The sequence below is a fragment of the Mchenga conophoros genome, linkage group LG1 (genome assembly GCF_057382185.1).
Source record: "Mchenga conophoros isolate Kocher_MC1m ecotype Shallow Benthic linkage group LG1, M_conophoros_male_GT1.1, whole genome shotgun sequence".
NCBI lineage: Eukaryota > Metazoa > Chordata > Actinopteri > Cichliformes > Cichlidae > Mchenga > Mchenga conophoros.
Window position 1 is genome coordinate 24,835,092 of NC_140526.1, and position 72,089 is coordinate 24,907,180.

A 72,089-nucleotide genomic window follows, 5' to 3' on the forward strand; every position below is an offset into this window, starting at 1 on the left:
CATTCTGAACTGTCTGTAATCTCTGTAAAAGGGAAGAGTGGAGACCACAATAAAGTGAATTACAATAGTCTAGCCTCGACGTTACAAAGGCGTGGATGAGCTTTTCGAGATCTTTATGCGGGATATAGCGCCTAGCCTTAGAGATAAGACGAAGCCCTTCAAGGGTTAAAAAAATAACCGTGTGAAAGCGCCAAAAACTCAGTTTTTTTTTTTTATAAAGCACTTTGTGATCTTTGTCTTGAAAGTTGCTATATAAATAAAACTTACTTACTTACTTTAAAAAAACTCAAAAAAGGCAGTCCCTGCAGACTTTTATGTTAAAACAGCAAACTTTAGAGCCAAATACACATGTTTACAGCCTGGTACAAATTGCACTTTTAAGTCTCTGTGCCAAATTCTCTACCTCAGATAACAGTATCAAGGTCTGAGTTGCATTAAGGCTTAAAATTTGCATTATTGGAGCCCTTGCCACTGACAAGTGCTGGACTCAACTGGACTGCTTCACTGTGTTTTTCATTTTGCTGCCTTTGGGCTTGTTATTATTATTTATTTTTTATGTATTGTAACTAAATATGTCAAATATACTAATTTGTGCTAACAGACAGTCTCTGTACTGCAGCTTTGGTGTTACTTTGCAACAGCTGGCAAGTCTGAGCCTGTACCATGCACACTTGCAGCAAATCAAGCCTTCCAATGTTAACTGTTAGTATGCTTTACGCTTTCTTTCAAATACAGCCAGGCTTGGCTTCAACAAATCGAATCTGCCTCGGTGCTAAAATCGAGGCTTCAGAATGCAAGCCTACAGGCCAGTAGGGGGTTTAAAAGATGACTATACTGATCTTTATACACTCTAGGAGATTTCTGTATTTTACTCTGCTTCTTGACTTCTTGTTGCTTATCTTGGGTGGAAAACACTTGCAAAAAGGGTTTATCTCAAGTCATTCGCTCCCAGTTAAACAAAGAACAAGTAGAAAATAGAAGAAAAAAAAACTTGTTGCTTCAGAGATTAAGATCGGTGTTAAACAAATAAACTGTGTCACTTTGCACCCCTGCTAGAATATCACAGATATATATGAATCTAGGAAGTCGAGGCTTACATGCAGACCTTAAAAGCAGCATTCTGTTTTTTCAGAGCTTTCCGCCGAACAGTTAATGTCTCTGTTGGCCATCCTTTTCCTTCTCCTCCCACACAGCCAAACCAATATAAACATTTCTGTACAGTGAGGATACTCCCCAACTATCCTTCCTTGTTAGGTCGCCTAAAAGCGACACAGACAGACTGAGAGAGACAGAAGGGGGAGAGAGTGAGAGAGATGGCACTAACCGACAGCCAAAGTTCAACTTTTCCTGAGATAGTGGAGCTAAACGTGGGCGGCCAGGTGTATGTGACCCGTCTTGAAACTCTCACTGCGGTGCCCAACTCTCTCTTGTGGACCAAGTTCACTCAGAGCTCCCCGGCCGCCCTGCCGAAAGACAGCAAGGGCCGCTTCTTCTTCGACCGGGACGGCTTTCTCTTCCGGTACATTTTGGATTATCTACGGGACTCCGAGCTTTCCCTGCCGGAGTTTTTCAAAGAGAGGCGGAGGCTGCAGAAAGAAGCGGACTTTTTCCAGCTGCCCGAGCTGTCGAGGCGCCTGGCGACGGTGAGCAAAGACAGCTCGTACACGGAGGACAGCGGGGAGCCGGAGGAGGCTGAGCTCTGCAGCCCGGTCACCTCTTCTTCCTCGGACCGAACCCTGCGGTCCCCCGGAGCCACTTCCGGCTACATAACCATCGGCTACAGAGGCAGCTACACCATCGGGAGAGACATCCAGGCGGACGCCAAGTTCCGCAGGGTGGCCAGAATAACCGTGTGCAGCAAAATTTCGCTGGCTAAGGAGGTGTTTGGGGAAACCCTGAACGAAAGCCGCGACCCGGACAGACCACCTGACAAGTACACCTCCAGGTATTACCTCAAGTACAACTTTCTGGAGCAGGCGTTTGACCGGCTGGCCGAGGCTGGTTTCCACATGGTGGCCTGTAACTCCACCGGGACCTGCTCATACGGCAGTAATGACCCCGGAGAGGACAAGCTGTGGACCAGCTACACCGAGTATATCTTCTCCCGGTGAACTGGCAGGAGTGCGTACGGTTGACCCGGGGAGAAATGAATAGGTTACAAGGTTACAGTAGTTTCATTTCCATCCAAAAACTGTCGATTTGTCAACTTCGGTTTCTGTGTTCTCTGTTTCTGTGGCTCTCTGCTCTGTGCAGTTGGGTCAGGGTGCAGCTAGAATGAACTTTCTGCTATTTTCTTTGCTGGCTGCTTAACAAACAAAGACAGCGACCTTTCTGATGGCCCTGGGTCTTGGTTAGGGTATTTTTATGCTCCAGTTTGGCCTTCCTGATTTTCACAAAGCCTGCGTTGTTCTTAAGTAAATGTCATAAATTGCTCCATGGGACTGCAGACATGTTAGGAGCTCCTGTTTTTTCTCATCTTTAGTGATCTGGGCTGATATATTCTCGCTACTAGGCTATACTGCTGAACACCTTAACCATGCACACGCGCTGTAAATACTCTAATGCACCTCTTCTTGTGTTCTTCCTGTAACTCTCATGTCTATTTCGTGCATTGACAGTGAATTCCTTTCATGGGGTTTTTGTTTTTACTGGTTATGCTGAATTCCTTCAGACTGACTGTGCATACATTGCTGTAGATGTTTTCTCTGGTGCATCCAATAAAGTCTGACAGTGTAACAAGATTGAACTCCTCATCCTGTTAACTTAAGTGTATTACGTCTTCCAACCAAGGTTTCTTTCTCATCGGATCCACAGTATCAAAATAAATTGATAATTTTATCCAGCATCCTAATCATCTATAACATTACTTGCGAATACTTTTACAAGTGTGGGCACATCAAAGACCAAACACACCTCCCCTGCTGAGCGGGTGCTGACCTCGGTAGCCTGATACAAGAGGTTTGATGAAAACCGGACCCGAATAAGGTTGCAGCAGTATTGTTATTAACATTAAATGTGACGTGAACAAAGCACACTTTCAAAGGTCACTAAATGGAGAAGAGAGCGATGAGCTGTTGCACACTGCAGAATATCAGACGCAATCTCCCTCCGAGTCGTGTTTCCTGGAAAAGGCTGACATCACCGAACACGCGAGATGTGCTAAAATACAAAGATGGTGTCTTGATTTCAAACCCCATTATGAGTTATCTGATTTATGCAAACAAAACGCAATTTCAGCCCAATCGAATGATGCCACATTCTCATTTTTAAAGAGGTCCGTCAAGCACACCTCTATAAATAATTTACTCTATGTTTAAGATTTCAGCTCCCTGGCTTCTCCTTTAGTGTTTAGTTTTGCTAAATGTGAATGAACCAGAACGAGAGCTTGTTCGCTGATCAGGCAGACCACAGCGTCCTTTCCAACACAGATGAGGTCTGTTATCTCCCCTAGGCAGGATGGGGGAGGTGGGGGGGTTCTGTTTGGCTGACAAGTACAGTAATCAAATGTCTGTTCCCTTGTGGGATCCTGAGGCACAAATCCAAGCTATCCCAGGATCCAGTCTAATACAAAAAAATCATTGTGTGGGCTGTATGAGAGTGTACTTGAATACAAATGTACTAAAAAAGGAAAAAACAGCAAAGCGAATCATCTGTCAGATGCCCACAAACATCGGAAACTGTACCTTATAATGGGTTTGTTCCTTAAATCTCCCTAAGCAAATATACATTAACACAAATAGGCACAAATTCTCTCTCTCTTTCATAAACACACACTCTCGCTTCTCCAACCTCCCACGCACTATTCTGCAACCAAGAAGCTTCATAAGAGCTCTAAGGATTGACAAGAAAGCTCGTATCTGTCGTCAGCTGATGCTGCCATCTGGACAGGAAAAGGGAAGGATAGACCGCGACTCTTCCTCTGGTGCTATCCCCAGAAACAGGACGTAGGACTCACTGTCCTCAAGCAAAATGAAACAAACACACAGCTTAGGATAATCAGACCCACATGTCTGCCCTTAAATTTGTTATTATGCAGAAACAATATGCTTGAAAAATGCTCTGACAGGCAAATTACATCCTCTGCTTTGGACTGAAATCATATGAAAGAGTGAAAGCACGTACGCACACGTTTAAAAGACTTGAATTTAAGCCATCTTTTTATGTTCTGAGACAATGGCGAGTTTCTTTGCCTAACAATTATTTCTGTTACTGAACTCTCGTTCTGTGTGTGTGTGTGTGTGGTCTGTGTCCTTGGTGATAAAACACCTCCAAAACACATTTCCCTCGACGCACACTAATTTGTCTCAGTAAGAAAACTTGGTCACCACACGCTAAAAATGTGCACGCACACTTATGAATACACACGGCGCAGGAGGGAGAAGCCAGCCAAATTAGCCAATTTGAGGAGCTGGAGATACAACAGGCATGCTGGCTTTTTTTCATATCAGCCTCTATGTGCTAAATCTTTCACACTTTATCACAGTGTCTACTTCTAGCTCGCTGTGACCTGCTCGTCTTTAATACTGCTTTCAGCTCCTCTGATATAGACACATCACACTGCTCGCACAGAGAGAACAACACATAAATTATTAATTCAAGCTGTGTTTGTCTTTGTTTAGATCTGGTGTGAGAACTTGTATAAAAAATGATCACCCTCAGGTGCGTGTAAGACTATTTTCCTTTCATTCTCTGTGTTATCTGAAACGTTTATTTTAGAGCTCCTTCGCTGCTAGTTTTCACATTAACGGCTGCTCTGTTGCTTTTATATATATCAATACTGTGACATATACTATAGGCGCTTAAGCTCATGCTAAAGTAATACCTAAATGAGAAATGTAACATTAAACCTAAATGATTTTTCATTTAACAATAACAAAAGAAAACCCCATTAAACAACAGGAAGAAGTAATCATATAATTTTTCTGCATTTATTTTCTGAAGGTTGAAACAAGTAGCATGGCCACTACTAAAAACCAGCACACTGCAAAATGCTCCACAATCCTTAAGACATTTTGACAATAGAAATAAAAAGAAAAGCAACAGATCTGCATAAATATGTGACCACATCTCTGAAACAAACAAACAAAACTGTTTGCAGAATGGACATATTCTGTTCATATACTGATGTATTACAAGATCTATATTACTATACCAGGTGTTTGACATCAATTAGTTTTCTATCGTCTAACTGTATTTTTCTGTCTTAGACTTTTTAATATTACTTTGAACACCCATTCAACTGCTTGTTAACACAATATCTAATCAGCCAATCACATGGTAGCAACTCAGTGCATTTGGGTATGCAGACACAGTCAGGACGACCTGGTGAAGTTCAAACTGAACATCAGGGGTTTTCAGAAAATGGTCTAAAAAGATAACCTATTCCTGCTGACCATGGTCATCTGTTTATCACCATACACTGCAGTGATAAAGGGATGTAGCATGATGGCTGTACCGTGTCACAAAGCTTAAATAGTCTCAAACTGCTTTCTTGAACATAACAGTGAGTTTGCTGTACTCAGATGGCCTCCATAGTCACCAAATCTCAGTCCAATAGAGGATTTTGAGGATGTGCTGGAATGAAATATCACAGCTGCTAAATCTGTAGCAACTGTGTGATGCTATCATGTTAACATGGACCAAAATGAGGAAGGTGCTAAGGAATGGTTCCAACACCTTGTTAAATCTATGCCATGAAGAAATAAGACAGTTCTGGAGGAAACATGGAGTCCAACTTGGTGCTAGTGCCTAATAAAGTGGCCCGTTTTAAACGTGAAGCTAACGCCTGCAACAGGTTAGCTTAGCACAGAGTAGAAATGGAAAGAAAGGAGAACTGTTAGCTTTGCTCACAATAACTTAATTAAAACAAACATATCGACTGTTTTACTTAAGTTTCTGTAGCTGCAGGTTTCACAAATAAATAACTGGTTAATTAGTTAAATATCTTGTTCAGCTGTGGCTGTAGCTTAACAAAAGTCAATTTGATACTGTCATCCTCCCTCAACACATCTACAGGTAAGTGTGTTTGTCAGTACGAAGAACTCCTTTTATGGTCTCCTGCAGGTGAACTGACTGATATTGAATAGAACTTTTCTTATTAATTTACCCTAAAAAAAAAAAAGCAAATATATTAAACAGCAACATAGAGACCCTGCAAGTTCATTTATAAACAGTTCAATTATAAACTTGGGCAATTTATGACATAGTTCCTTCTCAGCTGCAAAACACATAGTCAAGGGCAATTACCCAGAAAAACACTGCTTAATTCCATAGTCCTTAGGATGGGTCAGCGCCCTTTAAAAGTGCTTATTTTGAGCAAGGCACTGTTGACCCAAAAGTCCACAGTGAGTCACAAAACAAATTCAGCATTTGTAATGGTATAAAGGTCAAAACCTCCATCCACCCATGCAGTTCAAGGTCACAGCATAGCTATATAACTACATAAAGCGGTGTAGGCCATTTTTAACTCAGATTAAAAGTAGCCAGTTCAGCATGAGACAATCCTCTTCTTTTTTCTTAAGATACATACCACCTTGGACCTATAAACAATAACAAACTAGTTTATTTCCATACTCAAAAAGTTTGTATGCAAGTTTTTTTTTGTCATAGCCACAGGGGGACAAGTCTAGTATGACACTGTTTTTCAGTGGTGTTCTCCATTGGATTTTTCCTTTAGTCTGACAGTAGTCTTAATCCAAACCTGCTACATGAGTCTGCATGAAATCCAAGACTCCTTAACCATGTTTATTTAAAAGTTGTAATTTATTTAAAAGTTTTAATTCCATTCTTGACTTTAGAAACAGCAGTTGAGCAAACAACTTAAGCTCCACTTTTTCTGCAACTTTATCTTAGCCATTTAATCTCTTCACTAATCTTGGTAGTAGAATAAATACTTGACTGTTTGAATAAGCCTAAGGAGGCTTTCCATCACTGATGGCTAATGTAACAGATCAGCAGAGTCTTGCTTCACTACAGACATTTAGTGTTTGCTAACCCCCTAACAGCATAATTAACACCATTAAGTGTTTGTGTTACTAAGGAATGAATCCATTTAAGGTCCTCACATTCCTTAAATCCCCAACATTTAGAATTTGGCTCTCTCTACGTGCAGTTGTGTTTCATTATACGTATATGTATAAGTGAACTTTTCTGTTAGTACGCTGGTGCTTTCATAGGAAAACAAACACTCCTTTTCACAAATCCCTCCCCGGAGCAGTAGTGTGGCAGAAGCAATAAAACACTGCCACAATCCATCATCTGAAAGCTGTACTACGCTCTCGAATTGCGCAACTCTAATCCACAACAATTTAATACTGATATCTTTCATTTTGTACTGTCGTGCAGTTTTACAATGCGACATTTGGATTGCAGCTTGGGTTTTTTTGTTTTTTTTTTAACCGATTTTCTCTTCAGTTGTGATAGATTAGCTGGGCAGTACATGTTTGTGCTCAAGTACACTATAAATTTCAGATACACCACAAGAAAGGTAACATGCAGGAAATGAAAGGAATAATACATTCCAGTCAGAACTCGGCTCTGACTCTACAAGCCTGACATAAGCCTATTTCAGCTTACGAACTCCCAGCAGTAAGATGTACTTATGGAACCTGGAGACAAGCTTTTGTTCTTCTATGCCATTAGATGCAAATATGAGCACGGTAACACAATAATAATAATGTTTAAAAAAAAAAAAAAAACAATTACACAAAAACTCCAACGAACTTTTTTGCTGGACTTGTTGTACATTTGGCTGTAAAATTACAAAATAATTCTCATCTGTCAGGAACAATCGGAATTCTCCGATAGTCCATCAGCGTAACTTTGTGCTGAACATTGTGGGAGTCAAGATCTCTGTCTAAATAAATAAATAAATCTGGGTAAATTCCCAGATGATTAAACATGCAACTATTTTGCTGGTAATACCTGAAAGGAGTAAAGTCATAACCCCCCTAAACCCGCTGGAAATTACACCCCTGCTGTAGTCCAAAGTTATGCTATCATATGATAATCTGAATGCTTTGTTCTAATGTGATAAACATCCCCATAAAGCCCGTTTTCTCTTCTTTCCTAAACTGCTTGAATTGTTTTACAGCCAGCTATGATGTGCAAGAGGCCATTTAAAACTATTTCATTTGTCAACTTGAACGAGTGGAGCAACAGAAGTGCGCTGCTCCCCTTCCTAGTTTTGTAGTTTTGTTTAGTGTTGATTTCTCACATTTGTCACACCTACATGTTTCACATCATCAAACAAGTTTTAATATTAGACAAAAACAACAGGGTTTAATATGTGACAAAGTAATTTTTGAGACTGTGGTAGGTTTGAATAACTTTTTCCTTTACTCGTGTTATCTTTCCCCAATATTAAAATGTGTTTGATGATCTGAAACATTTTATTGTGACAAATATGCAAAAAGCTAAGAATGGCTTTAATGTCTCTTGGTTATAAGCAATTACAGACGCTTCTCTAGGTGCACTCGGGTGACAAACACAACTCAAAACTGCAGCTAGGTAACATGGAAGCTGGCCTTCATCAAATCGAGAGTCTGGAGGAGGATAAAAGCCAGGTATAGCTACAGACAGAGAGATTAAAATCTGTGATCCTCTAGTGGCCATGTTATGTGTCTTCAAGGACATTACCCCCCTATCTCTGACTACAAAGCTTTTTCTCCTCATCTGCTCTGAGTTCTTTTTTTGGGAGTGTGGCGGGGGGAGTAAATGTCGCCAGTCTCCGCTGAGCTGCTCTCAGCACCCAGCAGCAGACCGGAGATTGGTGCAGCTCCCAGTGACAAAGCTGAGCCTTGCACTGTGCCGGTAAACTAAAAGGTAAAAGGCTGCCAGCATCAATCAGCTGCAGGGTATAGAGAGGAAGAGAGGGAGCATCCTCCTCCCCTGCTGTTGCTGCAGTGTGTTTCCTTTCACAAGAAGTGCAGCTCCCCTCTCCCTCCCTCTCTCTCAGGGGCTATTGGAAAGGGCAAGACGTGAAAGGAGCTGATTCAAAGTCCATCACTGAACTGTCTTATTCTCAGTGTGTCTAAGACTTTTACAAAGGTCACTTTAATTTAAACCTTTATGCCGCCATTTCAGTTGCAAGATAGTGCTTTTTTATTTATTTTTTTACTTGGTGTAATGTGTTTCAACAAAAAAATTTTTTCCTGTCAGTAACTGATTCTGAGGGGATTCCTGGGTGTTTCACTTGGCTCATATCAATCTTTCTATTTACAGGCTGGTTTTGTACTATTGTACATATTTCAGTCTAGTTCAGTACATGCAAGCAAAGCTGGCTGGCTGTCAGAGTGCTATATTACTAAAGTTGACTGGAAGGGAAAATGAGAGGAATGACTGCAACCTTGGGAGGATTGTTAAGAAGAGTTGACTGAAAAACTTGGAAGATCTTCACAAGGACTGCTAGTGCAGCAAGAGCAGGCACGGACAGGAAAGGAGCTGCAACTGTCACATTCCTGGCTCCATATTGTCACATACGGAGCCACTATTGAACCAGAGAAAACACTTCCCTACTCAAAGTGTCAGCTCCCTCCACAGATTTCCTATAGGACTGAAGTCTGGGGACCTTGTGGGTGCTGCAAGATTTCAGTCCATTACTGATAGTGTGTTACCAATGGTGTTCTTGGTGACTGTGGTCTCTCCCCATTGTATAAGCCACAATTGTCAAAATTAAAATAAAAGGCTTGAAATATTTCTGCCTTTTCATGATATTCTGCTTTATTTAAATGCACCGATATATATTTTCAGAAAGTATTAGCTCGTTCATCCTCTTTGTGAAGTGTGTGCCTGCCGGTTCGACCAACACTTCAGTCCAAAGTGAACTTGGTCATTAATAATAAAAAGCCTGCCATGAAAATTACATGTTTATGGTAACCAGGGGATGATTCCCAGACCTTTTTTTTTTTTTTAAATCAACATACAAGAATTTTTCCACTACTTTGACGTACTTTGATTAAATTAATTGAATAACGTTTGTATTGTAAATACAGCACAAGCAATACATGCTCAGCATCAGCAGAGGATTGCCATAAGTATAGTAGCATTTAGCTTTAAGAACAACTGTTCTTAAATCTTAAGTGCAGTTTAAAAAAAGTATGAAACCAAAAATTTTATGACGGTCCTTAATTACATGCGAGGAAATGTAACCTTCATAAATGTTCATCATCTGAATAAATGTACTAGAATCACAGCTGAAAAACAGTCATGATCAGAGATGAAATGAGGATTGTCAAAACAGATTCCAGATCAGCCTGGAGGCCATCTGTTTAGCTTGATTTCTGTGCCTGTCGGTTGGGATAATGTTACAGCACGCTTCACTCATAGGATGCTTCAATATCTGCAAGGCGTCGGCCCGCCCACTTCTTCCTCCTGGGTGCTTCCTGTGTTGCCCAGATAGGCAGCCAAATATGGGGTCATAGTGTAACAGATGATCTGCATGTAGACAAGGAGGTGGTTTTGTGGCATATTTGTAGCTTAAATTTCCTCGTGTCAGCATCTTTCCTGTGAGATTGCACAAACACTGGCTGTTCAGTGCAGCAGGCTGGCAATGTTTAACTGTCAAGCTGTTTGCTGTGTTATTATAAAAACATCAGCAGTTATGAGACAGGTGCTATATCTCAGAAAGACCAGTTTTTGTGTTGTAAAACATCACAAAGCTCAGAGATTAAGCGATGGTCTTTTAACTTTACCATTTGCAGAGATGAAAACAAATGACCCCATTTCTTCTGGTCCTATGCCTTGGGATAGTTTTGTATATTTGTCAGACGGGGAATTTGAGTACAAAACTGTGTGGGAAGAAGATGCCAATCTAACAAAGAGAGTAGTAGTAGTCTGCACGCTATGATTAAATGTGTCCAGCTGAACAAATAAGCACTCTGAAATTTTGTGGGAAGAGTTTTGCATGAAAAACCCTGTCCTCCGAAACCACCGGCAGAAGCAATTTTAAATTAGTACCATAAATAACAGCCTTAGGACATCTCGAGGTACTTTCCCTTTACCCAAAGGAAGCAATAAGCCTTAAGAATTCTTAAGATTTCTTGACAAAGACCAGGGTCACGATTTTCCACTTGGCCACTCTGAAATCCTGTTTTTAAGAAAGAAAAACAGTAGCTATAGCCCTTGTCATACACTATAGTGATGTTCAGCAGATTTTTCCCATCATGCATCCTTAGGTTAATTGTGACCACTTAAAGATTTGTCAGATTTAAAAACATAAAAGCTTTTTAGTTTAAAAATAATTCCACATCATTCAGCTGTCTACTTGTGGTCCAGAATTCTTCCTGGTACATGCTACACTGGTGACTGAATGCGGCCTTTTGTTAAAGCCTCACAGGTTTTGCTTATTTGACGCTCCAAACATCATGGCAAAAAGGGGAAAAAAAGAGAGACATACAGCAGACTCCTGCTGCATTCCCAGTTTTATTGGTGACTGGGAAAGCGTTAACATCTTGACATGTAAAGAATTCAAGTCTCAGCGACAGTTCAGTCATTATGGTGAGAGATGTGTTTTGGCATAACGTCTCTGTAAACATTGTCCTACTTCTGTTTAGTCTTTTAGCTCGTGGTAAATATGTTAAGGCTGCACATTGTGTTTGGTTCTCCGCTGTCCTCATCTTACTGTACTTCTGGTATTTAAATAGGTCACAGCGGAGCCACAACTGTCATGCTCAACAGATGGAGCATGTCAAACTGAAAAAATGTCTTTGGGGAGCTGACCTCGCTCTTCCGAAAGACCAGATCACAGTAAAACATTTTTTAAAAAATCCCTTCTCTTAAGCCCAGAGCTCCGAATGACCAGTGTTCAACACGTCAGAGCGAGTGTGTATTCCTAGAGAGCTCAGTGATCCAGCTACCTCTGACAACGCTGTTGCCGTATTCTCATTTTATTCATCCAGTGCAAAACAAAACATATCAGGCAACGTTGTCTTTGTGTTGTGAATAACAACACAGTTGCATTGGCGCACAACTTCCTCCTACGAATGAAATGCTGCCTTTGTTTTGCCCCAGTATTTGCATAATGGCCATATTCATGCAAGTAGCTTTCCTCATGTTTCAAAGAAACGGTCACCAGTAACCCCGAACCGACCTTTAATGCCCATATTAAGCTGGAGGTAACATTACAGCCTCTTAAAGCTCGATGACAGACAATCTACCACTGGACAGCACTTCCCCATTGAAAGGTTAGAGGACAGTAAACTTTCTCTTCCTTGTTGCTTTAAGCTTGCTTCATCAGCTTCCTGTAAAACAGTTCACTCAAATGACACACGGACATTTTCTCTCTTACGCCAGCATTTTGGAGGCGAGAGAAGTTTTGTCTGTCACTGCTCATTTCAACAGAGGACATTTCCTTTTTACAAGCTTTGAGGGGATTGGTATTTGGTCCATAAATGGACAAAGTGTCCACTAATGTTTTGACATTCATCAAAACTCCTTAAAAAGCAAAAAGTACTCCCTTCACACTTGGAAGGCAAAAAAAAAATATTGCACCTTACACTGCACTGCAGCAACTTTGCCAAAAATGACTGCCATACAAGTCCTTTATGCTTAACCAGTGCTATCATTTTGTCATTGCTACTGCATGCAAGTGTAGCAGAGGCTAAGATTCAATAGCCTGTAAAACCACCTTCAGCAGCAATAACTTGAAGTTATCATTTTGTATGTGACTATCAGTCGCTCGTGTCGCTGTGGAGGAATTTGGCTCACTCTTCTTTACAAAGTTGCTGCAGTTCATTAAGATTTGCTGGCATTTCAGGTCGAGGTCTGGACTTTGTAACATCCTGATTCTTTTCTTTTTTAGCCACTGTGTATATTTACTCTGGTGTTTGGGATCATTACCCTGCTACATGACTCAGTTTGGTTGAAGCTTTAGCTGTCGGACAGAAGGCCTCATCTTTGAGTCCTAGAATACTTTGGTATGTAATTGTTCATGGTTGAACTGCCCCCAAGGTGTCCATGGTGGCTGAAAAACAAGCCCAGATCATCACCCCTCCCCTCGCTGTGCTTTACAGTTGGTATGAGGCATTTGTGCTCACCAGTTGTGCACAACTGCCAAACAGCTCCACTTTGGTCTTGTCTGTCCAAAGGACATAGTTTCAGAAGTCTTGTGGTTTTGTTCAGATGCAACTTTGCAAACCTAAGCTGCGCTGCCATGTTTTTAGAAGAGGCTTCATCCTGGCAACTCTTCCAGACAAGCCATATTTTAGTCTTTTTCTAATTGTATTGTCAGGAAGTTCAATAATCAGTGTGCTGACTGCGCGTGTAGTCTGAGATGTAGCTTTGTTTTTCCTTTGGTTTGGTTTGCAGGGTGCTCACTCCTGGGAATTTTGCTGCATTGTGTTAACAAATCTAAATAGTCCAAACCAGCAAAGCTTATGCTTTTACAGAAGCACTCACACTTCCCAATGATCAATTAAATCAAGTGGGGTTTTTTTTTTGTTTTTTTTTTTTTATTAGCAGCACCTGGCTGCTACTTACCCTCTGAATTACTAAGAAAGCAGTGACGATGTACTTGGCTTTTTTGATGTTTTGGGGTTTTTTTGTTTTGTTTTTAAAAACAGAAATGACTGGACTGCTTTCTATTACCTCATCATCATCGACTAAAGGTGCAACACCATCCAGTATCCGGCTGGGCGAAGGCTTTCAATTTGTTCCTTCTTCCAAATTTCTTTTACCAATGTGAAACACGTTGTGTAAATGTTCTGCTTCTTTCGTTTATTGATGACACTTTACTCCAGTTAGGACATTAGTACGTCCAGTAATAAAGGTGCACTGGTCATTGCATTACGTGAACAGTCAAGTATGTTCACCAACAAGTAAAGACAGTCAACTGTGAAGTCATTTCTGCCTACAGTGACAATTAGATCAAAGTGAGATCAATGCTGCCACCATGTGGTATACAAATGAACAACAAATAACACTTGTATATGTTCAGTCCACTTTATTTACAAAGACATTTCAATTAAGAGGCTGATTTGTATGTGAGACAGTCATACATTATATATACACACACACACACACACACACACACCAGTGATTTACCCCAGTGTGTATTCAGTGACATTACAACAGAACAGAAAGTGCTTCAGTACACATTAAAATTCATTTCCATACCAGAGTTACACGAATAGCCTAAAGAAATAGCTGATAATTTTAACACGGCACACGGATCTGAAGACACTAGCATTAAGATGAAGGCGTAAATCAAACAGTTCCCATCATATCTTTATTTCATATATTAAATCTAACTTGGAAATAAATTAGCAGGAGAAAGGTGGTCAAACGAGGCACCACTTATGTCATTTACAAAAAAAAAAAAAAACCAGAAGTATAGGTTCTACTTTGCCAAAACTCTATATAAAGTTTTACCGATGCTCAGGAAGTAGAAGCTGTGAATTGGCTGCGATTTCCTCTGTACAGCATAGCTTTGCTCAGAGACCCCCATGCCACTGTATTTACTCTTCAATCTGGAGTACAGCAAGCTGCTCACATGGGGGTGACTAAAATGCAAGTAAACATGGTACCTTGAAAAACAAGTTTTTAAAGGTGTAAATATGTGACATCTTAAACACATTTTAAAGTATTATAAGAAAAGTTAGCTTTCAGTGAGTGATGGGTAATAATTCCAGTTTTTCTACAGAACAATAATCAAACAAAAAATGATTTTATAGACTAAGTCATACATAATGCAATGTTAAAAAAAATGAAAAAGCAATCTGGAAGGTTAATAGAGGGACAGAAACTAAAGTGTGATGTTCATGTCTCACAATGACCAATACTTACACCTGAGTTGGAAATAGCAGCGTTCACAGAAGGGCTTCCTGTTTCGGATTTGAACCTGGGCTCCATTCTCTCTTCCTCCGAGATGTTGATGGCAGCCCACGCACTGAGGGGAGGACGGGGAAGTGAGAAAGGATTCAGGGACCATCTAAGACAAATCCAGCCGAGCTGTGACGTGGGTCTTTAGCGTCTAAATTATTTCACCAGACGGTCCGCCACCCGAGCACAGGATAACCAAGCTTTGTTTTGCGTAAAAACCCCACAGCATATAAATATCACAACAAGTGTGATGTGCATCTGTGACTTACAGGGAGGCAGAAGTGAAATTGCTTTTACATCTACATGCTAATGAACCAAGGCCAGCTAAATCTAGGGGTCCCTGCCAGTGAGACTTTCACAGCAAGGATCTAAAAGCAAAGCAGGACAGCAGGTTGGCTTCTTCCACTATGCGCATAATAAGTAACTGAGAAAATAATGACAAACATAACAGTGGGCTTGACCACCACCCCCAGAAGCTTCACAGACAAAGAGACAGACTGGCTAATGAAAATAGATTCATGAAAGTGATAGAAACACTCCTCCTAGCAGATGCAAACTGATAACTATGATTGGAAAACAGACCACAGACATGAGACTCCTGCCAACCTCACAAAGCAAGTTGCAGTCACATTAGTCTCAACCCTAAAATTTTGTTCAGAATTAACCCCCAAAACACATACAGGGTTCAGTTATACTGGGTGTATGTTTTTCTTCTCTTAAATGTTCATTTTAACTGGGACCTGTTATGTTAAGTAGGGCGCAAGAATAAAAACTGAAAATTGGAGTAGAACTGAAAATTTGTATAAGTCATGTACATATTAGGCCTCTGCATAAAACACGTCATTTTAGCGCCTCTCCCTTTAAATCAACTTTCTTCTGATAGGCTGTCCCTCGCAAACAGATTCAAACAGCAGATGGGTATGGCTTCTGTTAAGCCAGAGCTGTGTGCTTGATATCACCATATTAAGATATACCTTTTATCATATCATAATATCTATCATAAATCTATCATATATCTATCATATAGATGATAGATACCCAGATGAGATCATAGATTAGAAAAAAAGGGGTCATAAATCTAAAGTTTAGAGGAGTCTGAGCATTTAGCTCACAGGGATAACTTGCACATGTATGCATATCTAAGTCCGAAACTTTACCTCTTTAGAAAAATATAAAATAAAATATGTGCATCTACCATAGGGCAGAAAATAAGAAAAAAATTAAAATAGATCCACTACTGTGGTGGAAATCCTACACTCCGGCAGTATTGAACTTTAAAGTTCCAAAATTATGAGAACTTTGGTCAACACATAAGAAATCAGGACCAAGTCTCTTGTCTTGCAGGGGCAGCTTTCTTGTCTCTTGCCTACAGATTCTGCAGCATTGTATGCAGATTCACAGAAATTATTGCTAATAAGTCATCATGTGTTTTGTGCATCATTTGCCGTTTCCATTTGTTGTTGTTCCATTGTTGTTGCGTTCAGAGTTTAAGTGACTGAACTATAAGAAAATAAGTTCCGTGTTTCTATTGGCCAACCATGAACTCTGATCACATTTTAACTATAAAAAACTGAAGGACCTCATGTCAAAAATGGAATAGTTTCCTTAGAGATGAGGAGCAGTTGCAGCTATTTGCAGGTATTGGAGCTATTGTGACTGCACCTTAACCCAGGTAAACCCTCTCACCTGAAAACAGCCAAGGTGGAAGTAGAGACTAAGGGCCTCTATGACCATAGCTGGTCTACTACCAAGGATACGCCCACAGACAGAGCAATTCCTCCTGCCATTGACCATCCTGGGGCAGGCAAATGGTAACCAAGTAAGGCCAAAAATGTCTGTAAAGACCTTTTTTTTTTTTTTTTAAGTACATGTACAAGAGATTAAAGCTTGTAGTTTACATAGATGTGTACCTGGCCTGATGACAGGACTGTATGTAAGGATTTCTCAGGGATAATACTGATCCAGTGCTGTATCGCGAAGAGGCATTCCTACTCGGTGTAACGTAACCTGCAGCAGCCGAGTGTGGTCGAGGGTAACTATAGATTGAGGATTGGGGCTGACGCAAATTATCAAGATTATCCAGAGAGTCATATCTGCAGGTAAGAAATCACAGTAGTAGAAGAACAATTGGAAACACACGGACTGAAAAACAGGCCATTGGGCAATGAGTCCAATCTTAAATGCAGCTTGGCTGAGGTCTCACCTTTTCAGAGGAAGCCCAACAATCATGGGATCCTTGTAAAAGCTGCTGCTGCGCTGACGTATCCAGCTGTTGTCAGTCAGAAGCTGAGTCCTTTTCTTCATCTCCTCTAAAATCTGCTGCCTTTCTTTCTCAGCCTTGGCCACAGACAGTCCTTTTCTTTTACTCTGATCCCCTGAACAAAAGCACGTTGAACGGGTTAGAGAAGTACATCTCCAACACAGAAATGGATAATATAAGAGGAAGAGCTAAACTCACCTCTAGAATACTTGTGAGGCCCAGCTAATACTGGGGAAGACAAGGACTTTGTCCTATGGGAACAAGAAAGTCTGCATTATTCAACCCTGAGAGCAATTTTTAATTCAAGTCCACAATATTTTGATGTGATTTTCTTTTATTTCTTTTAAGAAATTGTGCTTTGAGTCATAAATCAAGCATTTGTTAAAAGTGTTTTTCTCTAAAAGAAAAAACAAACAATTATCTACCTTTATAATAGCTTAATTTACAAAAATCACTGAAGTGGTGTGCAAAACCTGGACCTGCGTGACTAAAACTACAAATACAGTGGAAATTGGACCAGGCTTGATCTGACCTGTGTGCAGGGGACAGCTGAGCAAAGCCACATGAGCCATCAGCCCTTAGGTACAGCATTAGCAGAAATAAGGCCCAGCAAAAGCAACAGGAGGCACAGCAGAAACAGCAGTGATGATGATTAAAAAATGCTTTAGAACGTTTTGCAGATGAGACTCTTTGTAATAAACATGCTCTTTGTACCACATGGATAAGAGCAGCATTAAGAAAGAAGCAAAGCTTTATTTACCAGTCTTGTTGGGCAACCATCTCATTCTGCACTTCGTGTGCATTACTTTGCCGTTTTGGCCCCAACAACTCTTTCAGCTTTTCTCCATCAGTGCTCTGCTCTTCTTCTCTGGTTTTCTTCGGCATTGCATTCTCTTGCTGCTGGGTCCTGGCGAGGCCCACATCACCAGAGGTCACCTCAAAGGTTTTCTGGCTCTGAAACATGAATATTGTACGTGTAGAGTATTTAGAGAAAGAAAAACAATATAACACTGATAAAAGTGAGCAAAATAATTCAGTGCGGTGTCAGTGTCAGAGCTGCTGACTGAAAATGCAACATTATAGTGTAACCAGTGTAATCTCAAAATGTAGTAAAATGTCATACATTAGGATCTTTAAAAAAAAAAAAAAAAAAACTTCCCTTCTTTGGTGCCTTATTAAGGAAAAAACTATTATAAAAACTGCTGTAAAATGAAAGCGACATTACCCCTGAATTCTTGGGGTCTATTACATCTCGTTGGTCTCTTCGCCACTCTGCCTCCAGCCTCTCCTGGTCCCGCTGATATTTCTCCTAAAAACAAATCCAAAAACACCAGAGCACTTTAATAAAATTGAACTGAACTTCAAGCATATGCTCCTTAGTTCTGTTTGAAAGAGGCTTCACCTGTAGGAGGCGCTCCTGTTCTTCCTGCCACTTCTCCTGTCTCCTGCGATCCTCCTCAAGGTCCCAAGACCAGCTGGATGAGGGGGGGCTGAGCGATGGCACCTGGAGCTGGTGATGCACAGACAGACTGTAAGTTCAAACGTGATCACACTGCAGTACATCAACTCTTTAAACACACGCAGGTGACATATTTCTGACTGTGCACATCCTTTAATTAAATAGTACAGAAACTTACATCAGATATCGCAGATTCTGACCCTCCTGTGAGAGAGAATAATAGTTTAGGACCTGTTTAGTGTTTTGTTTTTTCCTAGAGTAGAGTAGCATCATGCAGGTCTAAACAGACGCAATTACTGGGGACACATTAGAAGATTAAGGAAGACTGGAGAAAAATGTAGTGGATATTTGATTTTGTTCCTGCTTCAGTCAGGAAAGCTCTGCTAGAGGCCTTCATCTGGCCAATCCCAGACAAGCTATATATATATAAAAAAAAAAAAAAAAAAAAAAAAGACCCAAACCGGTCACTGAAGACTTACCAGTAGGACTGAATTAAACACTTCTCACCACTCATTCAGGATCATCACTCTCCAATGATCAGGGCCAACATGCCGACAGTTTATCAAAATTCAGCACACTATTCTGCTAATGTATCCCCAGCTAAAGATGCCGCACTGCAAATTCTGAAAAAGAAGCTGCAGAACAAAGCCTCAAGAACTTGTAAATGCAAGAAAGGTATCACAGTGTGCGGTAAAGCAAGCACAAATTTGATGTGTTTGCTTGATGATGCAGCATGACACACAGTGGGTCTTTAGCATCGCAACAGCAGCTACACACAGTGCAAATATTTACCACATAAGTACACCCACGAGCTGAATCCTGCACAGCCTGAAGAGAAAAGCCATCGTAGGACACACAGAATCATCAACAACCACAAAGGACAGCAGAGGATATCAGTCTTCGTGCCAGAAAGTTACTGATCAAACAATGAAAACAACATAAAGAACCGTTGCACACAGTGGGCTCTTCTCATTTCTCTGTTTTGTGCCTCCTCATCTCCTCCGCCTCCTGTCTGAAATCAATTCCAGTGTGTCATTATTTAGGGATGCCTTAATTTCCAAAATGCATCTCAAGGAGAGAGGAGCCAGGAGAGAGGTTGCAGGTTGCTGAAGGGACATATGAGTGAGGAAGTACTCTCGATATATTTAAAAGAACCATCATGATGTACCATGGGTGGCTGTAGCTCAGGTGGCAGAGCAGGTCAGCCACTGACCAGAAGGTCGGTGGTTTGATCCCAGGCTGCCTCCTGGCTGCATGACAAATATCTTTGGGCAAGATACTAACCCCGTGTTTGCCTACTGGTCGTGGTCAGAGGGCCTGGTGGCGCCAGTGTCTGGCAGCCTCGCCTCTGTCAGTGCACCCCAGGGCAGCTGTGGCTACAATGTAGCTTGCCGTCACCAGTGTGTGAATGTGTGTGTGAATGGGTGAATGACTGAATGTAGTGCAAAGCGCTTTGGGGTCCTTAAGGACTGAGTAAAGCGCTATACAAATGCAGGCCATTTACCATTTACCTTTGGTATATGATTAAAGTATAGAAGCTGCCATAAAATATAATGGTAAGCTTAAACAAAACAGACATCACATAGTTATATGAAAGGGGGGGGGGGGTTAAAAAAAAAGTTTAAAAACTTTCATAGGACTACATACAGACCTATAAAAAACTAGGAAAAGGTCAGCAGCAGCAGATGTTGGTGATCAACTGCACTTGTTTGACGGATAACCAGCACGTGTGAGCACCTTTACAGAAGCAGAAGTTTTGGCAGTTTGCAGGTCTGGAGCACTGAAGTGTGCTAACACAATGCCATCATTTCCCCAGAAGTGAACATCCCAGTGAATTCACCCCAAGGTCAGACCGTGCAATGCTCCGAGAAAATGCAAAAAGCCCAAGAGATGCATCTTCAGACTCTACAGGAGCTGCCAGGAGAAATGCTCTCCTCTCTAAGAGCAAAGCTTCCAAAGGTTTGCAAAGCTGCATCTGAACAAAGCGCACGATTTGTGGAACAATGTCTTTTGGACAGACAAGACCAAAGTGGAGATGTCTGGCAACTAGGGCTGCTCGATTATGGCAAAAATGATAATCACGATTATTTTCACTGAAATTGAGATCACGATTATTTGACGATATTTATTTAACCCTTTAAGACCTACTATGGAACCAAGTCCACCAGAGCTTATATTATTATTATTATTTTTTTTTTACATGCTGTAGTGCCATTTGTGGGAGCATTTCAAGTTGCTATACATCAATACAACTGTTATAGCCCATATTTTAATAAATGTATGCATTAAGTCCATAGTAATTACATAAATTGCAAAAAAGTGCAATAAACTACAAAAAAAAAATTGAAAATCGCTTTTGTTTTGTTTACATATATTTCTACTTGGAGAAATTTAAGAGGTTTATCCCTCAAAACTTTAAATACAATAAAGTTGCAAAAAATAGTTTACAACAACAGGAAATTTATTTTGAGTGTCTTCATAGTTTTATTTTGGAGATACAGCAAAATTTATATACTGCAGGAAAAAAAAAAAACAATCCTATGATGCAAATTTGCAAAGAAAACAGCAGGTGCATCATTTCACTGTGGGAAGTGTTACGAACAGCTGATAGGATCGGCAAAGCGTGTTTCTGGAATATTATGTTTTTGTTCCTGCAAGCGCTTTTTATGCAATTTTTGCAAAGCTATATGTGGAAGGAAACCGTGACCGAGGACAAGCTGATGGCATAAGATGTAAGTACAACTCCTCCGGTTTCATATGCAAAACAAATTATTGCGCTAGCTTACACGGTTCAGGTTCTACAGGGATAGCTCAGTAGGTAGAGTGGTTGCCCCATGATCGGAAGGTCGGGGGTTCGATTCCCCTTAACAGCTACCCTGAGGTACCCCTGAGCAAGGTACCGTCCCTACACACTGCTCCCCGGGCGCCCAATGGCTGCCCACTGCTTCACTGAGTGAATGGGTTAAATGCAGAGAGCAATTTCCCCACGGGGCTCAATAAAGTACAATAATGTACACACTTTCTTCTTCTTAAAAATAGTTACGCAAAACGGAGCGTGCTGCTCTGACCGGCTTTAAAGGGTTAACAATGACTTTAAAAAAATAATATAAAATAGTGTGCAACACCACTGAAGTTTTTTTTTTTTTTTTTTTTAAACTCTCTTTTCAACCAACGGCAGTCACTCTCCTCTCCAAATAACTTCTGCTTAGCTTTCCGAGCTTCCCTCGGGTCCTCTTAATCAGCGGTCTCCAACCTTTTTTGCGCCACGGACGGTTTATGCCCGACAATATTTTCACGGACCGGCCTTTAAGGTGTCGCGGATAAATGAGGGAGGGGCTAATAATCGGCTCAGTCATTTTTAATGATCGTTGAAAGCCCAGATCGTAATCGTGATTAAAATTCGATTAATTGAGCAGCCCTACTGGCAACAATGCACAGTGTAACATTTGGTGAAAACTAAACGCATGAAAACACACAAGCACATCAGCACAGAAGGATGGCGTGCTGGTCTTGTTTTTCAACCACGGGAGCTGAGCACCTCGCAGTCAACGAGTTCACTCAACTCTTCTAGAGTCAAATATGAGACCACGGCCAAAGAAGTGTTGCAAAGGCCTGGTCAAAGTCCAGATCTTAACTTGATTGAGAGGCTGTGGTCAGACCTTGAGGGACCTCTGCATAAACAAACGCCTTCATACTTAAGTGAACTGAACCAATGTTCATCCACAATGATTTGAGAGACCAATATCATCCCCAAAACGATGAATTCAAGTTTTTGCTGCTTAAGATGATTCTAAGCTACTGAATCATGGGGCTTTCCACAGGACTTTATGCGGTCCTGGAAAACCTGTTACATAACTATTCATCTGCAATGACTTCAAGATGATGGCTGCAAAGCTGCATCATTGTCATTTTGTTAAATGCCTCAAATTCCTGACCCCTTCCTGCACCTGATAGGAACTAAGAGGAAATCAATGCAAAAACTGAGAAATGAGAGGAGATCATCTTAATATAGGCTTATATTTATTGTGGTCTCTATATTTTGGACATGATCAGTGCCGTATCTCTGTGGCTGTTTGGTTAAAATTGGCCAATCACTGTGAAAAGCAGTACAGTCTGCGCCCCTGCCCTCAGTTCTTCTGCGATTTTTCATGAACAAACTGTACAACGAACAGCAATTTATAGAAATCCTTTAATAGCTGATTTACTTTGGTGTAATTTGTGGTTACGCTGCTCTGATTAAAGCACTGCTATAAAGTATAATAGACTGATGTTATCACAGTGGTTATCTAGTAAAAGGCAATCAGCTAATCACCATGCATCTTTTGATTCCTTATAATTAGCATCTCCTAAATATTCTTTAAAAAAAAACAAAAAAAAAAACAAGCATACTAAAAATGCGTATTTAATTCTAATGACAATTCAAACCAAGCCAAGCACCAGCCACCGAAGCCGCTTCACATGAAGTTCAAACTGCCATTTTACCTTGCTGCCTGAAAAATTCTGCCCTCCTTTTCTGATTTTTTCTAATAATAGTACTACAATCTACATGAAGAGGAAGGGTGGACAAAGTGAGAAATTACACATATTACACCCGAGTTATTTTTAGAGGAAGTGTTTTTTTAAAATATCACTGCGATTACACACTTTATGCTTGGTGTTACCTTTATTTCTGGTTGTCCCATGTGTCTCACAAAGTTCTCCACCCATGACTTTACCCTGAAAAAAAAAAAAAAAAAAAAAAAAGACACCACAAACTATAAGAAGAGCTTTGATCATTTTTTTTTTTTAAATTGCTGTGATAGCTGCTAAAATAGTGCTCACGTTGTCTGTGTGCCCATTGCTTTTGAACCCTTGTGTGACTTGTGTGTCTGGAAAGGCAGCACTGTTGGCATGGTGATCAGGGCACCCTATCAGGACAGGCGAAGAAGCAGCAGTCAGATTGAGGGTCACCCTGCTCTGGCCTGGCTGGCTGTGATGAGTCCCCTCGCCGGTGCTCCAATCTAATTAAAAACAACTAGCTATCAACTCTAAGACCACGCTAATAATTTCAGGAGGTGGTAAAACAGAGCCGCTTTTACTCAATATCCTACCCTTGTTGCCATAGCGCCGAATGTCCATGGTCAAACTGCCGGTTTGCAGGGCAGATGACATTTTATCCCTCCACTGGTCTGAGTTCATGTGTGCCACCGCAGCTCCATCGACGGCCACGATCTCGTCGTCGACACGCAGCTGGCAGAGCTCGGCTGGACTGCCTGAGGGAAGAAATGAAGAAAGATGAAAACGAGTATGGCATAACATGAAAAAACGAAAGTGCCAATTCAGAAATTATTTGCTTAGCATGAAGTGAGAAACACAGTAGGAACTGTTCCTATCTGAAAGTGGGCCACTAAGCAGCGAGTAAGTGACACCTCTCTCATGTCCAATTCATTATTCATGGTTGCGTTTTAAATCACTTTGGTAGTTTGATGCTCAGAAGCCCTCAAATACTGTAAAACTCCTAGGTTAAATTTTCTCTTCCCTACAAGTAACCGTATACATAATTACCATGTTCAGAAAACATAATCAAAATGTAGCCGTTTTGACATCTCTCCCCCTCCACCAGAATAAAAAATAGCTTTGAAATTCTGCACTCTTCCCCTTCTGCTGCATACAATTTCCCTCATAACAAAAATCGACCCACTAACAAATTTGATGCCTTTTTAGTCTGTGACCTGAACTGTCAGTGTCATCTGTTACCGTTTTATTCTCTAAGCGCTAACCTGTGAGAGCAAATTTCCTCTATAAAAAGCAAAAAAGAAAACATCTGTCACTGACTTGTTCCTGTCTCACACAAAGATGCTAAATGTAACGCTCTGTTCTTGTGACAAAACTTCAGCACTCCAGAGTTACATTTAACAAGAGTCTTACCGGGCTGAATGAGCTTAACTCTCACCCCCGTCGAGTCCCAGTGAGTATGGAAACCAAAGTCAGCTAGACTGTTGGGTTTAAGAGTAAGGCTCACTCTCATGTCACTGTGATCCACCTGGAAACGGAAAAAACACACACACACACACACACACACACACACACACACACACACGTAAAGGTGACACCGTGTGATCTAATGTCGAATGCTTCCTAGTGGAAATTAGAGACTTGAGTGGCCCGCTACACAAATATAGTAAGGAAGGGATAAACTGAATGACCAGTTACGGTCAGAAATGCCATATTAATGCTGCTTTAAGTTTGAAACACTGTAGTGAATGGTAATTAAAAAAAAATAAAAAAATAAAAAAAATAAAAAGTAAGGGGGGTGACCTCAGAAGTTGTCATGACAACACCATTTAACCTTATCTAATGATATAAATGACACCAGTCTACAAGTCAAAATGTCTGAACATAAACATTTCCCAATATTCCAAAATGTTAATTTTCTGGTCGTCACTGAGCTTATTTAATGAGAACAATCATTCATTACACCTTACGATCCCTCTCCAAGTGTCTAATTTCATGATATAAAAGACGGATGTAGCCATCATGGCTGTTCTCTACATCCCATCAAGCCCCATTTTAAAGCCTTGGGATGAGCAGTCTCACCGTTGTTTTTTGGATAGATGCAAAGAGGAAAGTGCACAAATGTGCAACCTGTCAAACAAGTCATTAGCCAATAATCATACCACAGATAATTCTCAATTTTTTAAACATTTTTTTCCTCCCAAGACGACCCAAAATAAGTCAAACTAATTTTGGGTCAAAAACTCCGCAGGAAACTGTTTACAGAGGTAAAGACAGAAAGCTGCTTTCCCAGACATCTATAGGACCAAAAGTCTTTCTGCAACCACAGCTTTTGCCACCTGGTGGCTTTCACATGTAATGCAGGTTTAAGATGTTTCTGCATTGGCTTCATTGTCTAGTGTAAAATTGTGACCTTCCAACTTGGACAAAGATTGAGGAAACCCCCAGGAGCAGACTGTCAATGCTCTAGCTCTGGGACAGTGAAAAAACAAAACAAAAACAACAACAAAAAGAAAACCAAAGAAACAAAAGAGCCGCACACATGCAGCTGGTCAGGCCCCTGAACTAATGCACTTTGAGAGTGGAAACTGGATTTTTCCACTGAAAACTGCTGTTAGCTTTCACTGTAGCCCAGGTTCATGAAAGTCAAGTACATTCGATACAGAAGCTGATGTTTGCTCTCTGCACAAGTCTGGGGTCCATAGTGTAACTACACAATAACTGCAGGGGGTCAGAAAGTGACGTTGAGGGAGTGATTTGAAAATGGCAGCAGCTCTAGAACTGGTCCAGATCCAGCCAGTTTAAATCTGATTTTATATTATCATCCTCCTCATCCTTTATTTATCCAGGTGAAAAGTTTAATTGAGATTTAAATCTCATTTCCAAGTGAGACTTGGCCATAGGGCAGCAAACTTTTATAGGAGTTTGTTTCATTCATTTTTTCTACAGAGCAGTGGGTAATCACATAAATGCCATTGATTTGATATGATCTTACAAGTTCAAAAATACTCCAGCATACCTTTGGAAGATCTGTGCTTCCATCAGCTGAGAAGGTCAAGCCTCTATTTTGACGAGACTGCAGATTTGAATAAGGTTGAGGCAGTATCTGGCTTTGAATGGAGGGTCGATAGTAATAGCCACTGCTCTGAAAGGAGGTCTGGCTGGAAAGATTGGAGCTAGTCACTTGCTCTTCCTGTCCTGCACCAGTCTGCTTCCCCTGGTTGGTCTGATACGGACCGCTCAGCTGGGCGGTCGCAGTCTGTCTTTTCAGAGATGGTGAAGATGGAGAATCCTCTCTCTCACTGTTCAGCAGCACACCCTGATTGTCATCTACCTGGAGATGAAGAAAAACAAGATGTGCTCAGAATCTGCAGCGCTGGAATGTTAAAGTAGGGCCTTAAAAATGTGTAAAACCAGCAGATTCGTGAGAAATGTGTAATCTGGGAATGAACTCCGCAGTGCAGCAGCACTTCTTTTATTAATGAGGAAGGCAATCAAAACAAAAGGTAACAAGTTAGCTCAAACAGTGTGCACAGACAGACACATACATACACAATGCTCTCATTACACCAACTTACTTAAGCTTATTAGGCTGTCTTAACAAATCCCTGTACACCACGTCAGACACTAAAATGCAATTTAGCCAGAAAAATAACAGGCTGACTGTAAAATAATGTCAGAACGACATGTTTTTCTGTTAAGCAAAAAATTAAATAACACTTTTTTTTTTAAAGTTTGGATTTAGACCCAAGGTTTCCTGGCATCCATGTTCATCACCATAAGCATTTTCAGCTCTTATAATTGCCCAAACATGGTTTTTAAGCTTGATCAAAAACCTGAATGAATTGCAGGTTTGACAGTGACATTGTTAATATTTAAACTGAGTCAGCTGAGGAGGAAGATGGGTGTTAGGCTGGATTAATGCAGTTAAATGGATACGGTGTGATAAAACCAATCTTTTTAAAGAGCAACAGGGCCACAGACGCAGCAACCAGTGAACTCACATTGTACATCCTGGGCAGTGATGACACTCTGGACTGCTTGGTCCCAAAGGGTCTGGCTGTGATAGCAGAAGAGAGACGGGATGAGCCCTCAGACCGACGGTAACCACGGGGAAGGCTGGCTGAGCCAGACCAGGAAACAGTTCTGGGCAAGAACTTGTAGACGCCTGGAGTCTGCGGGGCTGTGCTTTGCTCTGCTGCTGCTTGCCAAGAGGACTTCTGTCCGTCTTCCTGAGAGTTGTCGTTCTGATGCGATAAATCCTCACCAGCAGTTTTAAGCTCCGGATGAACATAAAAAAATGCTTTTCGTTCACTAGACATGGATAAAGTGGGACTTTTGTTGCTTTTAGAATTTGTGGTCTCGTTCAGCTGTAAAGCTGTAAAATGAGTGGAGATTTGGTTTGTAAGGCCATTTTGTGGCTGGGAAAGTTCACAGGTGGACTGGAAAGGAGCTGTGCTGCTCTGGGATTTCACTTGGGTTTGAGAGATCACAGGAAAGCCTAGAGAAGGCATGCCAACTCTTGCTTCATCTAAAGCCGTGGAGGCAAAGTGGATCTCCTCTCCCAAGACTTTTCCATCAGGGACAACCACTGCTCCACCCTGAGAGGAAAGGGCCAACAATGAGAACAGTTATGCCATCTGGCAATATAATAAAAACACCTAATAGGTTATAACACTTTTCACAACTCAGCTGTACTCAAGAAATTTTTTAAAATCATAAGCATTTTTAATCCCATTATTAAAACAGTGTGTGGTTCTCATTAACATCAGGGAGGTAAAACTCAATAGTGTAAACCTACTTGAGCATGGGTTGAGCTCTGGGAGCTAAGAGGAACCGTGGGGCTGAAAGGTGCCTCGGTGGCATAGCTGCGGGCCAGCAGAGCTCGAGTATGTGGCCGGAGATCAGAGCTTGATTTTGATGGAGAAGTTGTTGAGTAAGGACGAGGCGCTGTGTTCCTGGTCCAAGGTGACTGCTGGTATCTGGGGTATTAATATGCAGGGGAAGAGTAACCGAAGGATTACAGGTAGCAGAAAACATGAAGGAAGGACAGGCATCACAACTCACGAGTATATATACAGTTATAAAAAGGTACAGTGCTGTGAAACTGTATTTGACCTCTTGATTTCTTGCATATGTGAAATGTTTCATATCAAACAAATATTAATATAAGACAAATATAAGCAGAGTATGAATAAAATGAATTAAGGTTAAATGAAAAGTTATCCAAGCCTACTTGGCTCTGTGTGGAAAAAGTAGTTGCCCCCTAAATCTATTAACTGGTTGTTCCGCCCTTGACAGCAAGAGCTGCAATAAAGTATTTGTGATAACTGGCAAAGGGTCCTTCACATTGCTGCCCACTCATCTTTGCAAAATAAGTTTCATTCAGTCACACTGGAGGATTTTTGTCCTGTTTAATATTATTTAAGAATGAACTTTGACTAGGCCACTCCTAAAGCTTCATGGTTTGTTTTGGTTTTTTGAGCCATTCAGAGGTGGACTTGCTGGTATGTCTGGATCACTGTCCTGCTGCATAACCCAAGTGGTTTTGAGTTCTGATGGTCGGACATCCTGCTTCAGGATCTTCTGGTAGAGAGCAGAATTCATGGTTCTATCAATTACAGCAAGTCATCCATGTCCTGAAGCAGCAACAGCCCAGTTCAGTGAAACTGAAATCTGCTTTCTGAAATAAATGCGATTAATCACAATTCATGATTTACTTTTTCCACACAGGGCCAGCTTTGCTATGATAGCTTTCTGCCCTTAATAAATTAAATTATTAAAAAAAACCTTTTGTGTTTATTCAGGTCATCTTTGTCTAATATTATTATTATCTGATCGATGATCTGAAACAAATAAGCCAAAGATAAATGAATAAAGAGTAAAAAAAATTCTTTCATGCCACTGCAAATAGCTGTACATTAGGCATTGTTTAAAAATATTTAAGAATTTATTCTTTTTAAAAACAATTGTAGCACAAACATACTTTAGTTTTGCTTCATTCTTCTCAATAGTTGTCACAGACCCGTTGATCATCTTATCCATTACATGCTCTCTGTCTTGTGATTTAGTTCGAAGTTCAGACTTTGTGCTCCTACGACGGGTTTTCCACTTTTTCAAGTCCTGAAAGAAATGCACAACATCAACCAACTACACCACTGCCTGTGTACTTATCAAAAAGTACCCCCCCAAAAAGCCACTTCAATTTAGACCACATCTGCATTCTTGGTTTACAAATACAGTAACTATTAACCAGCATGAGTATATTCAGATATGCTCTTAACACACTGAGTTTTTTGATCTCTAAACATTCAACTATTTTCCACTTTTTAAGAGATGATTTATCCAAATTTCAGGAGCAAGACGACCATATTATTGCTAAAACCACTTTCTAGATGGATGCAAACTGCATTTCGTTGCCTTGCACTTGTAACGTGTCCAATGAAAATAAAGTTGATTTTTATTCTATTACTGCTCTACAGGCTGTTTTTTTATTTATTTATTCTATTATGTCATGCCCCACCTTCTTACCTCTCAGGTTTCTCCTTAGTACCCGAGGACCTTCCCAACTCAGGAGCTGCTGTCAATATTCTTACTCCATTTGCCATTCTCTTACAACAAGTGTCTAATTTAGCGAATCTTGAATTTGTAATATGAAATGTCAAAAATAAGCTTTAAATTTCAACTTATAAGAATACGAAAGAGGAGTCATTTAAATGTGCAGAAAAAGCAAAATGTGAAGATCTACAATTACCATCTGATGACAAAAATGCTCAAAAGCTTCAAAACACCAAACGGACCGTGAAAAATATTGCTGTGTCAGCATTTATGCATCAACTTACATCCTGCCACTGAGCTTCGGCATCCTTGGCAGCAACGCTACACTTCCTTCTGTTGTCTTGATTCCACAGTCTTGTCAATCCGGTGTCCTGACTTTCATCATGACTAGTGTTTGCATCAGGAGCCTTTCGCACAGGGTACACCATGGGGATATCACTGAGAGATTTGCTCCTGGTTCAGACACACGGGAGGCAAGGCACTTAAACAATGATGGATGACATTATATGATTACACTGCAGCTTCATATTGCATGAAAGTGACACTTCTGAGCACCACGTAGCAGGGTATGCATGATAACAGCCACATTGCTTGCATGCACACGCACGCACACACACACACACACACACACACACACACACACGTATACACAACAGGGTGCAGTTCTGCCAGCTGTAGCAGCACATTCTGCAATGAAATGACAGAATCCTCAGCGAAGTGCGAGCACGAATGTAGCATGCCAGTCAAGCAATGCAAAAGTATTGAAAAAAAAAAAAAAAAAAGTAACAGATGTTGCTGTCTGGATAACACAACAGTCATGACTCATAACAGGTAATAACACTGCTCTGGGCAACAGAGGATGTCATACATGACATTCAAATAACTTACAGCAGCATTTAGAAGGTGGTCTATCAAAACAATGACGTAATCTGATGGGAGGAACCAAGACTGATTACAAACAGTCCTGTCATAAATTCCACTGTCAAGCCTGTGCCCAGAAAATTAATAGAGGTGATGTGCACCACACGCTCCACCTTCATGAAAAGGGAAACTATTCTGGTGGCATTATTTTGGTTCTTTACAACCTGAATGCAAACAAAAGCATACCTGGATGAAGCAGCAATAAAGCAGTCACGTCAAAGCGGCCTCAAACATTTTTGCTACGATTTTATGTTTAAAACTTTGGAACTTACCAAATCCAGCCAGGATTGACCTGAACTGGTCTCTCAGGCTTGACCTGGGTTTGACTGGCTCTAAAGAACCAGAGAAACAGATATGAAGACTGAAGAACATTGTGTGCCTACATGTAGTGGACCTGGTTTGATAAAGCATCCAGCAACATGCTGCATAACATAAATTAAAAAAAAAAAAGTGGTCAGGATAAGAGGTTAGACCACAAAACACAAAGAGGTGCTGTATGAATGAGACCATGTTTTTGTAATACACACGACTTCAAGACCACAGCCACTCAAACCCATCTCACACACACTAACACACACCAGACAAAATGTTTTTGTACTGCATATAAAATACTCCACGCAGTTTCTTGACCTGTGGCATCATACTTTATTTTTCAAAAGCGATGACATTCACACAGTAAACTGAAAAAAAAATAAAAATAAATTGAAGGCACAGCTCATGTTATAAAGAATGTGAACAAACTAACAAATGCATCACTCAGCAATGTGGCAGATACAACATTTGGGTGGTTTTAAAAAACCCAAAACAATGATCTTGATAATTTCATACAATAAATGAGAAAAACTGTACATGTTTTAACATCTTCTCATTAGCTGGATATTTGTAAATGTGTGGAAAGGCTTCAATCCAGTTTGTGGTTAGGATTGTTATGATCGTGTGCTTGTTATGTACGGCTCTTCAAGACAGCTGCAAAAGTTCAGGCTTGTGTTCAGGCTTCTGGGGCTCTCCAGATACGAAGTCAACGTCAAACTCTTCTGCAAAAGCCAAGGCTTTACGGCTACAGTCAAAGAAAAGAACAGCAAATATATGAAATGTGTGCAACACAATTAGCAGCAGACCTTATAGACACAGGTCTTACAATGAAGGATTAAAAACGGGATTAAAAAAAATATACACTGCAAAATCATAGATCAGCTTTAAATTACATTATTATTCTTGCAAACTACTGCTAGCTAATTCCTTGTGCTTAGCAAACTAATATTTAGTTTGCTACAGCTGCCATATAAATCCACCACTGCGTCACACTTTTGGTTATTTTAGCATCACATCTTCATGTTAGAGTTTAATGTAAGTAAAAACTAAGCTCAAGCCAGTAAAGGCAGCCATTATTTTATTTCTGCTTTGCAAAGCAATCCATGAATTATTTCCAGCTTTAAGTAGTACAATACTGCAATTCTACCATTGTTTTGTATTAGTTTTAAGCATATTTCTTTGTTAACACTGCTTTGAATGATAAAAAGAGACAGACCTCAGGCGCTGCATTTTATGATACCAGGGACGTCTTTGGGAGCCAAGGTAGATCCTGCGTACACGAACCTCCTCTTCAGGTGTCCAATATTGGGGTAAGAAGCGGTCATAATGCAGATTGGCAGATGTCTGATGAAGTGTCTGCTGCATTCGTCTAAAATGCAAGTCGTCTAGCACTGGGTCTGCCTCAGTATAATCATCCTCCGAGTCTTCCTCACACAGAGCTTGCAGGAAAAGCTCTTCAGTGGCACACTCAGGAGAACAGATAGTGAAGTGGCATTGAGGAGACGGAGGGGCATCTGCAGTGCTGCAGTAAACAGTGATATATCCAAATCTACGTTTAGCCACAGCCAATAGTGATCATAGATAAATCAGCTGGAATGAGCTTGAATGGAAGCGGCTCCAAATTTTACCAAGCAGACATTTGATTAATGCCTAAAAGCAAATCACTCTTTAGTTCTTGAGGATATTGTTAGATTTACAAAATTACTTTCATTGTTCATGCAGTGAACATGCTTTTTATTGTGGCCAAGTAAATAGTAAAGCAGAGCATTTGCATCCATATTTAGTTTCAGGGGAAAAAAAAAAAAAAAAAAAAAAAAAAAAGACTGGCACAAGCAACAACCCGTGGAGTCAAAAATAATGTTTAACACTACAGTTCCTGGAGTGAGCCTGACTCCAAAGATGGGTCCGTGCCCATCGACCTCTCAAGTCTGACGTCATTAGCGATTTCGCTCTTCTTGGTTCCTAAGCTCAAACACTGCAGCACCACTGAGACTTAAAGATGTCCTAAATTCGCTCAGTTTCAAAGTAAGTATCAGAGTGGATTCATGACATTTAATGGAGTTTGAAGTTAGCTTCCTAGTTTCCATGTAAAGATGATATCCTGCGTTCTCACTGTGAGATTTCTGGAAAACTAAAACATATGGCTCTGCTATCACTATGGACATAAATGGAGACAAACCTAAACTAAACCATTCGCTCGCTATGAAAAATTCCTGATCTTCAGCTTCATGTACCCATTCAAATCTTCATCAGCTTTAGTGATTCTTTTTTGAAGCATTCAAACTTTTGGTGTCTGGCAAACTGTGAGCACATGTGCTGTAGTTAGATTGTGAGATTTTAAACCCTAAGCTTAAATATGCCACAAAAACAGTGCTAATAAAAAGCCAGAGAGGCCTATTAGCTTATTTTAGGGTATTGCTTATGTTAAATAAAATAAGATACAAAGCATTTTTATTTTTTAAAGACAGCCTTAATAAACAGAGTAGGCCTTTATAGAGGATGTCTCCCTTTGTGACAACTGTACTGTGGAGGTCTTATTAAAAACAAGTCAACCAGTTTGGAGAATTTCACTCCTCAAAACTTAGTTTCAAAACTTCTCAAAGAGTGGATGCTATAAAGCAAACTTTTGTCAGTTACTTCGTACCTATTAGCTGAGGCTGTGTGATGCATGTATAAAACATCCATAAACTATACGCTTTATAGACAACCATGGCTTTTAATAGCCAACATGGTGATAACCCAAGTGCTACAACTGAGCCTTTCAAATGCAGAATACAGAGGGCAAGTCTATGAATTAGCACAAGAACATAGTTTCAAGCACAGAGGTTCCATCAGGGCAAGCAAAGCAAACTGTGCTTTCCCTGTGAGTTCTAACAAAAACACCACGCATCAGTTAAAACCAAGTGAAAGCAATCTCCTTTTACCTCAAGCAGCACTCTGTCAAAACCTTTCATCCAGTTGCTTCCATCTTTACATTACTGCCATCTTGTCGCCACAGTTGGCTAAAGTATCTGGAGGGGGAACAACTCCACTTGCCTTCAATTTCCATGAAATCTATAACATGTCTTTAGTCTATGGGTGTGTCTGTGTCCTGTTAACAGTGGACTGAGCAGGGAAACAAGCAGCTTTTTCTTGTTTTTTGCAAATTGAGGACAAGCTGCCTGCGGCTCTGCTTTCGTTGCTTTTGAGATCAGCTACCATTTGCCTGTTGTGTGGAAACAGCTAGCATTAGCAAGTAAACAAGCACTTATGATAAATTCTCTCTTACTGATACCCTTGACCAGCATCCAATAAAAGATCATTTTAATCACTTCTTTAGCAAGCAATGCAATGCTAATGGAGGGGGAACATGGCTCCTGCCATGTCTGATTTAATAAAACAGGCAAACTGAACAGGTGCTGGCTCCACCAGCACTTTCAGATTAACATGTATGACATCATCTCTGCTTGCCCTTCTGTAAAAGTCACTGCACATCAATGATTTAAACCAACACTCTTGTCAAAGACTACAAAATGTAATTTACTCATAGAAAAATCGGATCAGAATTTATAGCAAATGACCCGTGTTGATAGTTTGGGAACTGCTATCATGAGAACGCAGAGGTTCACTTGCCAACTGACCCTTTGTGGTGACGTGTTACCAAGTCTGGTGCTCATCTCACACGAGCACTCAGCCACTGCTACACTTTGTTCATTAAAAAGATAAGTGAGTAAAATCACTAGCAAGTGTGAAACTCGAGAACCCAGCTGATCTTTACTGACAAGGAATTTTAAAAAGTGACAATATCCAAGCTCAAAAATAATCCTTAGAAGAATAATTTAAGTTGTAACAGACACTTAAAAAAAAATAAAATAGGCAATTAGTCTTGACAGTGACGTTTTAAACAAGTCTAGCAGGCAAAGAACAGCTTAAATACCTTGAAAACAATAACCACCTTGTTTGTGTCATACCAAAGTGACTACTTGTGATGGCTGTGCCCATGAATGGATGCAGACATTGTTCATATTGTTAATTGATTTGGATTAGGGTTTAGTGAGAAGGAAAAAGCACTCAGCTGCAAATTAGAAACTCCAAACTGTCGGAAACCAAGCAGCCTTTAACAGTTCTGACAAGTGTGAAATTCAATCCAAACCGAGCCTGAGAGAAAAACAACCAACTGTATTCCACTGACTGAACTCGGGCTCATATTTAAGGAATCCGAACTCCAGCTTCATATAAAGACAGCAGTATGTTATTCTTTTAATCATTTACATTATGCACTCGTCTTCATATCACACATAAAATAAGCAAGAAGTTAGAAATATAAAAGCTATTTTTTGAAAGGTCGCCTACGGGTAAGTTAGGCAGCAGTTTGTGAGGAATTTTTATTTGGTCACAGAAACGTCTGGAGCACCTGGTAAACTGACTCGCGAAGCCACTTCCATTCTCCTCTGGTCCTTGTTTTCGTCTGAGTAGTGGGACATAGCCTTTGTTTTGATGAGCTGTCACCTGCTTGTTTTCCATCTTGAATACCTGCTCAGCTTCTGCGTCGCCTCCAAAACCTAGATATCACAGAGACACAAAAATTACCCCAAAAATATACATTTAAATGGGGGAAAATAAAACATGTATGAAAGACAAAAGCTGAACTAAACCTCATCAAAATACAAGGAAGGTTATACATCAGAAAAAAACCTTTCCTGGATGACTGAGCCGTCACACAGTCAAGCCTTTAGGGAGTATCAGGGCAAGTATTTAACCTCTCCCATCACACACACACAGTTATCACACCAGAGTGCAGAATCCATCACTGACATGCACTGAGCCTGACATAACACTTGCAGACCAAAAAAAAAAACAAAACTTGAATAAAAGAGCAGCAGGTCAGAACTTTGCTGATCCACCAAAATGACATCGATTAAGAGTATTAACATGGAATCCCCCAAAAATGTGTTATTATAAGTTTGTGAAAACACATTTTTGGGGTACATTTCTGTCACTTTAGCAGTTTCAGGCTGATCTTACAAGGATAAAAAAAAAAAAAAAAGTTTCACTTTTGCAAAAGTTTCAAAAGCAGTTAGTGTAAAATTAATGAGCAGAGTTACATTTCAAAAACAAAAGACAGCAATAAAGGGGGGGAAAAAAAATGCCGTCATCAGCTATAATCTCCATAATCTTTCCACAAATTGCAGTGCTGTGTCAAAATATTTAGCAGAAACGAAACAGATTCCTTCACACCCCAGTCATTGTATCACAAATGTACCTTCAACATTCGGGTGCAGGGCCTGGGAGTTAAAGGAGTCGGTGCTGTCTGCAGAGTTGCCTCGCCTGTAATTTTTGTACTGACATTCCTCTTCTGGATTTTGGCACAAACTATCGCTGCTGTCTTTCACAGGTACACCACCCTCATCTAGAGCCTGGAGTAGGAAGGGTTAACAGAAGTATAAAAATAAAGTAATACAATCTTTAAATACTTAAAGAGAAAAATAAAAAATTACCTTGGACAAGGCCAGCCCCAACAGGCCCTCAAAAGCCTTCAAATTAAGCTGAGGGCCATTGTACAATGTGTCCAGGTGAGCCTTGCGACCCAACCAGTAAATTGTTATCAGAACCTGAGAAAGAATAGACAGAATTACAAATATGACCAAACACACCAACCTACTTCCTTACTTAAAGAAAAAAAAAAAAAAAAAAAAAAAAAAAGAAGGAAGAAAGAAGAAAGAAAAGACACCACACTGCTCAAAACAAATTAAGAGAACAACAGGCGTACTACAGATACAACAACACCAACAAGACAACTTTCCCAATAGGGCTGGGCCATATTATACCGTTCACGGTAATACCGGTATAATGTTAGGCAACGATAGGAAAATGAAAAATCGCGATAGAATGTGAGTAAAACGCGCATGCGCAGTGCCTTTGTTTTCATACGTACATGGCCGATTGTTGAGTGAAACAGATGAACCAGAATTGTTTGGAAAAATGGTGCAACTTCAGTGATGTGGAACTGGTTTGGTGTTTGTCCGTCAGATACACGACAAAGCACATTTTTTGCAGAACATGCAAGCAGCCGTCGTTATTGTCGTATTTGTTGGCGTAAGATGCTCTTAAATCTGGGAGTAATCTGGGTCCTAAACTCCGTATGATTCAGGTCAAACGAACACTGCAGCATCACTGAGAGTTAAAAACTGTCTAAATTCTTTCATCTTTAATAAAACGATCAGCATTGCTGCTTTATCAGGTGTAGATATGAAGTTTAACTTCCAGGCATCCATGAAAACAAAATTTATTACATTTAACGGAGTTAGAAGTTAGCAGGAAGCTAGCGGAAGTTAGCTCGCTAGTTTCGCTAGTTACCTAAGCATGATATTGCATGTTCTGACTGAGAGATTTCTGAAAAAAATCAAACGTACAGCTCTGCTATCACTTCCAACATAAATGAAGACAGGAAACTAAACAGCAGTGACGTTTGTAGGGTTACTGAAGTTGGGCTAGCTGGTATATAATGATGTGCTACGTGATCGCTAGCGACACAGCTATGTTGGCATAACATAAACAGTGAAGCTGGAGGACGAACACTAACACTTTTCCACTTATAAAAGTTAACGTTAAGGTTCCTGATAGTTAGAGACAAATGCAATCGCATAGCAGGATGCTGTAAACGGACCAAACTTCAGTCAGGAGAACAACTGAGATAATCCATCCACAATACAAGGTTAGTCATTAATATACTGCAACAACATGGGAATAGAGCAGCTGCCAGAGAATTCAACATTAATGAAACAATGGTACAGAAGTGGAGGAAGCAAGAAGAATGAGTTTAATAAAGTTTGATTTATCTGACTGCTTTGTTTCGCTTAATGTGCCTTATAATCCCGTGCACCTTATGGTCCGAAAAATACGTACTGCACACTGCAGTTTAATGTTGCAAAGCACCTCTTTTTAACTTCAGTGGATATTATACATGGTTATGCTCAGGATATGTCAGCCCATTTCTACTGGAAATGCCTTTTGGTTAAACTTTCAGCAAGGAATTTGCATTTGCACTGTTACATTTTTATAAAGCTTTAATGTACATAAAAACCAGCTTCTTGTTTAAGTGAAAATAAATGGAAGGTTGTCTTTTTGCGCTAGTAATGTTGTGGAGTTGTATTTTGTCTCGCATCAATTATATCGTCAGTTATATCGTTATCGCAAATTTTCAAATATATATCGTGATAAATATTTTTGGCCATATCGCCCTGCTCTATTTCCAAGTGTTGTTAAGACCCCTCTCTTCTGAACCACGTGGAAGAGTCCGGTGATGCTGTAGCAAATGTAAAAGGGGATGCCACTGAAAGAACTGCCAGTTCAGGTCCTACCATCAGGCCCTCATGCCATTCTGATGGAGTCCAATTCTGACAGTTTGGTCAGAAACGTGCTCATGAGCTGCCCGCTAGCTGTCATTTTCTGCAATTTCTTCCTCCTCACATAAAGCAACTTGGATTGATGCCCTTCTATGGCCCCGTCTAGCTCTCCTGGTGAAAAACCACCCGTCTCCTGTGATCTCCTCCACACTGTTAAAAAACAGCAAACCTTCTTGTGATAGCACAGCCTGAATGAGCTGCAGGTCCATCGTGGGCTACCAGTAATGTCAAGGACACTAGCAGAGAGCTAAACTACAGGAAACTCAGTCAGGAGGGATAAACGCAGCGAGCAGTGGTCTACAGCCCCCACCTGTAACACCACTCCCCGTTACCGTAATTGTCGGGCTATAAGCCGCTACTTTTTGCACAAGCTTTGAACCCTGCGGCTTTTAGTCAGGTGCGGCTTTTCTATGGATTTTCCATGATTTTTGTGATATCGTAAGACGATTTGTTTTGTTTGTTCCGCTGTTGTACGGCACTACGTTGCCTGGCGGAAGGATCGGGGTTCAAGAGTGGTATGTTAGTCACATGTCCGTCCGCCAGGCAACGTAGTGCGAAAAACAAACTTCAAAGTAGCGCTACGCATTCAGCGGGAGGCGTAGATGACGAGTGGCGATAAACTTGCGAAAAGCAAGTTATGCCCAACTCCACCGGTGGATTCTGACAGCGTGGAAAAGTGCGAAAACATCCACGATCACCAACGGATTTTGAAGGGCTGGACTGCTGCATGATGGAGAGGAGGACACCGCCACGGCCCTTCTGAGGGTGTTCGACTCTGACACTGACAACGAGGATTTCTTTGGTTTTGAAAGTGATAACGAAGGAGAGAAGCGGAGAGTGGATGACGAAGCCATCCTGAGCCTGTTTGTATCCGACATTGGAGAAGAGGACTTTGGTGGTTTTAGTGCGCAGGAAGAAGAGAAAGATGGTGAATGACTGACTTTTCTTCTTGTTAAAGCCGTGTCACTGCACCTGAGCCTAAAAGGTAGTCCGAATCTATTTTTCTGGTGTGCTGTAGGTTACTGTTATGTACTACATGTGCAAATATGTACCCATAACTTGTTTTTCAAAATATTAATAAAAGGGGTGTGTCTCCAAACAGCCATCTCTTTCCTGACAATTCCCTTTGTGCATATTCTCTTACATATGATAAGTCAACATTGAAACACCTGCGGCTTTTAGTCAAGTGCGGCTAATGTATGTACAAAACAGGGTTTTCCCCTGATTTTAGCTTGTGCGGCTAATATTCAGGTGCGCTTTGTAGTCCGGGAAATACGGTAATTGGTTCTCTTGTTGTTGCCTGAACCTGTTTGATGACAGTTTATGCTTCCTAGCTGAAATTTAACTGACTTTGCTCAAAACTCTGATGATCGAATGTGCCTTTATTTCTTTAAAGCAGTGCAGTGAGAGGAAGAAAAAGATGATGATAATGAAGAGGAGGAAAATGAAGAATTGAAATATGCACCTCTGAACTGCATTCAGTTTTTTTTGCCATGTGTAAGAATCAATTTTTCCTTTGAAGAAATCACTAGTTTCACTTCTGAATTTCAGCCATCAGTGTCAGCATCAAGGTGCACCAACCAAGCTACTTCGATTTTCCAAGTAAAACGATGTTCCACGACTCACTATAATAATCCCTTTTTCAAAAGTAAGCATTTCTGTTTGTCATATTAGACTGTTGGCGCCATTATAGCTGCAATTAGTTTTATTTTCCCCTAATTTGTACAAGCAGAGCGTAAACAAGCATTCGGGGCTTATGTCAAACTTAATTAGGATAAAATGTGTTTCTTTCTCTCCAGTTCTCTCTCATGCCAAGGAAATTACTTCACTGCTTGCAACAGATCACAGGTTAATCCTATATTAGCCATGCATGATTCCATTTTATTTAATAAAGCAAGAAACCCATAATTACTCTTGGCTTTTCAAAAAGTCCTTATAAAAGGGGAACATAGATGAAAATTAACAGAAGGTTGGATTAATAAAAAAAAAAAAAAAAAAAAACTACCCTAATGTACATAAACCCTGATGTTAACATTATTCTGCAAGAGAAATCCTTGAATCGGGCTAATTTATCACAAATCTGAATCTCATCTAAATAAATATTATTTAAATATTTTTCTTAAGTCATACAATTTTTTTGAATGTACTCACAAAAACAAAATGAGAACTTTAAAGAAAAGATCTGATGGATTATATAAAAGACCAAGTGTATTTTGTATTGTATTTTATTAACATTTTTATCTTAAATGGAGTGCAACAGTTCATGCTGGTGTGCTGCATTGTTTTGGTAAACCGTTCCAATTGGCCCAAATTCACCCCAAGTGGTTCATTTGAAAGAATAATTAACTAAAAACATAGAAATAAAAAGAAGGCTACATCAGTGACTGTAGTCTGGAGGAAAAAACAAAACACCCTCCGTCCGGGGTTAAAGTTCACAGCTACTGTGCGATTTAAATGAGGCTTCACACGTCCATGTGCATCACTCAGTTCCACACACAGACTTGAGGCAGTTAAGATGGGAGTTTCCAGACGGCCTCTGCCACTTATGTATTCTTATATTTCCATCACTCTAAACTCTATGAGGGCTTTAACACCAGGCTCCTGGGATTTGCCTCAACCTCAGCAAGCTCAGCAGCCCCTCCTCAAGGCCACCTTATTTGTCATACTTCTGGACAAGTCTTCAGCATCAGTAGTTCAAGCTAATATATTGATGGATACTGCTCCCTTTATGGCTTTATATTCAACTCATTTACCCAGAAAGGAAAAGACACCCCAACAAGAGAATAACGACTTACATTTTTGAGTCGTCTGTTGCCTTCGTCACGCCTAAAATAAAATTTCAAGACAGAAATAAGTACTTAAACAAAAGAGCCAAACATCTGCTGCTACAATTTACATTTCGATTGCGTCACTGAAAAGTCCCGGTGAATGAGATAACTGTGAAGGAAAAAAAGTTACAGTGACATCTTAAGCCTTCTCATTTGCAATCCTCACTAATCAGCAACTTATCAGGTTTTATGGAGAACAGGCCATCAGCTCATATAAAGGAGCAGCTTGTTAGTGAAAGTGCAGACATGTATTAATGCAAAGCAGCACGTTCACTTTTATCTTTTTAAATACACACACTGAAAACTCAGTCAGTGGTAACTATAACCTACGCAGAAAACATTAGGCCCTCGTGTATTTTGCCAGTACACAGTGGTTCTGCTCATACTGTATTTTTTATTTTATTCTGTATATGCCATTTCTTTTGATTTTCTTGCTTTTATAGCACCGATGTGGGACCGTACAACTATTTCACTGTACTATTGTACAAAGTATCACTGTGCAATTGCAATAAAGTTAGAGTTAAAGGTCCAGGTGCAGCGGTATGTGTTCATGCAACTTCACCTTAGTGTCACACGAGTGGAGATGTCCTGCAGGTCACCTGGATGAAACAGCTGGGATTCATTTAGTCCCAGTTTCTCGCAGGCTTTCAGGAAAACATTCACATTATCCTGAAATATCAGAACAGATGAGGAAAAAAAAAAAACACATAAAAAAAACTAGAGAAACAGTTGATGTTTGTTCTGATAAACTAGTAATGACCAACTCCAGCCTCAAACAGTTAAAATCCACCTCATCCAAACGATTCTCCAAGTGAGAACAGCTTGGAGTACAACCTACAATCAATTCTGATTCATCATTAATCATCTATTCATCTGTCAAGAAACACTCAGTAGATATTATCTAATAAGTAACCCATTTGTTTAGAAATCATACTTGCTCTGTTCAACCACTACAGCAGGCAGGATTACAGCAAAGCACAACTCTAGAGCTGCAAACAGATCTATTTAGATTAGCTTAACATATCCTATCTAGTCGTCTGTCAGTGTTAGTACAGCTACTCCTAAAGGTCACCATTATCATTTTTGAAGTAGTTCAGTACGGTTCAAAGTATTGAGAAACCACTCATTTCTTTACATTTTACTTCCAGGACTTTGTCACTTGTAAAGTTCTTGTTTTCCTGTCTTTCAAAGGTTTTCTTTCCACTCATTTTCAGTTCAGGTCTTGTACCTTTCTTGCACCACAAGGCAATTTGAAAATGTTTGTCTACAGCAGGGTCTGAGAAATGCACATTCATTGGACTGTAATTTTACACCTAATTTTTAAATTCTAATCATTCAGTAATAATCTCACAGCGACAAAATGTAGGAGGCACAAAACTGCAGTTTTCCAAGTCTTAAATATAAAGGATCACAAAAGGCAAACACATAAATATCTCAGTTCAGGCCTGGTCCAGTCTGAATCTGTGATCTTTATCATTTTTTGGATCTGTCCTGGCAGGCAAGACCCTATAAACCCTTTGGTTCTGGGTTGACCCACCAACTGATTTAAAGATATTTCAGGGGAGAAACATACATCGAGACCAGTACTCTAAATTTGTTCCTTTTTCAAGTGTTTGACATGTTAAGATGAAATGTTCAGAACAAACCATCTACAAATACATTTAGAGCCGTTTTCAGATTTTAAAGTAATTTCAACCTGAATTTCATACTCGAATCATCTCCAAGATCCAAATGTGAGACATCTGACTGCTTGAGTGTGACCACTTAGAATACGAGAAATGATTTACCATTGATCAGTGTGTAACGTATAGTAAGTGTTTGCATTGTGTTGTGACTGGCTGACAGCCTGATGGCACAGAGTTGGAGCTACAAAGGCGGATTATATAGATTTTATTCTGAGCTGATAAATATGCAAGGTAATCACATTCTCCACCCTTACACATTAACACATGAAAAGCGCTCATGTTAAACACAAAAATAGGACACTAACATCGAACTGGGCCTCAGTGTTTGTAAAAACGTAAACTTCAGCAGATTGGCTTACTGCACTTTGAGCTTTGTGACTTCATAAATGAGGAAATGAACTGGGGTGTCACACAGCAGGTTCATGTGCAGCAGGAGGTTAGGAGTCAGAGAGAAACTCAGTTTGTTGAAGAAAACCTGCTCGCTGCCAAGTTAAGTTCACAGACTTTATATACAGTAATCGACTCAGGTAAAGTTAGCTCTCTTTCTGGAAACAGAAATCATTACTGAAGCAGTTTGAGAGCATCTTGACACAACAGAACAAAAAGGCAGCCAACATCCAAAGAATTTTGGTAGACTTCAAGAAGACTGGACAGCTAGTCCCTGAAGACCAGTCAAATAAAAGTTTGCCTAAAAGCACTCAGGCTATGCTCAAGAATAAAGGTGCTCATACCAAATATTATCTTTCAAGCATGTTAGAATTGTGCAGACTCTGTTTTTGCCTAATATACACCGTGTTTCTGTGTATGATTACACGCGTTTCAACAGATCACTACAACCATTTCTCAAACTAAATATGAAAACATGATTATTATGTTGATGATATTAAAACAGTCAGAGGTGGATAATTTAGCAGCCTCTATTGGTAAATAAACAAACTGCATAATTTATTTAAAATAATGATCAATGTTTTTGTCCCCATTTGTGCATTTTAGCATGTAACAATTCCAACTCCCATGTAACAAAATATAATAAAGACTGAAAATTCACTATAAATAATGCCAAAGCTTCAAAGGCCGGACAGAGGATATTTATTGTGTTATTCAAAGAGTTTCTCGATAAGTGTCGATGTTGATTTTTTATTGTTTAATTGAAGTTATCAGATTAAAAACAAACAAAAGCTCCAGTATTGCTCTTTAGGTTGTGAAAGTAAGAGCTGAACCTCGGCTGCATCTCCCTCTCCCACCCCGCCATCACCACCAGTGCATCCACCGCTGGGCTCCATCTATTGGGCCCTGTTGGGAGCCTGAAATCGATCTTTTCCTGGTCTTGCTTTGGGCTGTTTTGGCAATTATACTTGAGAAACAGCCTGAAGCCAAAATAAAAATCTTCATTTGCATCAGTGCCCAATAAAAACAAGCTGAAACTTTGCAGTTGGTTGAAATGCACGTTCATGTTTAGTCAGACTACAACAACACTGTCTCCTTGTGCCTGCAACAGGAAACCACACAATGTTTCAACACTTCCTGGCCAACAGGTGTCTTTTTTGTTTTCTTGCATACTCTGATTATGCAGACGTCATACAGCTGAAGTGTAAACTCACCAGACCAGCGATCGGAGTAGACAGCCTGTTCACCCTCTTGATTATTCCGGGTTTCAACTGATTAATTAGGCTGCGAGTGAAGACAATTAGCAAACAGATTACAAAATATTCCAGCCACAAAAGATAACTGGTAAACAGTCCTAATTTTGACTTCCATTGGCAGACGGCATTTTAGATAAAGAACCACAACTTTTTCTTTTTTAAGCCATCATCCTAAAATCAACTTCTGGGTTAACCAGCAAACATCAGATTTGTGCGTCTGCACTTGTTAATTTATGAGTGTTTATCTTTGCTTACTTTTAAAGATACTCAGCAACCTCCAGACTGTAGTTTTGGATGCTACTGTTTTTAAAAAATTGTTTCAAGGCTGCTGAAGGCAAGCTGGCAAATTAGCCTGCATACACTCACTAATGATAGGTCTGCATGATAATTATCTTTCAAATTAATTCTTACAGATAAAAGTTTGACCAAAGTAAAACTGCAAAACACTTAAAGTTTGAGCATCATTACTTACTTGCAAAGCAGGACTCCGTTCTCTAATGCGGCACGGAAGTCACTGCATCCAAACGACTTTCCAGTCACTTCCTAAAGAGGGGAGGAGAGAAAAAAAAAAGTCAATTATTTGCGTTTCTTTGCTTAATGTTGCTTTGTTGTTTTGGCAGTGCCCCTTTACTAGAAAGAATGAACAATAAAATGGACCGAAAACACTGGAAAAAAAAAAAAAAAAAAAAAAAGGCACACAGGACCGACTGGTATGTCGTTTTGACCAGAAGCACCACACCAGTCCAAATATACTGGAAAAAGCTTGATTCACGGCAGCTCAGCTTCACATGCGCTGCTAATGGATTACTGCTAGATGACACACTTTCAGAGGTCTTTTCCAGCTCACGTCAATCTCAATCAGAGCTTTTTTGGCACCCCACAATGGACCCACAGCCTATTAGGCAGTGACATTCAGGTTTGGAACAAGTGTTCAAATCCAGTAAGTAACAGAAATAAGCATGACTGTATGAATACGTATGACTGTATATAATTCATGCTACATTTTAAAAAGGTTCCAACATGCTTAAAATAGTACCACATACTTCTACAGTACTGACACCAACACCATATATCCACCACTGTCTGTATAAACTGGTGTAAACCAGCACATTAATGATTAAAGTATGTTAAAGTGCTTGCAGAGTTCAACTATTAAAGATGATATTTGCCCTTTATACAGTCACCCATTATTTTAGCTATCACAAACATTCTAATCACCCAATCACATGGCAGCAACTCTGTGCATTTAGGCATTCAGACAAGGTCAAGAAGACTTAAGTTCAAACCAATCATCAGAATGTGTAAGAAAGCTGACATGGTTGACGCAGCCAGACGGAGCTCTGAGTGTTTCAAGAACTGCGGAAAATCCCACCAGATCTTCTGGTGGACCTCAGGAAGAATTAGCAGTTGCTGTGGTAACGACTAATGGGTGCCTAAATAATGAATAATGAACAAGCACCTCTATGCTTTACAGAGAATGGTCTGAAAAACAAAATCTCCATTGAGCAGCAGATCTCTGGGTAAAAACACCCTGTTGATATCACAGGTCAGCTGGAGATGGCCCGACTGCTTCAAGCCGATAGGATGGAAACAGTCTCTCAAATGACTGCTGGCTACCGCCATCAAGGTAAGCAGAAGGTATGCTTTGTATTAACAGTTTAGGCTGGTGGTAATGGTTTAAAGGTTTGGGGGATATTTTCTTGGCACACTTTGGGCTGCTTGATACCAGTTGAACATCATTCAAACACCACAGCCTACCTGAGTATTCTTGCTGACCATTGTCCATCCCTTTGTGTCCATCATGTGCCCATTATCTGATGGCTGCTTCCAGCAGGATAAAACACGATGTCAAAAACTCAAATCATCTCAAGCTGGTTTATTTAACATGATCATAAGCTCACTTTACTCAAATGACCTTGGCAGTTACCAGATCTCAGACCATTAGAGCACGTTTGGGATGTGCAGGAACAGCAGAGTCCAATCAAGAAACCGTGTGATCGGAGCAAAATCTCTGGGAGATGTTTCCAGCTCCTTATTTAATCCATGCCAAGAAGAATTAAGTATTTTGCAAGCAAGTTATACCAGTATAGCAAGTTGTAGTTAATAAAGTGGCCAGTGAGTGTATACACACCACTTGGTGTCAAAAACAACTATGCGAAAAACATTAGGAAGCCATAGTTTCAGTTGAAGTTAATTAAAAAGGCAAAAATATACACACTACCTCTTGTAGTTGTTGCTGTCAACTATAAGAGTAAATTAAGTGACTTGGGTAAGAGCAGCTGAAATATTCTCCAGCTGCCACATAAAAACAAATAATTACAATACATCTACAGAGAAAAGCAGCCATAAAATGTATGTAAACAAGCATTCACACAACCACTCAAAAGTTGTTTTTGCTCTGAACAACAAATATAGCATAACCTATGGAAATGATTTGACATGGCAGGAGCAAGAACAAGGCAAGCGGGGTTTTGTAATGAGGACATAAAAATGGGACTATTAAGGTTCGGCTCCATAACTAACACGGGGCCCCAAAAGGCTATTCTTCTCACTAATTAGTCCCCCCAGGAATCCACAATTACAATTCATTTTTAGTAGAATCGGGCGCTGGGTACAGAGCGAATGCGTCTCAGTGGAATCAGACAAACAATGCAGCGCAAGGTTAACACAATAACACACAATGCGGCTGTGCCGTGGCATGCTGTCTGTTCTACAGCATCAAACACGTAACGTGGTCATTTTAATGAACAATAGTCCCCGAGAAACCACAAATTAAATGAATTTTATCCGTGTGCAACTCGCAAACCTCGCCAGATTGCTTCATTTGTCTAAATAGAGTGTCTCCCAGCCAAAAAAGGATCAAATGACCCCGGGTGGGAGAAAAACAAGCATCATTACATGTAGTCTTTAAAATAATGTATTATTAAGAGCTGCAATGATCCGCCAATTAATCCACAGCAAGTTGCTATCAGGAAATAAAGCAGGAATTTTTCAAAAATGCCAAATATTCACTGGTCAAACACAAGATTTGTTAAAAAAAACAAACAAAAAAAACCTGAATTACAGTCAATATGTTTCATATTAATGAAGGGATGATGGTGTTACTCTAAATGAGGAGAATACATGCTGGACAGCAGGAGGGGGAATCTTCTGCTTCTCCAAGAAACTATGACGTCATATCAAATAGCCCAATTCATTATAATTTCTCCTGGAGTACAGCAAACACTTACATGATGTTGCTGCCAGTTCTGTGCCAATGATAAAACAGTTTGGATGCTTGAATATACGGAAGCTTATTATCCCCCAACCTGTAGCTGGAGATATTAGTGCCAACACGTTCCCATTGTGATCTGGCTCAAGGAACGGTGCATTTACTTGTTTGCGAGCAGCAGGCCTCGCTATACTCCCGTCTAACACATACATGCCTCATCACGGTTCACCCGTTCTTTCATCCGTCAGTGCAGGAAAATAGACGTGCAAAACTGGCACGGGCTTTCTGCCAAGAGACCCCTGCACAAAATTCTCACAATGATCTGCTCGGACACAAGTGACATTAATGGTCCCATTTAGAGTTGGTCGACATCCAGTGCTCACCGTCTACAAGTTGTAGCCATCGGTTATGATTTAAGGATCACAGTTTCTAGTTTGGACAGGAGCAGCCTGAAATAACCTAGAAAATGCACCACACTCAAACCACATCCTCCACAATGCATGCAAGGCAAAGCCTGCCTGCCTACACCACATGCCAGGGTAGCATGCAAAGTGTTACATTTAGCAAATTTAACCCATGCCTTATATAATATCAGCACACTGATACTAAACAAACCTCAAGTAAAGTGTGCACATTATTATTTTCCAGCTTCTTTTAAATATTAACGATTTATATGCCTTTTCTGTATTTGAATTTACCTCTGAAGCCCAGAGACCTGCAGTCAAATACTTTCTGAGCAAACAGACTTCTCAGATAGGTAAGGGTCATAAAAAAGCCCTGAGTCTTATCAAAGCATACTTTGCCTTTGAAACGAAAGATTAAGTATGCAAAAGATGCCACACTTGATGTTTGAGAGCACAGAGCCTCAGTCAGTTTAAAAGTGTATGAGTTTATAGTGAGTTTCAACGATACAAATTATGCACAGGTGCTTTTGCATGGCTGCTTCTGGTTAACGTTAGATTTCCTGTCTTCACAGCGGGTTAAAATAAAGCGACATCAAACCTTCTTAATTGCTTGTAATTAATTGTCTGCAATAAGTGAAGAGAAGCACGTCTTAGAAGTAAATAAAGGGAGAGGAAAGAGTGAAGAACTGAACCTGCAGCTACCTCAATCCAGCGTTTGGCCTCGTTGAATGCGTCTGCACTGCTCACACTGGTCTGCTGACGCCACTCCATCTTAGTCTTCTGAACAACTCTAACGAGAGGGCAAAAAGAGGCGAGAATTCGTTACATTCATTAATTACGGAGCACGGAAGCCACGAACCTGCTGCAAGCCTATCAAATAAGGTCAATTAGTATCAGCACACACCCACATCCAAGTGATACTTTAAGAAAAGGCACAGTAATAATTTCTGCCTGTTTGGTCACCTTACGCTGTGGCTTGGCTGCTCACCGGTGAAAGTCTTCCGCTAATTGACACCCAGTTTAACACCGGACCGTCCGTACTCCTGCCACCCCGGAGCCCATCACTGACAGGTTCCGCTTATTGGATGAAGTGTAGCGGAAGGTCTCCGCCCACTAAAAAACTTTCAGGCAAAGTTTGAAGCGAAACCAAAGATGAGCCGAGGAGGGGAGCGTAGACTCTTCATCCCCCTGCTGGCCAGCGGCTGCACTGCACCACCAAGAGATGAGGTTTTAACATTTCAAATACTGAAGAGCCTAATTAATAACAAAAAGTAGATAAAGATAGATAAATACATTAAATAAGGTCGTTTTTAGCGTATACAGCAGAGTATAATGTCTTATTTTTTTACATATCAAGCTTTCTAGGTGGAATTCATTTCCCAGTGTGATCATAGTAATGCAGTTCTGATGGAGAATATATATCTCTCTTGGCCTAAGATATCAAAATGAAATGAACTGTGTTTAAAGTATAAAAGCACCCCATTGAATTCTCACTTTGTATTGGTCCTTATTTTAGTTGCATGTCAGTGACACCACTGAGAGTCTATAATTTAACCCCTCAGATGTAACTACATCCATGTCTACATCCATCCATCCATATCCTTACCAACCCGGCAGCTCGAGCTGGAGCTTATTCTGTCTCTCATAGGGCGTGAGGAGAAGTACGCCTCTGGACAGGTTGGACAGTTCATGACAAGGAAAGGCAGACAACCGCTCACACTTACATCAGCGACCTATTTAGAATCACAAATTAGCCGGGCGTGCATGTCTTTGGACTGCAGAAGAAACAGAGCACCCACAGGTTATCCACACAGGCAGAGGGAGAACATGCAAGCTTCATGCAGGAAGACCCCGAGAAGACAGTATATTTAAAAACCAGACTCTTCTTGCAACTACTGCATTACTACGCCATCTACATGGCTACATACCAAATACAAACTGTCATCTGCAGTACATTCAGTGGCACTTATTGAGCTTGCTTTCTCACTTCTAGTTGATCCAGACATCACGTTCGATCACACAGTATGCAGAATGCAAGCCATGTAATCTATTAACTTCAGAGGATGGCTATATTTAAATAGCAAATGTGCAAAATTATATATTTGCATTAGGTACAGATAAAAAATAATCTCCTTCTCTTCTTTAATTCCATTTGTCAAAGTTATTTTCTGTCAGTCTCTGTAGCACCAGCCCTCTGCTGTACGCAAAACATGACAGTATCATCAAGGGCAGGTCTCTTCACCAGCTATGTCTATGAATAGAAAATTGTTTTTCTTTCTTTTTTTTCCTTTTTATTTGCACATCTGAAAGCATAATGAGAACAGGGTGGACTGGCCTCATCTTGTATTACAGTACGTGCTTACTCCAATCTAATTTTCTGCCAAATGCCTAAGGAGGTGGACTGTATAGGAAACTGTGATGGAATCACATAATTGTAAAGTAAAATGAGGTGCAGAGGTGTAGGACACTGTAGAAAACTTAATGAGATGCCTATTAAGAAGAAAGAACATTATGTGAATCAATAATCTTCACACACCTTCCATTTATTACCTAAACTGGGAAATTAAAAGATAATTTCCTGAACCACCTGATATGCACACAGAACAATAGGGATTATCTTTTTTCCCCACCTTTGTTTTTGGGCTTCAAACATAAATCCTCTGTCGCTCTTTTGTGAGAATTAAGTAAGGCTGTTCTCAGTGTTCTGATATTTTACAGAAGAATTTTCACACTTAAATAATTCTGTGCACTGACCATCTTTAGAAATTCACTCAAGGATACAGCCACAGACATCAATTTTCCACTCATTTTTGAAAACAACAGGAAACTTAGAAGCAGCGGTGACTGAAAAGGCTGCCTCTGTTTCTGCACATTCAGAGTGGTATTTATGTACCAAAGGTTTTTTTTTACCTTTTGTGTGGTTCTTGATGGAAGCTTGAATTACTCTAGGTTGTTAAATTCCTGCCCTGATGAGGCTTTATGTCAGATGCTGGCCACTGATTTATGTTCTTCATGAATAAAGTACTCTATCCAAGATGAAAAACAACAATGGTACTACACAACCCCTTTCACAAGTGCTGCACACTTGAAAAAGCAGAATGACTCTTCATCTTTATTACAGGCATGAGGGTTTGTTGCACATACTGATCCACTGATTAGATAAGGAATAGGATTATAAGCCCAAGTACGAAATACTCATCAACTACAAGGATGTAAATAACATCACTGGTCCTCTGATGATCCATTTACATTGTGTATATAAAATGATAAGATGTGTGTTTATTGTGATTGTTCAAGAACACCTGGTTGATAAATAGATTAGAATAAAGCCCAAAAGGCTAATCTCTTTAGTTCTAATATATGCTGGATGAATGTTCAGTGAATGTTTACAGAGCATCCAGAAAGTACTCACAGTGCTTCACGTGGTCCACATTATGGCATGCTACACCCTTGATTTGTTCCAAAATTGAATATATTAATTTTTCACCTCGAATTTCTACACACAATACCCCGTAATTACAAAGTGAAAAATTTCTGCTTGAGATTCTTGCAAATATATTGAAAAAAAAAAAGTAACCTGTACATAAATATTCACAGTCTTTGTTCAGTACTTTACTTTTTACAACAATTACAGCCTCAAGCCTTTTTGGATATGATGGTACAAGCTCGGGATGGGAAGCATCGCGCATGAGCATTTTCAGATCTCTTCAGAGATGTTCAACAAGGTTCAAGTCTGAGCTCTGGCTGGGTGGCTCAAGGAGATTCACAGTAGTCTCAAAGGCACTCCTTTGTTATCTTTGTGGTGTACTTAGCCCAGTCCAGGGTCTCTGGAGCAGGTTATCATCAAGAGTGTCTCTGTACATTGCCGCACATCTTTACCCCGATCCTGACTAGTCTTCCAGTTTCTACTGCCAAAAAACATCCCCACAGCATGATGCTGCTGCAAACATGCTTCACTGTAGGGATGATATTGGCCAGGCGATGAGTGGTCCCTGGTTTCCTCAAGACATGATGCTTGGCATTCAGGCCAAAGAGACCAATCACTGTTTCATCAGACAAGAGAGTTTTGTTTCTCATGGTCTGAAAGTCCTTCATGTGTCTCTTTTGCAAACTCCAGGTGGGCTTTACAGACTTCTGCCTGGCCACTCTACCATACCGGCCTGATTGGTAAAGTGCTGCAGAAATGGTTGTCCTTCTGAAAGGTTCACTTCTGTCTTTAGCAGAGCTGGTGGCTACAAACTTCTTCATTTTATGGAGGTCGCTGTGCTCACTGGGACCTTTAATGCTGCAAACATTTCTGTGTGTCCTTCCCCAGATCTGTGCCTCAACACAATCCTGTCTTGGATGCCTACAGACAATTTATTGGACATCATGGTTTGGTTTGTGCTCTAACATGTACTAGAAACTATTAGACCTGTATAGATAGATGTGTGCATTTCCAAATCATGTCCAACAACTGAATTTACCACAGGTAAGACTCAAATTGAGCCCCCTCTCCTTTGGAACCAGAAAGAAAAACCTTCCATCTTAGATAAAGCTTAAAGTTACTTCTTCATCAGACCCTGAACCCTCGCTGCTGTTGTTCTGCTATAGTCTCAGGCTCCTGGAGGATTTCCCATGATGCACTGAGCATTTCTTTTCCACTCACCCTTTTCACTCCCCAGGTGTTTAGAGACCACTACTTAATGTCATGAAATTGTGTCTTCTCTCTGCAATAGTGTGTGTTTTGTGCCTTTTTTTCTTTTACTTTCCCCTCACCTCCTAACTTGTTGTGTTTGATGGCTGACCCTCTCTGAGCCTGCCTCTGGGAGAGCTATCTTCCTGTTACACGGGAGTTTTTCCCTCCCACTGTTGCCAAGTACCTGCTCATAGGAAATCATCTACTTGTTGGGGTTTTCTCTCAAAGGTAGTAGATCTTTACCTTCCAGTATAAAGCACTTTGAGAAGACCGTTGATGTGTTTTGGCCCTGTATAAATAAACTGAACTGAATGTAAAGATGTAATGCCTAGTAAACTACAATTAGTAGTTTGAGTAATCACTATACTGAAATCACTGTAAAACGATCCAGGAGCTTATGATGTAATAAGGAGTCAAGACATTAAGCTAAATAAATAATGTACACATAATTAGGATAATTGTTTTTTGGGGAGTGAAAAAATGATTTACCGTTCAATTGTTTGGTTTCAGATTTTATAAGTACAATACCTTTAATGCTTCTGCTCTCTGTCTTTGAGTCCTTTTTACAAATGTGTCCTGAATTTATTGATGCATGAACAGCTAAATATAAAAAAGAAAGAAAAAGTACTGCAAAAGTAATGCATTACATTTTACTTATGTTATGGGTCCATATGAATGCATCAACTTATCATAGCCGATGAACTAATCTGTTGCACTGGGCTGCCACTGGGTGTTGCTGTAACTCTGCATCTGCATGGCTCAACTGGAGGGGGTGGTTTAGGGTGGATGAAGGGGACGGGGAAAGGGAGAGTGAAATGGACAATGACGACAGTCTGATTTGCCTCCACATGATGCAGTTATTTCCCATATTTTCCATTTATGTGTTCCCCTGGGTTCAGTCCAGAGTGAGGTTAAGAGTAATGTGATGCTGCTCAGAATACTCAATTTTCAATTATACCCGCCATCATTACGGTTGTCAGAAGCTGCGAAGTCAACAGCTAATATGTCCTCCATTATTTTTTTATTTTACAGGAACTGAAGAGAAAACCAAGGAAATTTTGTACCAATAAAATATTCTCCTTCTTTCTATTTATTACTTTATTTATTATTTATATTACCTCATGCTGTTTTTTTAAAGCATCTCAGCTGAATTTCTAATGGATAACTGTTTTACGCAATATGTTTATACATAGTGGGTTTTTTTTAAACATAATTATCTGATCATTAATGAAATGTAATGAATTTATTAAGGTGTGTCATCTTAATTATATATTTTTTTAAAGTTTAATATTGGTAAAAAATATATCACACCAATGGAAAATGCTTCTCTCTATGTGTAGCTCCCTCTCTTTGTTGCTCAGACACTTTTTATCAGGAACTTCATCTAAATTCATCATACCTCCTCCTCCGTCTCCGACAATCAAACTGTTACTCTCACACACTGCTCATGGTGGAAACTGGTGGCATCAACCTGATATGTCTGTCTTCATAACTAATGTACTATATATTGGCTTTTTTACACAAAGAGTGAGAGCTTTACAGTAGTAATGTTATACTTGGAGTATAGACTGCATTAGTGAATCATTAGGGTCCTGCACTTAAATCTGAGATCATTAGCTGGAGGGTTTGCCAAGAGTGCTCTTCTGTGAACTGCATAAAAAGGCAGAGAGAGGAAGAAGTTTCCCCTTACAAGTGTGGTGATTGTTTACATATTTTATCCAGATATTTATGCATACTGGAATTTTAAAAAATGCATTAATTAATTTAACGTTTTTTTTTCATTTGATATTGCCTCCACAAATTAATTTCTATACATTTCTTTTTCAGCAAATGGAAGAAGACTGGTTCAGTATATTCAGGTGTTATCACACCTAGCCACCTTACCAACCTTTTACCTTCTTTTCCTGCTTAAAAACATAAAACATTCTATTGTATAAGACTGCAAGCATTAAAGTTAAAATGTTATAACCTTTTCTTTTGGTAGTTTAGTACTATGACCATAAAGATTACAAGAAATACTTAAAAAGGTGACAATTTATAGACACAAGAATGGCTGTTAACAACTACTTACCTTCTCATTTTACAAATAACATATTAATGATTTCCAGATGAGTAAAGCAGGTTTAAAACAGTGATCTGGAAGTTTTGGTGACTGAGGACTTCCACTTGCTCTTATTTAGTGGATTAAATCATAAAATATTTAAATATATCCACGATTACAAGCTTTAATGATTCCTTAACATCAAGGTTTAGCCATAATACAGTCTGGCTTCTTCACCTCCTCTGCCCTCTCTTCCCTACTGTCTGGTCTATGTTGTCTCTGCCAAGGTCTGAAACACTATCACAACAGGATGTGGGCTGGGATAACACTGAGAGTGCTTCCTCTGCAGTGCCAGTCACCTGGGAGATTTTCCAATTATCATTGCATTTTAATGTAACTTCTGAGTCTCCGGCTGTGCTGCAGCTCAAAAGAACCAAAGAGTGGCTGTATCATGGGCATTTGAGGGAAAAGGCAGGATTGATCTTATTTTGTCTTACTGCTTGCCTCTAAAGTGGTTTTGAAGTATAGTGTCCTTTAATGTAAGGAAAATAAGTAGCTTGTGCATCAAGATGTTACATTCTGCAGCCGAGTGTCATCAACATAAACATTTTTTTAAAGGGAAATTGCTGTAGGTCCCTCTTCAAGAGTCAAAATTATTAAAGGGTGGGTGAGTATCTAGTTATTCTACAAAAATGTTAATTAAACTGATTTTCAACTCAGTTTAATTAAAATTTCAAATAAAATTAGTGGAAATAAAATTAGTGCAAATAGTGGAAATACCAATATTGCATAGGATCACCAGTCTAAGCTCCTGTGTCATGTCATGTTAGGAAGATAGACAGAAATGGAGCAACACGCAAACCACAAAAACAAGTAATGAACAAGAATTTAAAAAAAAAAGTAACACAAATAGGAAGAGCATAGTAAGTTGGAAGTACTGGCAACACGGGAAGGGAGACAATCCAAACAGGTCAAAGGGAAGGACTAAGGTATCTGTATGTTCTGTGTGCTCTAGAGTGACTGGGGTTGACACACAGGTGGAAACAATGAAAAGCAAGTCAAACTAACGACTGGGGGGGGGGGGGGGGACAAAAGACATATGAGAAAACGAACTTTCAAAATAAAACAGGAAGTAACCTTTAAAAAATTAACAGAGGAATAAGACTAATACTAAACATGATGATGGGAACACATAACACAAAAGACACAAGACGACCAAAAACTACAATTTAACCCCTTCGCCACTGCCAGTCAGAAACAACTATGCAATTTGCCAATAGCTAAAATATAGCCTTTAGCACCAACTAGCTAAATATACTTGGAGAGGAGGAAAAAATGGATATACTAACTTCTCTTGGTTATCAATTTCAGTTGGGTGGTGCACCTTTCCAGTCAGACAGAGGAATGAGCTTTAGAAAAGCATTAGAAGAAGAAGCAAAAGAGGAAGTAAGATGCAATCGAAAAGTTGCAGTACTACCCTGGATCCCTGTGATGTGGCAGTGAAGGGGCAACAGCACAAAGTAAGCTTTTATTGATTATTACAATGTTGACTGTATTGTTGCTGTAAATATGCTGTGGTGATTTATTGATTGTCACTCTATATGTGTATTGAAACTGTTTTGTTTGGGGTGATTGCTGACCAGCCTGGTAGTTGTTACTGTTTATATTCATCATGGTCACACGAAAAAGTTTCAGCTGACTTTAGTGATGGCTGCTATTAATTAGTCTGAGTTTGTTTGCATTGTTGGTAACTGATAATATATGTGCATGTCTGATGTGGAATAAGCATACTTTATTTGATGAATGTGTCCAGCAGTGTGCTGTATTGAAATTCATCAGCCACCTGTAATTATAACATTTCATCAATTTGCTATGCAGTTCAACCATCATTTGATAATGGCCTTGTATGGATTTGTCATGTTATGACTCATGTTTTTCCTCTGAATCTTTATCTGCATTTTTCAAGTACAATACCCTCATGCCTGTAATAAAGATACGATACACCCACATTTAATTACCACTCTATCTTACATAACTCCATCCATCCATCCATTCGCTTCCGCTTATCCTTTTCAGGGTCGCGGGGGGCGCTGGAGCCTATCCCAGCTGCCATAGGGCGAAAGGCAGGGTACACCCTGGACAGGTCGCCAGTCTGTCACAGGGCCAACACACAGGGACAGACAACCATTCACACTCACATTCACACCTAGTGACAATTTGGATTAATCAATTAACCTATCCCCACAAGCTTACATAACTAATAAGCAAAATTAAAAGTTGTAAAGATAATAAACAAAAAACAAACAAGGATCAAATTTATATTTTTTTAAAATATTGATATAAAAAATTAAATATGACTCGACAGAACATAGAGGTTTTTTTTTTTTTTAATAAATGCCTTTATAATCCAGCTTTAAGAAATGGCACGTTATACATTTTACTTACAATTATAAGTCGGCGGACACAGGAATTGTGAATGGCACATCATGTATGCTTTTAAAGAATATTTTTTGCTTGAAGCTGTCATCACTGGGAAGCAATAGATGATTTGCAGCAGACATTAATACATGTTAGAGCAAGAAAAGCACAGATGTATTAACTGCAGCTCACTTACGGGAGGCCTAGCTTTTGCCATTGTTTATTGGAACTACTGTTAGAAATGAGTCATCCTTAAGTGCATCTTTGTTTCCCGTAATGAGACCTTTGTGAAAAAGGTCTTGACTCAACCAAATCTTTTCCCAAATGTGGTTACTATGATGTGGATTTGTGATAAGATACATACAATTAGTTCTGATCAGCAACAAGAGCCCTATAGTGCCTTGTCTACAAAGTAAGTTCAGGTTATTTTTTCCTTAGTTTTCTTACCCTAACATCGGCATTCTCACTAAGTGGTCCCATTACAAGCTGGTTAATAACTCACTGGCTGAATTCCAGTTCAGACACTACACCCTCTCCCTGCACACTTTCACCGTCACAGCCAAGAAACATAAAAAATAACGGCACACACAGTATTAGTACATGTTAATATCTAATTTATAAGCACAGAATAGTTTATTCTTCATTTATAATTTCATATATAACATGTTTATTAACAATATTTTTCTTCTTTCTAAATGATGGCATAACTGTTTCTAAATAAAATATTAAACAAGGTGCAAATGAGTTATTTAGGAGCTATTCGTGGGTCATGGTATCATTTAAAAAGTCTGCGTAAATACTTATTTAGAAGCACATTTGTTCATATGGTGATTAAATTATGGTATGCACCAATTCATGGATTTCCGGGAATCTAAAAACCCCAAACTGTATAAAGCAGGGATTGTTATTGTAATAAATCAAGAAATACTAATCCTCAGTGGTCATAATTTATTTAAAATAAAAACTCTCAAAATAAAAATACTACTTTAACACATTAGTAAATAAATACATTGAGTTATTTACTAAAGCACTATTATTGGTGCAGACGTTCTAGTATATTCCACCTTTTTTAAAACAGTCATAACCTTTTAATTTAATCAGTGATTGTGATCATAAAACATCAGCGATATAAGTGTTTATCTTCAACTTAACTGAATAACAACACAACATAATATCAATTCATTTTGTATAACTAAGGTTCTAATTTTGAAGTTATTATTAGTACTAAAAGACACCTGCTGCAGTAGCCCATAGTGTAACACTTAACACAGGATTGAAACTTCGTAACAGTGAAATTTAGTTAATTAAACGTCAAGTTCACCCATCAACATAGGAAAATGGTAAAATGCTAGTTACCTTGGCGTGCATCAACAGTACTTGTGAAACCTATTTTAAAAGACACACAAACAATTGATGCACACCTTAATCAAACTGTTTTTAAAAGCTGAAGGCAATGATTTGCAAATCACACAAGTCAGTGAACACGTATTTTTAAATTTAATGGCAGCAAGACATCTCAAAAAGAAAGTGTGACAGAGCCGTGTTTACCAGTGTGCAGCATCCCCTTTTCTTTGAACAAGAAAAGTTTAGGAATTGAGGAGCACCAGACTCTTCTACTATGAAGCAATGCTATTGTAACAGATGCTGTATGTGGTTTAGCATTGTCTTTCTGAAATATGTAAGACGTAGGCTTTTGAACTTTAGCACTTCAGTACAGTGGATGCACCAAAAGGAATTTCAAATTTCAGTTTGTCTGTCTACAGAACAGTGTTCCACTTTGCTTCAGTCCATTTTAAATGAGCTTTCGAATAGAAAAGACAGCGGTATTTCTAGATCGTGCTCACATTTGGCTTCTTTCTTTGATGACGGAGCTTCTGGAAGTGTCCCTGAGTCTGTGCAGTGGTTTCCAAGAGACGATCGTGCCTGTTTTTAATGCAGTGCTACCTCAGTACCGGAAGAACTTGAGATATCCAATATTGACTTTTGGCTTTGTCCCTTGAACACAGAGATTTCTCAAGATTCTCTGATTCTCTTTTGATTATTTAGATCTTCAATGTTTTCATAATTTTACAGTTAATAACTGATTCTTGGGGTTTTCTCAGTTTTACTTTGTTCTATCTCACAATATAAAGCACATTGAGACAACTGTTGTGACTCAGTGCTATATAAATAAAATTTAATTGAACTGAAAGAACATTATTTTGAAATTTTTTTCACTACAGTAATTTCAGCCAAAGCAGAAGTGTATGAGTTTTTATCAAACACACAGTAGTGTATGTAGTCTTATTACAAAATGTGCTGTATTAATAAGTGAGGTTATTCTTCAAAGTACTTTTTGTGTAGCTGTTTAAAGCCACCAAGGACAGGTGGGAAAAGGATAATGTGGACTGTGGAAGTTAAATGACACCATCTGACTATAATTACAGACAAATTAACGTGTTGCTGAGATCTATTCCATTTGTTTGTGGCACACGTTTTGTCCAATTATAACCCTGGAGTTGCTCTCTGAGACTGAGTAAGAATACTTAAAAATCAGAATTGAAATGGTTAAATATGCTGATAGATTTCATGTCAAGTCCAGTGAAGTGCAGGATTTGCTGTTCTCAGAATTATACTGCCATACAGTAGGCTTTAAATTTGCTTGCAGCTGGCATGAAAGGGTTCAGAGAATCTTTAAAAACACAGATACCCTCTTGCTATCTGTGCAGTGAGGTCTGATGGATCTTCCAGGAATAATGCCAGTATTTTCCAGAGAATTGGTCACAGTATGTGGTGGTTTTGTATGTATGTGTTATCTCAAAGATAACCTGCTCTGTGGAAGAAAAGTGTGAAGCATGAGTTACCACAGCAATATAATGCACACTGTTGTAACCCTGTAAATCTGAGTTACTCCACTCAGGCCCAAATACTGCTTAGTCGTAGTAGTAATGTTGATGTGGGGTTTTTTTTCCAGCATGTTTCATGTGAAATATTTAGGCTGCACTTTCGTGCACATTATCAAGATAAACATTTGACATTTTTGACAAGCTTTCATTTTTTAAAAACATTGGAGCAAATATATGTGCAGTTAAGCAGTGCAAATAATTATTATACGCCACGACAATATATTATGATATAATTAATGGTCAAAAACGACATTAAACAACGTACCCAACAAAACAAGCCGATTCCAATGCAGCAATTTATCAGCCTGAAAACAAAATAAATACACGATGAAGAGGACCTGCACTACTGCTTTTGTTTTATCATTACTGTTTAGAAGTCGTATCATTCATGCTTACTAGTTGGCATGTACAGTAAATATTCATGTGGTTGTACTGAAGTCCATATACAAAGACAGAGAGTGGTGACATCTCTGAGTTAGTGGGCAGAGATTAATGCAAGGATTTGCTTGAGAGAGAACATGTCTGGAATGGTGATAAAGGTGCTGCTCCTGCTCTGGGACAGCAAGGAATTGATGCAAATTCAATATGATAATAGAGGACCTGGGAAGAAGAGCAGAGGAGGCACGAAGATGCGTCAGCACCTTTGGTCTGGGTTTAGTTAAATATAAGTCAATAGTTATTTTACTGTTTCAGCTACAAGAGTTCATCTTTTAGATTCAGAGGCTAATGATTCATGCGAGATGCTCAGTCAGTAATACAGTGCACAAAATATTGTTCATAAAAAGTCACGCACATTCGTAGCTGTCTAACAGACTAAAACACAGTGGACAGCACAGCACTTAATAAAAGATGAATCGTTTGCACAACACACATACTATTTCAATACTTTGGTTCATCTGTACCACTAAACCAACACTCGAAAGAGTCTTTGTGGTTTATACTGTAGTACATTTTTCCTTCTTTGTCCATTATATTCTGCACACCAATTTCCAGTTAATTGTAGGTGTCCCAGCCGCATGATCACAGGCTTTGTAGACCTGACTGACCATGAGTGTTGGTAATTAGTATTGTTCTGCACAGAGGTTTGTGCTTTGTGAAATATAGTAATGTAACACAGACACATTGAAATTGGCCACTTGCTCCTATGTGGGACTACAGCATTATTTGCAGCTCTTAGGCATTTTTACAAGCTGTGTATTTAACATGTAAAATGTTATGTGTCACATATATAACATTTTGTTCTGTTTAATGTATGCATTTAAAAAGCCAACCAATAAAAATACCTTTCTTTTTCCCAAGTGCAAACTGAATGATACCTCTGGCCACACAGACAGCATCGCTAAGTGAGAAGAAAGGCAAAAATGCAGCACCTGCCTTCATTTCATTGTGACACATCTATTGGCGCATTGAAGGTGGTGAGACAGAGAGCTCTCGCAGAAAAAAGCAGAGCTGCCTGACAAAAACCCACAAAAACCCACAAAAAACAACCCCCAAAACAAAACAGCCAAACCTAGCCCAGTTGGTACAATCCAAATGCAAAGGTGATATTTACACCTATCCTCTGAAGGGCAACAGCAAACAGCATAAAACTACTGGACAGCACATATACCTAATACATGTAGAGTTGCTTTGAGTGCTTAGATAGAATAGAAAAGCACCATACTGTCATGGTCCGGGTGTGTGCCAGTGTGTCTCCCTCCGAGCCGGCGTCTCCACCCCGGGGAGGGGCCTCAGTGTTTTTGCTGATCGCTTACACCTGTGGGTAATTTAGCCGGGGACTCTTAAGACCAGCGTACTAAATCTCTCTTCGCCAGATTCTCTGCTAACATCAGTCAGTGCAGGCCACCACCATCATACCCTATTTATTTTGTGAATCACCTTGCCTCACTGTATGTTTGTTTTTTGTGCGCCTCTCTCTCAGTTACACCCAACTGTCAACCCCTGTCGAAGAGCACCTATTTGGATGCTGGACCATCTGGCAGTCCCACAGGCTATACCCGAATTACCTACCTGCCTCTCTGCCTCCACGCCAGGAGTTTTTTGGATTTCACACCCGGACTACTCACCCCTCTACGTCATCTTCGACCTCCTTTGGCAAGTACGCAGTACGAAGAAGGATTCTGAACCAGCAACATATTCATATGTCTCCTTATCCGTATCTGAACATCTGCACTCTGTTACAGTGACCCCGACCTTTTCCTGGATCGAATGTGACTTGCTTTCCAGTCCAATCCCCGGAATAGCTGTCCTCTCTGACCCGGACCAGATCATTACTTAGTTTCAGTGGTGGAACGTCGTACTTGTCCACTCTCACCTTTTTGTTTATGCATCTCCACCTACATCAGCTTTTCGTGATGCTACGTCCCCGGAGCCCGAACCATTTTCAGGGGATCCAGGGAGTTGTAGCGGTTTTTTGCTTCAGGTCGACCTAGTTTTCGGTCGTTCTCCACGCACATTTGTTGCAGATTCTAATAAGATATCTTATTTGGTGGGTAAACTGCGTAATCGTGCGCTTAAGTGGGCGGAGGCGTATCTATCAAAGAATCCTTTGGTTACTTGTTCTTATGAGGTGTTTTTGGGGGAATTCCAGAAAACGTTTGCGCATCCCATTTCTGAGGGTAGTTCTGCGCAGAGGCTGCGGGTTCCTAGTGTGGACGGATCATAAGAACTTGACGTACCTACGCGGTGCGAAGAGGTTGAATGCACGTCAAGCTCGTTGGTCGCTGTTTTTCGCACGTTTTAACTTTTCCATTTCCTATCGCCCGGGTTCCAGCAACACCAAACCGGATGCCCTCTCTCGGCAGTTTGGCTCTGACACGGATCCGGCGGAGTTTTCCACCATTCTTCCGGCCGGCTGTACGGTGGGAGCTGTTACCTGGGAGGTGGAGGACGCCATCAACCGGGGCCTCCGGACGGAACCGGATCCGGGCACGGGACCGACCAACCGGCGTTTTGTCCCCGCGGCTGCTCGCTCCAAGGTACTGGAATGGGTGCATGCTTCGAGGTTTGCGTGTCACCCGGGCAGGGGCAGGACGGCTTCTTTAGTTAAGAGACATTTTTGGTGGGCCACTCTGGACAAAGATGTTCGTGAATATGTGGCTGCGTGCCCGGTGTGTGCCAGGTGTAAGTCGCGTACTCACCGTCCTGCTGGGCTGTTGCAGCCGTTGTCTACGCCTCATCGCCCTTGGTCCCACATCGCCCTGGATTTTGTTACGGGACTTCCGGTTTCGGCTGGGAAGACCACTATCCTCTCGGTCGTGGATCGGTTTTCTAAGGCTGCCCATTTCGTGGCATTGGAGAAGTTGCCCACTGCGGCTGAGACGTCTACGTTGTTGTTGGACCATGTTTTTCGGCTTCATGGCATTCCTGTGGAGATAGTTTCGGACAGGGGTCCGCAGTTCTCATCTCAAGTTTGGGGTTCTTTTTGCGCTGCTTTGGGGGCCAGGCCTTGTCTGAGCTCTGGTTACCATCCTCAGACGAACGGCCAGACGGAACGTTTAAATCAGGAGCTTGAGGCCGCGCTCCGCTGTGTGACCTGTCATAACCCTGCGACTTGGGCCTCATATCTGCCGTGGGTGGAATATGCCCACAACTCCTTGGTTTCGTCTGCTACTGGGTTGTCACCGTTCGAGGCCTCTTTGGGTTATCAGCCGCCCCTGTTTCCGGAGGAGGAGGCTGATCTTGCTGTCCCCTCGGTCCAGCATCATCTGCAGCGCTGCCGTCGAGTCTGGTCTCGTACGCGGGAGGCGCTGTTGCGTGCTGTGGCTCGCCAACGTTGCTGTGCCGACCGTCGCCGGTCTCCTGCGCCCGTTTATTCACCGGGACAGAAGGTGTGGCTCGCCGCGAAGGACATCCCTCTCAGGGCATCCTCCCGCAAGTTGTCTCCTCGTTACATCGGCCCCTATTCTGTGGACAGGGTCCTCAGCCCCACGGCTGTCAAGCTCCGTTTGCCTGCTGCCTTGCGGATTCACCCGGTCTTTCACGTTTCTCAGGTGAAGCCGGTGGTGTCTAGTCGTCTGTGCCCGCCTCCGGTGCCCCCACCTCCCGCCCGGCTCATTGACGGGCACCCTGCGTTCTCTGTCCGGCGCATTCTGGGTGTGCGGCGGCGGGGTAGGGGGCTGCAGTTTTTGGTGGACTGGGAGGGTTATGGGCCGGAGGAGCGTTCTTGGGTTCCTCGTTCTTTGATGCTTGACTCTGTGATGGTTTCTGATTTTCTTAGGTCACGTCGTGGGGCGGGTGCTGGTCGGCCGCCAGGTGGCGTCCCTTGAGGGGGGGGTACTGTCATGGTCCGGGTGTGTGCCAGTGTGTCTCCCTCCGAGCCGGCGTCTCCACCCCGGGGAGGGGCCTCAGTGTTTTTGCTGATCGCTTACACCTGTGGGTAATTTAGCCGGGGACTCTTAAGGCCAGCGTACTCAATCTCTCTTCGCCAGATTCTCTGCTAACATCAGTCAGTGCAGGCCACCACCATCATACCCTATTTATTTTGTGAATCACCTTGCCTCACTGTATGTTTGTTTTTTGTGCGCCTCTCTCTCAGTTACACCCAACTGTCAACCCCTGTCGAAGAGCACCTATTTGGATGCTGGACCATCTGGCAGTCCCACAGGCTATACCCGAATTACCTACCTGCCTCTCTGCCTCCACGCCAGGAGTTTTTTGGATTTCACACCCGGACTACTCACCCCTCTACGTCATCTTCGACCTCCTTTGGCAAGTACGCAGTACGAAGAAGGATTCTGAACCAGCAACATATTCATATGTCTCCTTATCCGTATCTGAACATCTGCACTCTGTTACAGTGACCCCGACCTTTTCCTGGATCGAATGTGACTTGCTTTCCAGTCCAATCCCCGGAATAGCTGTCCTCTCTGACCCGGACCAGATCATTACTTAGTTTCAGTGGTGGAACGTCGTACTTGTCCACTCTCACCTTTTTGTTTATGAATATTTTTGGAAACATTAAACATTATTTTTAAAATCTACTTACGAGCTGTTCGGCGTCCTGCGTTTGAGTCCTGTCACTCGTCCAAAACGGTCTCGGCCGTAACACATACAAAAACTAGTCCATTTATTATTTAGTAGGGCTGCCACAATTAGTCGACTAGTCACGATTATGTCGACTATCAAAATGTGCCCTTCATTTCCCCAGATTTGAAAGATGGGTCGGGTGTGTACTTCGTGGTCCAACATATCCCAGAATTCATAGCGCGGCCCTGCTCAGTTTCCAACAATGGCGCCTGCTAGTTAGTTTTAATATTATTCTTATTATTCTTTCTCGGTCACAAAATAAACATTTGACATATTTTCAGGCAAGAATGTAGCTGTGTAAACCTCAAATATCTGCTCAGTTTATCAAGACACCACATATTTTCAAAAGCGTTCCGACGTTTTCGGAGACGTCTGTTACCCACCAACTCGATAGCTCACTAGAGCCGGTGAGGACACCGGACTCCCGGCAAATCCTTTTCAAACCCACCGCCATCTTTCGCTACTCGGGTTAAACATATGTAAGTCACTTGGATAACTTAAAAATGTTATTGTTTGGCTTTTTTTAGTATTTTATTTGTTCCTGAGTGAATCGGTTTGGCTGAGATTAAAGTTGTAGTTTTTACACAGCTGAATAAACATCAAGAAGACAACTGATTATCAGAAGTGTGAGATGCTCGAGAATTTACTCCGGTGTCCTGTTATATTTTAGATAGCAAGGAGTTTATTAAACTTCACCGAAACAATCTGCAAATGTCATTAAAATTTAATAAACTATCATCTTGTCTTTATTTTTAGTTAGCACATACCTTAAACACTTAAAGCTGTAAGCTAATGATAGTTATATAAGAGCAGATGCATGCTGGTGCAATAAGCTGTACGTTTTACGTCCAATGGATTCATCATCCATTGGACGTAAAATGGATGATTAGTCGACTAATCGCAAAAAAAATCTGTGACTATCAAAATAATCATTTGTGGCAGCCCTATTATTTACTCATTATTATTAAATCAGTCACTTTGTGATTTTTCTGAATGAATGAATCATACAGTTTTCTTGGTCATATCACTGGAATGAACACTACTGTATATGTATGTACTGTCTGTTTCCCATATTGGTCAGGCCTATGATTAACAGTAGTCTGCTGTCATCGTTTTTCTGCGGGCGTATGATGTACATCTTTGAATGGCTACAGAAAATCCAGTCACTGGTCTGTTGATTAACCCCCCAGATTGACCTTGTGCTATTTGTATGGTAGAGAAACTGTTTCTACAGTCCTTTATGCTGATTTTGTCTGAAAAAGGTTTGAAAAGGGATTAATGAATCGGCTGCGTCTTTTTAACTATACACTCACTTCATTAAGTATACCTTGCTAGCACTGCCTAGGATGCTTTTTTGCCTTTAGCGCTCCCATAATCCTTCATGGTGCATATTCAACGAGGTGCTGGAAACATTCCTCAGAGATTTTGGTCCATACTACCTGTAACTAGAGCTGGGCGATATAAGATTTTTTCATATCACGATATGTTTTTTTCATTTCAGGCGATAACGATATCTATCACGATATAAGCCAAATAACTATATTTGTAAGATTTAAATGTGCCGTTGCTCACAAGTAAAATGTGAAATAATCAGCAGCTTGTTTTTATTTAAATATTTATTTCCCATAATAAGTTCATCCATTAAGCGGACGCGAATGGATGGATGAAGTTCAACAGGGTAGATGTACTTAAGGAACATGAGACTTTTTCAGATAAATAAAGGCAAATATTGCAAACTACACAAAAGGCAGCCGCTAAAGCGTTTAAGTTTCAAAATAGAACAAACGAAACAGACTAAATTGTCAATTCCACTTAGAAACAAAATATTAATTCTAAAAATAAATCTTAGTTTGTTTTACAGAAGAACAGACAAAACTGACTAACTTTTGTCAATATCAAATAAACTGAGAACTAAAAGGAAATTCTCAATCTCTACTTGTTGTATAGCTTATCTTTTCAAACAGTTTTAACAGTTACTTTAGTCTGACAAAAGCCGAATGACGAATTAGCGCTTCCAGTCAGAGACTGAGGCTACGTCCACACGTACACGGGTATTTTTGAAAACGGAGATTTTCCGTTTTCGTTTTAAAAAATAATCCCGTCCACACATAAAGGCAGAAATGAAGGAAAACGCTGCTATGAACATGCCAAAGCAGCAGGTGGCGCTAGATTCCTAACCGTGCAGAAATGTTGGCCAATCAGAAGTCTAGAAGCCTCGGTGGGAAAAAGTAAACAAAGCTGGGGCATAGAAGCAGAACCGAGTCGTATGTGTGGAGGGACAGTAACTGTGTGTATATGTAAGCATTTAAACACTGCAGAGAGTAGAATTAACAGTAACAGTATTGTAGAAATTCATTTCACCGAAACAATAACGTGGCGCACAGTGTGACGCATGCACCAGTTTATTGTATTTCCAGACTTGCTTTCGGCACAATTTACAGTGCACGCTACTCTGTTTTTTGTCAGACTTGAAATAGCCGAAATACCTTCACACTACGGAACTTCTATGGCTCTTCCGTTCAACAATCTCTCCGGCATTGGAACCATCATCTGTTTTATCTTCTGTAATCTTCGGTCACGCTCGGTTGATTTTTCTAGTCGGCACACTCATTTCCTCCATTACATTACCCGGTGGTACGGTGGCCGTCTGCTACCGAAACAAATACACATGTGCGGCTTGGCACTTGTGCTGTACGTAACAAGTCACGCGACGTGATGCTGCGGCTGTGATTGGTTCGGCTCTGCGCTACTTAATTTGGATTGGCTGACCTTTTTTATTTTTTAAGAGGACAAGAGCGGCGAGGTCTATTGCGATAGTTTAATTTCTCTATCGAGTAAAAGTTATATCGCGATACATATCGTTATCGTTCTATCGCCCAGCTCTACCTGTAACAAACTCCATGTTCATGCTTTGCAGCATTCTTTGTTTAAACACAAACACACACAGAGCTGCAGCTCTCTGCTGCTGCCAGCTCAACATTACCAACACCAACACCACAGGACCCAGTGCAATATTTGACCCAGTGCAGGGGTGATTGCGGATGCCGTGCAGGTGCGTCCGCCTTCCCTGCACGGCACCGCACCCCGCCACACTAACATTACAGGATCGCACAGTTTTTGCAGGTTTGTCGGCTGCACATCCGTGATGAGAATCTCTCTGTCACAATACTTTGATCCAGAGTTTTGAGTTCTGGGATGGTTTGAGTTTTCTCAGAGCTCATGATTTGTTCTTTTGGATTTGAGATGTGGTTTATGTTTTAGCTCTGTATCTAGTCCTTTCAGTATTATACTGTTTCGTTGTGCGTCAGTTTCTTTTTGCTTCCAGTCTGTGTTCCTCATGAGGCTATATAATCTTTGTGATCCCTGCAGTCGGTCATATATCCATGTTTGTTTATCTTCAGTTTCTCTCTCAGGTTCATGTGTGTGTGTATGTGTGTGTGTATTACTTCCTTTATTTTGAAAACAGGAAGTAACACAAATAAAACCGCTGTTTTCAAAGTTTGACAGCAGAATAGCTTCAGTCTTCTGTTCTTAAGACCTGGTGTGGCCTTCTATTACATACTACAAGGTTCGACATGTTTGTGTGTCCAGAGTTGCTCTTCTGCATACCTTGGTTGTAACGAGTTGTTATTTGAGTAACTGGTTCTCATATCAACCTGAAGACATCTGGTATCAACAAGACATTTTTGCCCAGAAAACAGCTGTTTAATGGATTTTCTGAGTATTCTCTATTAACCCCTGAGGTTTTGGTGGAAAATCCCAGTAGATCCAGTAGATCTGAAATACTCAGACCAGCCTGTTTGGCACCAACAACTCTGCTACATTCAGAGTCACTTAAATCACCTTTCTTCCCCATTTTGAAGCTCAGTTGTCTGTATGTGTCTATATGTGTAAATACACCGAGTTGCTTCCATGTGTTTGGCTAATTAGATATTTACAATAGCAAGTAGTTGAACATGTGCACCTAATAAAGCACATGTACAGGCCACATATGCACACTAATTGCTGTTTGCAACATTCAAAAATGATAAAAATGACAAGTTATCATGGGACGAGTGAAATTTCGATGATGCACCATTTGTCGTGTACAGGAAAGCCAATGTGCCTCAGCTCTTCTGCTACAAAAAGATGTCCTCGGAAGTCTGCACTGAACTACATGTTCACCAAAATAATCAAAATTTCAAACTAACATTACCTGGTGATTCTTCTCTGGAACGTCCTTTAAACAGAAATATAGAAATTCTCTTGGGGTGGCGAGTGGCTTTAGATACTTTACCCCTAATTAATGCTTTTTAACTGCTGGGATTTACTCCAGTTGCTACTTATCTATAGCTCCCTGTCTAATGTTAAAAGGGAATATGCATTAGTGGAGAGCTAGTCTAAATTGGTTAATTTTTTTCGACTGACTGTACAAAGAACTTGGACCCATACTTCCTTAAAGGTAGTGGAGCCTGCAAAGCAAATCCAAAATTGAAGCAGAAATAAATCCATGCGGCTCACTAAGCAGCAGGATTTGTACAGTGTAACTGGAATATTGAATGTGTACTTAAAAGAAAAAAAATGTGCATCAATGACTTGCCAGTTCTATTATACATGGAGCCTGCTGCTTCATGAGAAATGCACCACTGTGTGTTCGGGATGGCTTGCTTTTTTTTTTGAATGTGTCCGTTAGTATCATTATTATGATATTAGTACAGTTTGCATTGTGAGGAAATGGAGTCTGTATTCATACCAAAGTAGAATAAAACAGAATTTTATCTACCCAGTCGGAATATTTACAAGAGTAGAATAAATCGAGGTAGGGGCTCTCTTATTACTCTGGGTTAGAAACGACCATGATTTGGCTTCATTACAGTCAGAAAGAAAAAGTTAAAATTAAAGAAGGATGGTGGATATTGTTGTGGTTTTGAGGTTTGATTCTTTTGTGTGTCATTAACTTGTCTCATTTTCTTCCATTTTTTTTGAGTGCCTGCCTTTTTCTACAGGAGTAGGAAAGGTGATTGGTTGCATTGTTTGCTCCTTGTGTATTTGTATTTGTTAGTTATCGACCTGTTTTTTGCCTGTAAACTTTCAGCATATTTCTTTGAATTCTCCTTTTGTACTTTTTTGCTGATTATTACTTTATTATCATCAGCTTTGTTGTAAGCAAGGTGTACACACGGGTGCTCACACACACAAACGACACCCTTTTTGGCTCCTACCTCAAAGCACACTGCGCTGTCGATCTTATGTGCTGCACAATAATGTTTAATACTTAGTATTTACAGTTATATTCCCATATATCATCGTGATGTTGTTTATTGTATTGCTCTCGTTTTCTTCTGCTTGTTTTCTTTTTTCATTCTCAACAGGTGAAATTAAAAAAATATCTATTGTTATCTATTGTTAGCTAGTTTGTTGCGATGGTGTTGTTTTTATTATGTTGCTCTTTGTTGTTTGTTTTCTCTTCTGGCTCTTTATCTCCATACAGGTGATCCAGGTGTTTTGTTTGTTTTTCTTTTTTTTCTCCCCCCTTTCCCTGTCTCTTCTCCCCTCTATTTTTCTTTCTCTCCCTCTCTTTCTTTCATTCTTTCCCCCTGTCCTATCCCCCAGTCATGTCTGTCCCGACACGAAAATAAAATAAATACATAATTATAATAAAGGTCAATCAAATGGACCAATATGGCAAGGCCATGATGATCCACTTGGTAAAGTAAATCCACTTGGCATCTTTCTTGGCCTTAAGACAACAATTCTGATGGCTAAAGATCCAACGGGATAGGCAAAAAAAAAAAAAGAAGCTTTGTTGTAAGCATTATTTGAATTTTCTTTTTGTTAAGGTTATATTTTGACTTGTCATCATTACCTACCATATGTCATAATTTGAAGATTTCTTCAGAGAATTGAGAATTTAGAGAAAAGTGCAGAGGTGCAGTATGTGCAAAATAAAACGTTTGATGACTTTGCTGTTGTGTTGATGGGTGACATTAATTTTGTCACATAATGTATAAAATTCACATTTCTTCTCTACTGGTTCAAGAGTGTTTATTTTGGGGTCATTGTCATTCTGCAGAGTACGTTTGGGACCAATCAGATGCACCCTTGATGGTTCATGTGAAGGTGGTATGACTACCTTTATTCACAGCCTAAACTCTCTCAATCAAGTTTCATGTAATTCCTTTAAGTAGTCTTCAGGTAAAGTTCTCCAGGCTTCCCCAAGGACATTCAAAGCTCTTTGAATGTTGGCTGCCTTTTGTTCTGTTGTCTGTCTAGATGATCCCACACTACTTCACTCCATCCTGGCTCTGGGGAGGCCAATCCATGACTAATAGTGTTCCACTGTGTGTGTTTCTGCTTAAGTAGGTTTTTTATTGATTATGGATGGTATTGTATGATGAATCACACCCATAATTGCATCAGTTTTGATAAGGTCTCCAACACCACTGGCTTAAATGCAGCCCCCAAAAAACCATCACAGAGCATCCACGATGTTTTACAGATTTCTGTAGACACTCACTGTTCTACTTCTCCCACCTCCTTCATACATTTTGAACCATATTTGAACCAAAATTTCAAATCTGAATTCATCACTTCATAAGACCTGTCAAAACTGATTTTCAGTTCTTGTGTCATTTGGCATATCTGAGCCTTTTCTCCCTGTCCCTGTTACCCTTCCCTAAGAATGGCTTCCACCCTGCCACTAAAATCATTTATGTTGAGGCTTCAGTGAACAGTAGATGGATCAACTTAAGGGTTCAACCAAAAGATTCAGTGTTTTTGTTACAGGCTGCTAGTACCAAAGTGGCTAAAGATACAATTTAAAATCGTCTCTTTATTATGTTGTCTGTTATACACTGGTTCATTCCTATGCACATTTAAATGGGTCATTATAGGTCATCATTTGGTGGCTTAACAAATTAACAAAAGCATTCCTCTGAAAAATGATCAGTTTCAAGGACTGGACTGAAAATGAGTGAAAAAGCAGTTAAATGTTTTAAGCAATTTAAAGACCTCCAGAAAGCCCGGAGAACTGCTGCTCAAGAGCACTTTAAAAATGACCAGAAAGGCTAGCTACCCATAATC

General features: G+C 40.2%; 2 protein-coding genes across 3 annotated transcripts; one reads left to right on the top strand and one right to left on the bottom strand.

Moving 5' to 3' along the window:
* Nucleotides 1-1,191: 1,191 nt before the first annotated feature.
* LOC146583432 (BTB/POZ domain-containing protein KCTD12-like) lies at nucleotides 1,192-2,741 on the top strand. The gene has a single exon (XM_085271521.1). The coding sequence runs from the start codon at nucleotides 1,314-1,316 to the stop codon at nucleotides 2,109-2,111; it is 798 nt and encodes a 265-aa protein (XP_085127647.1). The 5' UTR covers nucleotides 1,192-1,313; the 3' UTR covers nucleotides 2,112-2,741.
* An 11,178-nt stretch (nucleotides 2,742-13,919) lies between these two features.
* On the bottom strand, nucleotides 13,920-49,047 carry LOC146583433 (LIM domain only protein 7-like). 2 transcript variants are annotated; one of them, XM_085271533.1, is made up of 30 exons: nucleotides 48,941-49,047; nucleotides 48,680-48,767; nucleotides 44,835-44,905; nucleotides 44,321-44,390; nucleotides 41,597-41,703; nucleotides 41,002-41,032; nucleotides 36,299-36,412; nucleotides 36,064-36,217; nucleotides 35,215-35,362; nucleotides 30,782-30,841; nucleotides 29,873-30,041; nucleotides 29,017-29,153; nucleotides 27,832-28,012; nucleotides 27,035-27,631; nucleotides 26,050-26,364; nucleotides 24,444-24,558; nucleotides 23,627-23,788; nucleotides 23,358-23,536; nucleotides 23,198-23,252; nucleotides 18,715-18,740; nucleotides 18,480-18,587; nucleotides 18,303-18,386; nucleotides 17,838-18,031; nucleotides 17,610-17,654; nucleotides 17,276-17,328; nucleotides 17,021-17,192; nucleotides 16,728-16,910; nucleotides 16,504-16,612; nucleotides 14,782-14,884; nucleotides 13,920-14,522 (listed from the first exon to the last, which is right to left on the bottom strand). In XM_085271533.1, the coding sequence occupies exons 2-30, from the start codon at nucleotides 48,746-48,748 to the stop codon at nucleotides 14,485-14,487; spliced, it is 3,849 nt and encodes a 1,282-aa protein (XP_085127659.1). In that variant the 5' UTR covers nucleotides 48,749-48,767; nucleotides 48,941-49,047; the 3' UTR covers nucleotides 13,920-14,484. The 2 variants fall into 2 exon arrangements, with proteins under 2 accessions (XP_085127659.1, XP_085127667.1); XM_085271541.1 differs by lacking the exon at nucleotides 16,504-16,612 and having other exon boundaries at nucleotides 13,920-14,498.
* Between the last annotated feature and the right edge of the window lie 23,042 nt (nucleotides 49,048-72,089).

What these genes read in the sequence shown, in the direction of transcription:
- LOC146583433 (XM_085271533.1), bottom strand. Translation starts at nt 48,748, where the DNA reads ATGGAGTGGCGTCAGCAGACCAGTGTGAGCAGTGCAGACGCATTCAAC. An exon ending in TTCGCGAGTCAGTTTACCAG is followed by an intron (nt 30,842 to 35,214) that starts GTGCTCCAGACG and finishes CTGGTTCTTTAG; the next exon opens with AGCCAGTCAAACCCAGGTCA. An exon ending in TCCACCTTGGCTGTTTTCAG is followed by an intron (nt 14,885 to 16,503) that starts GTGAGAGGGTTT and finishes TCCTCCCCTCAG; the next exon opens with TGCGTGGGCTGCCATCAACA.
- LOC146583432 (XM_085271521.1), top strand. Translation starts at nt 1,314, where the DNA reads ATGGCACTAACCGACAGCCAAAGTTCAACTTTTCCTGAGATAGTGGAG.